General features: G+C 38.2%; 1 protein-coding gene and 1 long non-coding RNA gene across 5 annotated transcripts; one reads left to right on the top strand and one right to left on the bottom strand.

Annotated features, from left to right (window-relative positions):
- Nucleotides 1–28756: 28756 nt before the first annotated feature.
- On the bottom strand, nt 28757–29257 carry LOC110924227. Its single transcript, XM_022168259.1, has one exon. It carries the CDS (start codon nt 29255–29257, stop codon nt 28757–28759), a length of 501 nt encoding a protein of 166 aa, XP_022023951.1.
- A 6390-nt stretch (nt 29258–35647) lies between these two features.
- Nucleotides 35648–38546, top strand: LOC110922486. Of its 4 annotated transcripts, XR_002583189.2 has the most exons (7): nt 35648–36284; nt 36481–36546; nt 36648–36687; nt 36764–36818; nt 37547–37641; nt 37712–37846; nt 38209–38546. It is a non-coding gene; the product is annotated as an uncharacterized LOC110922486 (long non-coding RNA). The 4 variants fall into 4 exon arrangements; XR_004887036.1 differs by lacking the exon at nt 36481–36546 and having other exon boundaries at nt 35652–36284; XR_004887035.1 differs by having other exon boundaries at nt 35652–36546.
- Nucleotides 38547–72089: the final 33543 nt, after the last annotated feature.

Below are 72089 nucleotides of genomic sequence, written 5' to 3'. Positions count from 1 at the left end.
TAAAAAGTGTTAAGGGAAGTAAATTGTTCAACAAATGGCACGCAGGCCATGCAATTGTTCATAAGATAAAGGGGTTAACCTGTTAGACCTCCAACCGTGTGATGTTACCTCTAGCTCTTCCCGCTCAATCCATGTCCTTGTCTTCATCATCATCATCCCCTCCGTGGCCCGCCATATACTCCCGGATGTTCCCAATGTCATCCTGCATGTCGGAGATATTTCTCTCTATCACTTCGACCCGGGCGTATGTGTTGCTGGCCATGTTGTAGGTGTTCCTGGTGCACATAAGGTTTTCCTACAACAAATGATGTAAGCTTTGAAAGTTAGGAAAACCACCTCCTTGTGAGGAGGATTGTCCCGGATCACCATGGTGTTGGTAGTGGTACTGGGGAGGAGGACGGATGTGTGGAGCGTGTAAGACGAGAGCTTCTTGAGGGTTCCATGCATTCCCTTGAACTGTTTGAAATCTGACCGTCCTGTCATCCGCTTCATAAATCAAGTTCATGGAGCGGCAAATGACCATGTCCACTATGGTTCCTTTTGAAAGGACCTCGGCATCCTTTGCACAAAGTGTTTGAAAAGGCGGTAAATCCACCCTCCAAACAGGATAGGAGTCGGGGGAGTAACAAGTTGGTTCAAGTGCATGTTACGGAGTAGCATGTATGGAACATCAAAGTTGACACTGTTGTGAATTCAATGGAGGACTAGAAGATCACGCAACCCTACAACACCACCACTATTGTGTCTCTGGCAGAGAGAGTAGCTGAGGACCCTGTGGATGTAGCGGTAAATGTCACACCCCCAAAAACCACACGCGGAGTACCACCGCTTGGAGGCGTGACATGACCAGGATCAAGCCACCAATCATATTGAACATGTAAGTAATAGGTAAAAGTAAATGTAATCCATCACAATACAATTGGTGTTCAATCAAAAACATAGTATAGGTAGCAGAAGCATAGTATGAAAAATCCAAAACAAGTGTCAAGATTAAAGAGTCATAAAGTTTTCATCAACACATCCACAATTCGTGCCCACAACGACCGCGCCTCCCGTGCAAGCTCCATGAATACCTATGGTCCTGCAAGGCATGTAACAGAAAGTCAACAACTAGTTGAGCGAGTTCACAGTAAGTAAGTTCGTAATAGTAAGTTCGTTGCATCACCAAGCGTCATAAACTAAGTCAATTGTATGTTCATTTAGTGGGGGCTTCCCATGTGTGTATGTACTAGACTAGAGGTAACCATAAGTGTTCTTCTTAACCCAAGAACAGTAGTACGTACGAGGTTTACGTAGGTTTTACGTAAGTGTCCTTCTTATCCCGAGGACAGTGGTACGCGGGGGTTACGTAGGTTTTACGTAGGTGCCCTTCACAACCCGAGGCAGTAGTGAGTATAAGTTTACGTAGGTTTTACGTAAGTGTCCTTCGCAACCTGAGGACAGGGGTAAGTACATGTATACGTAGGTTTTACGTATGGGTCCTTCACATCCGAGGACGATGGTAGATAGTCTAGTAACAGTGTCAGTACAAGTAATTGTTCAATCCCATTTCTTCAATCCCATTCCCTACCCACCGGGAATCCCATGCCTTGGTAAGAGTGTGAACTCACCTTGGTTTGCTCGGTTTGTTATTGTGCTTCTAGTGTTAATTAATGGTTAGGTCCGTTACACACGACCTAAGGTACATTGCAGATAAACTCAATGTAAGTGTTTACGTTCAAATAAGGTTTACAATTCCTTGGTGTCCAAACAACTGTGTTCCGTGTGATAATTGTTTACAGATTGTCATGACATAGATTGCACATACATACAGTAACATACAGTAACACATAGTAACACACAGTGGCATGATAAGTGTTTTTCGTTCAACATTTAACCTGATTCAAGCTCTGAATGTTATTAAACTTGGACCTTTGTGACATTACACATTATACTCAGACCTTATGAACCAAACAACAAACTCGGACCTTACAAGCATCAACAAACTCGGACCTTTCAAGCATTAACAAACTCGGACTATATAAGCATTAATAAAACTCGGACTATATAGCCCAATAAAACTCGGACCATACATCCCCTATAAAACTCGGACCATACATTACTTATAAAACTCGGACCATGTTTACCCTTTACAAAACTCGGACCATGTTTACCCTTTACAAAGTTCGGACCTTGATTTCCCTTTACAAAAATTCGGCGGACCTTATAATATCAATAAAACTCGGACCTAGCATGGCAAAACTCGGACTCCATATAAGGTTTAAAACCCTGACTCTCATAATCACATTCATCGGACTTTGTGACTTCACAATGCCCGGACTGTTAACTCCAAACAACAACATACCGAATCAACAAAGCCAAATTATGGTTTCTGATGCAATAGTTACAATAAATCAGTACGATCAAAACTCTATTCTTCCATACAAATCAACCAAAAGTTTAACTATTCTAGCATGTGGATTGGTCCTAATCACAGGCAAATTATCACACAATTACAAATCATCTTACAAACAATCTAAAAGATCAATTAATCACAAAATCATTGTTTGGAGAACTAGGGTTTGCATGGGATCAATTGAATAAGAATAACAACGTATGATATAAACTTTACCTTAGATTTGATGTGGGGTTTGCTCTGGAAGAATTGAGAGATCAAGGATCAAGAGTTTAGAGGTTGGTGAAACCCTAAATGATTAGAGAACTTGCAACTGCCGTATGATCGGAATTGGTGAGAATGATTAGGGTTGAGAGGTTTTGTTTTATTTTTCATTATTAACACTAAACACCCCTAAGTATCATCTTTTACATAAAACATGCACACCACATACAATTTACAGTTTCATCATCAAGTTCATGTATTTGTCAAATCATTCGTAAAATAACACATAATTCCAACAATGCTAAATAATTGCATGACAAAATTAACTACGCTAGGTTAAGGCATTAACCTGAAGTTACGGGTTGTCACATTATCCCCAACTTGAAAGAAATTTCGTCCTGAAATTTAGCATGCGGTTACTGAGGAAGCTAGTTGAGTTGTATCGTTTACTGGTTTCCCTGGGGTGTCACATCATCCCCCCGTTGATTTGGAATTTCGTCCCGAAATTCTGTAGTAGCTTCAGCCTCAGTAGTGGTTGCACGGTTTCCGAATAACTGGGGATACTTGAGTTTCATTTGGTCTTCTGGTTCCCAGGTGAACTCTGGGCCACGACGGGAGTTCCAACGAACTCGTACAAGAGGTATTCTAGTGTTCTTGAGGACCTTAACATCCCGGTCCGTGATTTCAACAGGTTCCTCGACGAAATGCAACTGTTCGTCGATAGTGAGTTCCTTCAAAGGAACTATGAGGGTCTCATCTGACAGACACTTCTTCAGATTCAACACGTGGAAAACGTTATGAACTGCACCGAGTTCTGCTGGTAGGTTCAGTCTGTAGGCCACTTTGCCTATTCTTTCTACGATTTCGAACGGTCCGACATACCGCAGATTGAGTTTGCCTCGTTTACCAAAACGAACCACACCCTTCCAGGGTGAGACTTTAAGTAGCACTCGATCCCCAACCTGGAACTCGAGTGGTTTCCTGCGCTTATCAGCGTAACTTTTCTGACGGTCACGAGCCGCCGCCATGCGTTGCCGTATCTGTGCAATCCGTTCAGTAGCACCAACTACCATTTCTGGGCCTGTGATCTGACTATCCCCCACCTCTGCCCAACAGAGATGTGACCGGCATTTACGTCCGTATAATGCCTCGAATGGAGCGGCTTGAATGCTGGTGTGGTAACTGTTATTGTATGAAAACTCCACTAACGGGAGATGCTTTTCCCAGTTGTTGCCGAAATCGATAACACATGCCCGAAGCATGTCTTCTAGAGTCTGGATAGTGCGCTCAGACTGCCCATCCGTCTAAGGGTGATAAGCTGTGCTCATGTCTAACTGAGAGCCAAAAGCTTTGTGCATTGCCTGCCATAGTTCTGAAGTAAATCGTGCATCACGATCTGAGATAATAGAGGTTGGCACTCCATGCCTTGAGACAACTTCCTTGAGATATATGTCTGCTAGAGTGGAGAACTTATCCGTTTCCTTGATAGCCAAGAAGTGTGCAGACTTTGTGAGTCGATCCACGATCACCCAAATGGTATCATTCCCACTTTGAGATCTAGGCAGGGCAGTAACAAAATCCATGGAAATTTCCTCCCATTTCCATTGAGGTATCTTGGGTTGCTGAAGTAGGCCTGATGGTTTCTGATAATCCGCCTTGACTCTCGCACAAGTCAAACATTTTCCGACGTAAGTTGCAATGTGGGCCTTCATACTAGGCCACCAATACGTAGTTCTGATGTCGTGGTACATTTTATCCGAACCTGGATGTACCGAGTAGCGAGACTTGTGTGCTTCATCCATCACAAGTTCTCGTAAACCGCCATATAGTGGGACCCAAATACGCCCCGTTACATAGTAGGCGCCATCTTCCCATTGTTCTAATCGTTGCCTTGAGCCGCGTAAGGCTTCAGCCCTTACGTTTTCTGGTTTCAATGCTTCCACCTGAGCATCTCGTATCTGTGCAGGAAGACTAGACTGAATAGTAAGCTGTAGTGCTCGCACGCGTCTAGGTACACTATCCTTTCGACTAAGAGCGTCAGCCACAACATTGGCTTTGCCTGGATGGTACTTGATAGCACATTCGTAATCATTGAGTAATTCAACCCATCGACTTTGACGCATGTTCAATTCCTTCTGCTGGAAGATATGCTCGAGACTCCTGTGATCGGTGTAGATAGTGCACTTGGTACCGTACAGGTAGTGTCGCCATATCTTGAGCGCGAAAACAACAAGTCCCAGCTCTAAATCGCGCGTAGTATGGTTCCGTTCATGGACCTTAAGTTGGCGCGAAGCGTAAGCAATAACCTTGTCACGCTGCATTAACACACATCCAAGACCCTGGATGGATGCGTCACAATAAACCACAAAATCGTCTGTGCCCTCTAGCAGTGAGAGAATAGGTGCGCTGCAGAGTCTATCCTTTAAGTATTGAAAAGTTGTTTCCTGTGTATGGCCCCAGCGATAAGTGACACCTTTCTGTGTCAGTAGAGTAAGCGGCTGTGCAATCTTTGAGAAGTCTTTGATGAACCGTCTGTAATAACCCGCCAAACCTAAGAATTGGCGTATTTCCGTTGGTGTACGCAGTGCAGGCCAGTTCCTGATCGAGTCTACCTTGGATGGATCGACTTGAATCCCATCCTTGTTTACCACATGGCCTAGAAAGTGGACTTCACGAAGCCAGAAGTCGCATTTTGAAAACTTGGCATACAGCTGTTCTGTTCGAAGGAGCTTCAGAATGAGTCGTAAATGCTGCTCGTGTTCCTCCTGACTCTTGGAGTAGATCAGAATGTCGTCAATGAAGACAATCAAAAACTTGTCTAGGTAAGGCTTGCACACTCTGTTCATTAGATCCATGAAGACTGCAGGTGCGTTCGTTAGCCCGAATGGCATGACAAGAAACTCGTAGTGGTCGTAACAAGTTCTGAATGTTGTTTTGGAGACGTCCTCATCCCGGACTCTCAGCTGATGGTAACCTGACCTCAGATCTATCTTGGAGTAGTAGCTCGACCCTTGCAGCTGGTCAAACAAGTCATCTATACGTGGAAAAGGATAGCGGTTCTTCACAGTCACCTTGTTTAGTTCACGGTAATCTATGCACATACTGAAAGTGTCGTCTTTCTTCTTCACAAATAGCACTGGAGCTCCCCAAGGCGAAGAGCTAGGACGAATAAAGCCCTTATCCAAGAGCTCTTGTAGTTATTTAGACAGTTCTTCCAATTCAGATGGAGCTAAGCGATACGGTGCACGCGTGATTGGTGCTGCTCCAGGAGCTAGTTCAATCTGGAATTCGACCTGGCGATGAGGCGGTAGCCTAGGCAAATCTTCTGGAAACACTTGAGGAAAGTCGCGTACAACTGGGATATCCTCTAAACTCTTTTCTTTCGTTGATGCATCATTAACAAGTGCCAAAATGGCAGTGTGGCCCTTTCGCAGACATTTCTGTGCCTTCAGGAAGGAGATGATGCCAACCACTGCACCACTCTTGTCGCCTTGAACTTCAAGAGGCTCTTGACCAGAACGAGGAATACGAACTATCTTCTTCTTGCATAAGATCTCTGCTTGCTGCTGGGATAACCAATCCATCCCAATGACGAGGTCGAAACTACCCAGAACTATAGGGATAAGATCGATGGAGAAAGTCTGACCAGCGAGGATAAGATTACAACCCTGAACTATGTGTGTGGCCTCTAAACTTTTACCGTTGGCTAACTCTACGACATGCTTAGTGTTCAAAAGTGTGGGTGTGTGCTTGAGCATTTGACTAACTTTCAAAGACATATAAATGGTATCTGCACCCGAATCAAACAATACAGTAACATAAAATTCATCAAGAAGAAACTTACCCATAACCACGTTGGGATAATTCCTGGCATCACCCTGCCCCAGCACAAAAGCATGACCCCTAGCGCCGTTGTTCCCATTATTGTTATTTCCCCTGTTGTTGTTTCCGTTGCCTTGGTTATTGTTGTTGTTGTTGTTGTTCTGGTTTCGGTTTAACTGAGGGCAGTGTCGCTTGAAGTGACCTTCTGCACCACAATGAAAACATCCTTTGTTGCCCTGTTGTTGATTCTGCGGTGTTTGCTGCTGCTGCTGATTCTGAGTTACAGGCCGTGGGCTTCTACAATCCTTGGCCTCATGACCCATCTTGAGACACCTCTGACACCGACCCTTGTTGCACTGGCCACTGTGGTGTCTGTTACAGTTGTTGCACCTGGGGTGATTTCCGCGATAAACTCTCTGCCCGCGACTACCAGAAGACTGCTGACTAGGGCTCTGGTAGTGGTCAGTCTTTTGCTGCTGAACCTGAGACTGAACTGTAGCTGAACCCTTTCTGGAATCCCCCTCCCATTTTCTCTTGTTGTCACTGGGAGTAGCAGGAGAAGCTGAAGTGGTAGCGGTAGTAGTAGCACTGATGCGCTTAGGCAGCCTGTTCTGATCCACTGCCTGATCCGTGAGGCGATGAGCAAGACGTTGAATATCTTGGATATTATCAAGGTTGGCCGATGTCATGTGGCTCTGAATTTCTGGCGCGAGCCCCTTGAGATACAACTCAATGCGTTTGATTGGGGGGCCCACCATAGTTGGACACAAGATGGCCAGCTCGTTTGATCGTTTCGTATAAGCTTCAATTTCCGACCCTGTCATTTTCAAATGAAAGAGCTCCACTTCCAACTTGTGGATGTCATCACGTGTGCAGTATTCCCGTTTGATGAGTTCCTTGAAATCATTCCAAGGGGTGGCGTTAGCAGCTGCCAGCCCTAATATCTGAACTTGCGCATTCCACCAAGTCAGCGCAATTCCTTTTAGGGTACCAGTGGCGTACTTCACCCTGTGAGCCTCAGGGCATTCACACATTTCAAACACCGACTCGAGCTTCTCAAACCAATGGAGGAGTCCGACTGCTCCTTCAGTGCCACTGAACGTGCTTGGACGACAGTCCATGAAATTCTTGATGGTGCAAACAGGTTGCTGAGCGTGTTGACCTATTGTGTATAAGAATAGGACAAGGTTAAATACAAAATTTGTTCTAGGAGTGTAGGATCTAAAGATCCTAGTGTAAGTTACGACTGCAGGGTATACCTCCTGCCTGTGCAGCTGCAAGTGCCGCAGCAACTTGTTTGTTAATGAGAGCCGTCAACTGGGCTTGAGTCATGTTAATACGTCCAGCCATGATCTTCATAGCAAAAGTAACATAAGTAAGAGAGGTTCGCGAAAAGTGCGATGACAGAAGGGAGTGAGCACACAAGTATTCTCAAGCAATAGAGGTTATGTGTATCTAAGCATACCATGAGCATAGTTCTATGTAATCTAGCAAGTAGTCAATAATACATAAACCATATTACCTAGGATGTTGAGTCTTGCACGTGGAGCGAGGCGTCGTTGTGGATCGTCGAGCACTGTTCTGGTTATAGTTTGTTTTTAATAAAAACGTTTTCCCCATATTAAAACCAAGTTCTCTATAACTAATGGCTCTGATACCAATCTATCACACCCCCAAAAACCACACGCGGAGTACCACCGCTTGGAGGCGTGACATGACCAGAATCAAGCCACCAATCATATTGAACATGTAAGTAATAGGTAAAAGTAAATGTAATCCATCACAATACAATTGGTGTTCAATCAAAAACATAGTATAGGTAGCGGAAGCATAGTATGAAAAATCCAACACAAGTGTCAAGATTAAAGAGTCATAAAGTTTTCATCAACACATCCACAATTCGTGCCCACAACGACCGCGCCTCCCGTGCAAGCTCCATGAATACCTATGGTCCTGCAAGGCATGTAACAGAAAGTCAACAACTAGTTGAGCGAGTTCACAGTAAGTAAGTTCGTAATAGTAAGTTCGTTGCATCACCAAGCGTCATAAACTAAGTCAATTGTATGTTCATTTAGTGGGGGCTTCCCATGTGTGTATGTACTAGACTAGACGTAACCATAAGTGTTCTTCTTAACCCAAGAACAGTAGTACGTACGAGGTTTACGTAGGTTTTACGTAAGTGTCCTTCTTATCCCGAGGACAGTGGTACGCGGGGGTTACGTAGGTTTTACGTAGGTGCCCTTCACAACCCGAGGCAGTAGTGAGTATAAGTTTACGTAGGTTTTACGTAAGTGTCCTTCGCAACCTGAGGACAGGGGTAAGTACATGTATACGTAGGTTTTATGTATGGGTCCTTCACATCCGAGGACGATGGTAGATAGTCTAGTAATAGTGTTAGTACAAGTAATTGTTCAATCCCATTTCTTCAATCCCATTCCCTACCCATCGGGAATCCCATGCTTGGTAAGAGTGTGAACTCACCTTGGTTCGCTCGGTTTGTTATTATGCTTCTAGTGTTAATTAATGGTTAGGTCCGTTACACACGACCTAAGGTACATTGCACATAAACTCAATGTAAGTGTTTACGTTCAAATAAGGTTTACAATTCCTTGGTGTCCAAACAACTGTGTTCCGTGTGATAATTGTTTACAGATTGTCATGACATAGATTGCACATACATACAGTAACATACAGTAACACACAGTGGCATGATAAGTGTTTTTCGTTCAACATTTAACCTGATTCAAGCTCTGAATGTTATTAAACTTGGACCTTTGTGACATTACACATTATACTCAGACCTTATGAACCAAACAACAAACTCGGACCTTACAAGCAGCAACAAACTCGGACCTTTCAAGCATTAAAAAACTCGGACTATATAAGCATTAATAAAACTCGGACTATATAGCACAATAAAACTCAGACCATACATCCCCTATAAAACTCGGACCATACGTTACTTATAAAACTCGGACCATGTTTACCCTTTACAAAACTCGGACCATGTTTACCCTTTACAAAGTTCGGACCTTGATTTCCCTTTACAAAAATTCGGACCTTATAATATCAATAAAACTCGGACCTAGCATGGCAAAACTCGGACTCCATATAAGGTTTAAAACCCTGACTCTCATAATCACATTCATCGGACTTTGTGACTTCACAATGCCCGGACTGTTAACTCCAAACAACAACACACCGAATCAGCAAAGCCAAAATATGGTTTCTGATGCAACAGTTACAATAAATCAGTACGATCAAAACCCTATTCTTCCATACAAATCAACCAAAAGTTTAACTATTCTAGGCAAATCATCACACAATTACAAATCATCTTACAAACAATCTAAAAGATCAATTAATCACAAAATCATTGTTTGGAGAACTTGGGTTTGCATGGGATCAATTGAATAAGAATAACAACGTATGATATAAACATTACGTTAGATTTGATGTGGGGTTTGCTCTGGAAGAATTGAGAGATCAAAGATCAAGAGTTTAGAGGTTGGTGAAACCCTAAATGATTAGAGAACTTGCAACTGCCGTATGATCAGAATTGGTGAGAATGATTAGGGTTGAGAGGTTTTATTTTTCATTATTAACACTAAACACCCCTAAGTATCATCTTTTACATAAAACACGCACACCACATACAATTTACAGTTTCATTATCAAGTTCATGTATTTGTCAAATCATTCGTAAAATAACACATAATTCCAACAATGCTAAATAATTGCATGACAAAATTAACTACGCTAGGTTAAGGCATTAACCTGAAGTTACGGGTTGTCACATTATCCCCAACTTGAAAGAAATTTCGTCTCGAAATTTAGCATGCGGTTACTAAGGAAGCTAGTTGAGTTGTATCGTTTACTGGTTTCCCTGGGGTGTCACAGTAAAGAGGGTCTCTCAACTGTGCGCTCTTAGTTCGGCTCGGGTTATAGTAGCCTTCCCCGATTTGAGCCCAAGAAGCTTGGCGTTGATTTTCTGGAACCTCGCGGAGACCGACGGTGTTCTCTTCATCTCCAGCATCCTCATCCGAGTACAACCAAACTATTGCCCCAAATTGTGCGATTGAGATCGAGTACACGGTCCATCCACAACAGAACTCTACCCCCATCATTGTCAAATGGATCCGCTCTTGTCTTGAAGACGAATGTGCTGTAAAATTCCATGTTGCATTCATGCACGGAGTGAAGCCGAGTGCAAAGGGCAGCTCGTAGTGGGCCGGTGACAATGTTGTTGAATTGGTCTATTTGGTTCACTGCCTCAAGAGTATCCATGCATACTTGTCGGGGATTTTCCTCGGGCCTAGTTCTTAACAAATCATACCGCGCCTGAGCAGCCAACTCACTTGCGTTGAATCTAGTAAATTTTTTTGCCATCTAAAAGGAAACACCAAACAATTAGCACGAAACAGTGAAATTTTCGAACAAACTGAAAACAGTCGGCTGAACACGACCCCGTGTTCAGCAGACACGCCCCATGTTTGCCTGAGTTTAACTGGACACGCCTCCATGCTCGCTGAGCACGACCCCGTGTCAAGACGTCTGTTTCTCAAAAATCCCATTTTTCGACCAGGTCCCGAAAACATGAAAATTTTTGGTCCAGTAGGGGCGGTTTTCCCCGAAAATGAAACCCCAAATGCCGTTTTTCCCAAAACAAACCGTTTATCCCTTCAATTTCATCTTTTTCGGTTAAAAAACAAGGGTTTGAGGTTTTGTGAGAAATCGGGCAACTCTACAAACAATACTAGTTGATTTACTTCCTATCACATGTATCTAAACAAATGCTAACAGATTTATGCAAAAATTGAGGTTTTATCCGGTTCAAGTTGAAGAACCCTAGATTTTTCCCCAAATCTTGACGTTAAACTACATGCAAGTACTTAATCTAACTAATTATAAGGATAGAATCATACGTTGATGTTGTTAGAAGAAAGGGAAACGTTGAAATCTACAGAAAAATTTGCCGGAACCAGAGAGTTTTTGGGGAAACGGGGCGTGTGGAATGAAGAATCTGATTGAAAACGGGGGTTTTATCCCGCCAGTTGCGCGGACACGGCCCAGTGCTCGCTGAGCACGGCCCCGTGGGAGGGCAATTTTAATTTTTTTTATAAGTACTCGTGTGAGTGCCCTGTTTCCCGAAACTTGGTTTTAGAGATCTTACCGATTTAGATGTTTTCCCGATGTTCGTAACTTACAAGGTATGATGTTGATGCTTGAACCTTTGTTTCATTCTTCAACCGTTTGAAGCGAGATTTCTTCCTCCTCATCCTCAATAAATCCTTGATAGCGCTTCAGCCGTTGGCCATTGACTTTGAATGGAATTCTATTCCGAGATTTAATTTCGACTGCACCGTGTGGGAGAATATGGGTGATGGAAAAAGGTCCTGACCACCTAGACTTTAATTTACCAGGAAATAATCGAAGTCGTGAATTAAACAACAGAACTTTATCTCCTACCCGAAATTCATTAGGTTTAATGTGTTTATCATGCAAATTTTTCATTCTTTCCTTATAAATTTTAGAGTTAGAGTATGCATAATTCCTTAGTTCGTCTAATTCATTTAATTGTCAAAATCGATTTTTACCGGCAATTTCTAAGTCTAAGTTTACGTTTTTAATTACCCAGTAGGCTTTGTGTGCTATTTCTACCGGCAAAGGACAACTTTTTACATAGACGAGCTTATATGGGGTTGTACCTATTGTTGTTTTGTACGCTGTTCGAAAAGCCCATAAAGCATCGTCTAATTTATCGGCCCATTCTTTTTTATTTAACCCTACGGTTTTTTCAAGTATTCTTTTTAAACCTCTATTAGTCACTTCGGCTTGGCCGTTTGTTTGAGGGTGATATGCCGTTGAGACCCGGTGATAGACCCCATATGTTGTTAAAAAATTTTCAAGTTGATGATTACAGAAATGGGTACCTCTATCACTTATTAATGATTTTGGTGTTCCAAAACGAGAGAATAATCTTTTCAGAAATCTTACCACGACTCTTCCATCGTTTGTTGGAAGTGCTTCGGCCTCGGCCCATTTAGACAAGTAATCTACCGCCACAAGTATATATTTGTTTCCTTTTGACGGTGGGAAAAGGTCCCATAAAGTCGAGTCCCCACACATCAAAAATTTCACAAACAAGAATGCCATTTTGTGGCATTTCATTTTTGGAAGAAATATTACCTGATCGTTGGCAAGCGTCACATGTCTTGACAAGACTTTGAGCATCTTTGTAAATGGTTGGCCAATAAAATCCTGAATCAAATACCTTTCGTGTGGTACTAGCGGCACCATGATGTCCTCCGTATGGACCTTCATGACAATGGCAGAGAATTCTTCTTGCTTCACTACCATGTACGTATCGGCGGATGAGTTGATCGGCACACATTTTGAAAAGATAAGGATCTTCCCAAAAATAATGTTTTACATTGGCAAAGAATTTCTTTCTTTGATGATGTGGCCATCCTTTTGCGACTATACCGCTAGCTAGGTAGTTAGCATAGTCGGCGTACGATGGCTCTTCTCAGTATTCCACCATTTCCAGGGACTCTGTTGGGAATTTTTCATTGATTTGCTCGTCCCTGGTTGCCCCCAAAGCTGGGTCTTCCAAGCGCGAAAGATGATCTGCTGTAGTGTTTTATGCTCCTCTTTTTTCTTTTATCTCAACGTCAAATTCTTGGAGGAGTAGACTCCACCGAATCAAACGCGGTTTAGCATGCTGTTTCTTGAAGAGATATCGAATGGATGCATGATCTGTATAAACTATCGTTTTAGAAAGAACAAGATAAGATCGAAATTTATCAAAAGCAATTACCATGGGTAGTAATTCTTTTTCTGTTGTTGTGTAATTTTCTTTTGCATCGTTAAGTGTTTTACTAGAATAATAGATTGGGTGAAAATGCTTATCTTTTCTTTGTCCTAAGACGGCTCCAACCGCAAAGTCACTTGCATCACACATAATTTCGAAGGGTAATTTCCAATTAGGTGCTATCATGATAGGTGCATTGACTAGCATTTCTTTTAGTGTTAGAAATGCTTGATTGCAATCCTTGTCAAAGATGAAAGGGACATCTTTTTCAAGTAATTTTGTTAGAGGCCTTGAGATTTTAGAAAAGTCTTTGATAAATCGTCTGTAAAATCCGGCATGCCCTAGAAAACTTCTGATAGCTCTAACGGAGGATGGAGGTGGTAATCGAGAAATAGTGTCTATTTTTGCTCGATCAACCTCCATTCCTTCGCTTGAGATTTTGTGACCAAGTACTATTCCCTCCGTTACCATGAAATGGCATTTTTCCCAGTTAAGGGCGAGGTTAGTTTCCTCACATCGGGATAGCATTCGTTCAAGGTTATCGAGGCATTGGTCGTATGAATCTCCAAAGATAGAAAAGTCGTCCATGAAGACTTCCATTGTCTTTTCTATCATGTCATGGAAGATGGCCACCATGCAACGTTGAAAGGTTGCGGGGGCATTACATAGACCAAAAGGCATGCGTCGATAAGCAAAAGTTCCATAGGGATATGTGAATGTTGTCGTTTCTTGGTCTTCGGGTGCTATCGGTATTTGAAAGTAACCTGAAAAACCATCTAAGAAACAATAAAATTTGTGACCGGATAATCTTTCTAACATTTGATCAATAAAACGTAAAGGAAAGTGATCTTTCCTTGTTGCCTCATTTAATCGACGATAATCTATACATACCCTCCATCATGTGACGGTTCTCGTTGGTATTAATTCATTTTTCTCATTAGTTATTACCGCCATACCTCCTTCTTTGGAACTACTTGGACGGGACTTACCCAAGGACTATCGAAAATTGGGTAAATAAGTCCGGCGTCAAGTAATTTGATGACTTCGTTTTTAACCACTTCTTGGACATTTGGATTTACTCTACGTTGTGATTGTATTATTGATTTATACTCATCATTCATTAAAATTTTGTGCGTACACATGAAAGGACTTATTCCTTTAATATCTACAAGCTTCCAAGCGATCGCGTTTTTGTGTTTTTTTCAAAAGCGTAACTAATTTTTCTTTTTCTAAACTAGTTAATTTTGACGAAATAATTACAGGTGATTTACCATCTTTGTCTAGAAAAGTATATTCCAAACCTTTTGGGAGTTATTTGAGCTCAAGAGGCGGGTCTTTAAGAGACTCCTTATTTGGTTGCTCATTTTGATCAAGAACCACAAAGGTTTGTGCTATGGCGACCTCTTTTTCAAAAAAGTGGTCAATTTCTTCTCTTGTATCGGGTGGTTCATCTTCATCTTCAATTAGGGGTCATTATTGCCGAATGGATATTTCATTGAATGCTCAAGATCGACGCTCTTTTTAAATGCCCCTAATTGAATAGATAAATTGTTGTACTTCCGATTTTTCAAAGCTTCGTGGGTTTTTACAAAAGGTCGTCCCAACACTAGAGGAGCGTCATCAAGGATGACAAAGTCGGTTGGGATTACCATTTGATTGGTTTGGACCAAGGCATCATCAACTACCCCTATTGATTTTATTATTTTCTGATTAGATAGAAAAATGAGTATTTGAAGTGGAGAAAAATCACCAATACTTAATTTTTCAAAAATGTAGTTTGGCATTATATTAACACAAAGATCTTTATCAATTGTGATATTGCTAATAAAGGAATTTTGAAAAAAACATGGAACCGGTGTAATGTTAATTTCAAATGGGTCTTCTTTTATTAGCGAAGTTTGATCATTTGTTAACTTAATGCTTACCGTTTCGTCAATTTTAGTGTTAGTGTTTAACTCTTTTAAAAACTTAGCATGAGTGGGTACTAAACAATGATTTTCGAAAGATGGTGACAAGAGATTAATTTCTTCAAAATTAGACTCTTCTTGAATTTTAACGTTGTTAGACTCACCTTTTTCGTTGTTTAGCTCATGTGTCGGCTTTTCACTTACTTGTTCTTCCATTTTTACATTTTCAACTATCTTTTCTTTATTACAAGTTAATTCTTCCCTTACGCGGGACTCATCTTCCCTTGTGCGGGCTTCTTTTATGCAGCGCTCGATAGTTTTAATGTGTTCTATTATCTTATCGGCTATATGGGTGATAGAGTAAGGATTTGGATCCTTAAAGCTTGAATCCGGATGTTCAATCCTTGGTTCTTCATAATTGTAGGTCCCCTTGATGTTATGGATCGTCACACAATCGTCTATCTAACCTAGAGTGCGGAATCCTCTAGATCAGATTGTAGCAGAAAACGTGTAGGAAACAGAAACAGCAATTCCAATCAAACCGGGTTTTCTATTGATTATCAATCACAATGAATTACAATCAATCCAAAACCCTAACTACTCCAAATTCGTCCAAACCCTAATGTTCTCACGAATTTGCTCTCTAATAACTGTTTTGGCTGATTAACCTAAACCCTAATGTCTAACCTTGTTTATATAACACAAGGTTTACAAGTGGGCTAGGTCAAGACTCTTGGGCTGCGAATTTGGACAGGCCCAATTCGCCCCCATCACCCAATTCCTTGGGTTTAGTTAGCCCAAACATAACAACTAACTATTACAAAGCTAAACCCGCTAACTGTTTATCGTTTAACTAATTACAAGATATCCAAAGACCAAATCTAAGCTGTTGTCACAAACATGCACCAACAAACTCCCCCTTGACAATAGCTTCATAAAAACTTTGTCTTGAGTCAAAACTTTGTCTTCGGTCTTCTTGCAATCTTCATGCAGTCTTGCATTGTCTTTGGTCTTTGGATAGCTTCAGCTTCAACAGCTTCTGTCAGCAACAGACTCCCCCTAAGCTGATGCATCCAATCACCAAATCTTCAACACGTTAGCGTTTGAGTAAACTCCAGTTCAGCATTTGCACAACAATCTTCAAACTCTTCAAACTTGTATGCAATATAGAAAGGAGGTTCTACCATGCATCCAATTAAACTCTCATCTTCACACGTCACAGTAACTTCTCAGCAACAAACCGCTTCAATCTGAACACTATAAAACCAACATCTCGAGAAACCATAAGAATTTTTCAACATAAGTTAAATAAATTATTATTTTTCAAGAGATTAGTTAAACTGTGTAACAGATTAAGCATTTTCAAATTCACCAACACGCAAAACTTTGGTTCAACACACAAGAACAACCTGTCTGATTGAAAATTTTGAACTCACTTTCTAACACCGTCTCCCCCTATCGGTAACAATTCCTCCAAGAATAACAGTTTTCCGTACGTTAAGAATTTTAAACAGAAAAAGACACTATTTTTGGATTTTTATATTTTCTGAAAGCAAGTAAATACAAAAGCAATAAACACTCTATTTTTGTGAGAATCACTGGTAAGAAGATCATATCAGCACAATCAAACTGTTTTTCACACAATTTGATAATTCTTTATTCAATTTTTTCGTGAATAGCAGTTCAAGACGATTACCAGTATGTTTGTCCACTTAAACAAAATGCATGAACATTTCAAGTACCATTACCATATGATACGTTAAGGTAATTTTATTTTCTGAAATACGAGCGTGTCCCAATTCAGGATATACCCCCACGATCAAGGTATGCACAAAGATTCATCCTAGTAGGTGAGTATACTGAATTCATCCTTTAAGATATCCGTACTGTGTCTAGGTCTGCATATAATCTGTTTTATCATGTTTTAATTGCTGAACAATGAACACCCAAATAAATACTTATCAAATCCTGGAAATATAAACAGCACACTCTATCATGCAAGTATCTTCCCTACCACATATTTCACAAGTCCAATCCTGAATTCTGAAATCTTAACTGGGAATAGGTTGAGAAGAGAACATAATAGATCTTTAGTAGAGATGGTATAATATACAGATCAAATGAGATTTTCTCAGTTTGATATAGGTTTCTTGGGTTTCTTTTGGGCACTAGAGGGGCTCTTTCGGGTGTATTAGATCTATAGGGCGACAACGAACAGCTAGGTCAGCATGTATCTGGATGCAGCAGAAGCTGTCGTTGCCTAGCACCTCCAGGTCAGCATATATCTGGATGCAGCAGAGGAGGTACACGACTTTGTTCAGAGAAGATTTCAGAATCAGATCAAAATTGTGTGTATCGGGAAATATACAGACATTCAAATAGAAATGAGCTAATTCCAAGTGACTAGCTTTCCTGGGGTCATGTACAATTTTAGTTCTAACAGACAGACAGCCAAGATATCCCTAGTTGAAACAACAGTATAAAGACCCAAAACTTCAGATTTTGGCAATCTATCAACGCAAGAATTAAGGTCATTAAACCATACACCACTGATGTGTTCCCCACTCATATTCAGTTCATTTAAGTTTATATCACCTTGGTAAGTTGATTATTTCATGCTTTTGCCTACTGGTACATCGTATGATGAAGCTGCTATCACACTTAAGCAATTTAATTTCAAGTTCAGTGTGACAGTCTAACTTGCTGATGTACTATCATTTCTTCTTTTCACACAGTGATAACTCATTTTTGATTTTCTATTTTTTTTATGTTTTTGATTTTTCAATTTTTTTTTTTGTGTTTTCAATTTTTTTTTTTTTAAGAAAAGCAGTAAGCTATTTACAAAAATTCTTATGAAAAACCAGTTATTCAGGATTCCTCATCCCGTTGAGTTCGACTAAGTGTTCAAAGCGAGCCCTGTCAAATGCTTTAGTATAAAGATCTGCCAGGTTATCCTCTGTGTCGACTCGATGTAATTCAATTAGTCTCTTTTCAGCACAATCCCGTATAAAATGATGACGGATGTCAATATGTTTTGTGCGACTGTGGTTCACGGGATTATTAGTTATTGAAATAGTGGCATTATTGTCTATCATAATAGGAGTACGAGTGAAATCCAAACCGTAATCGCGCATCTGCTGTTGAATCCAGAGAACCTGAGAGCAGCAGCTTCCAGCAGCAATATATTCAGCTTCACACGTAGAGGTAGACACACAGGATTGCTTCTTGCACTGCCAAGACACGATCCTGCCTCCTAAGAACTGACAACCACCTGTTGTAGACTTTCTGTTCGACTTGCATCCTCCAAAGTCTGAGTCAGTGTAAGCAACAAATGTCAAATCACTATCAGCTGGATACCATAACCCAAGTTTAGGTTTCCCCTTCAAGTAACGAATAATGTGCTTCACTGCTTTCATGTGTGACTCTTTAGGATTCGCCTGATATCTGGCACACAAGCATACGGCAAACATGATGTCGGGTCTTGAAGCAGTCAAGTACATTAGAGAACCAATCATTGCCCTGTATTGAGTAGGATCAACATCTTCAGTGCTTTCATGATCTGGGCCAAGATTGTGATTTTCACATATGGGTGTGTTGGCAGTAGTGCAATCATTCATTTTGAACCGACTCAAAATGTCATACACATACTTTGTTTGATGAATAAACAACCCATCCGCCTTCTGTTCAACTTGTAATCCCAGAAAGTAAGACAGCTCACCCATAGCACTCATTTCGAACTTGCTCTTCATCACCTGCTCGAACTCTTTACACATGCTTTCATCAGATGACCCAAAGATGATGTCATCCACGTACACCTGTACCAGCAGAAAATCTTCATTCTTCCTCTTGATGAACAGTGTACTGTCAATCTGACCTCTTTCAAAACCATTCTTTATCAGATGTGTAGACAGTGTCTCGTACCACGCCCTGGGAGCTTGATGTAACCCATACAAAGCCTTATCAAGTTTGTACACTCGATCTGGATAATCTGGATCAACGAACCCATCTGGTTGTGAGACATACACCAGTTCTTGGACTTTCCCGTAAAGAAACGCACTCTTCACGTCTAGTTGGTAAACTTTGAAGCCCTTGAATGAAGCAAAAGCCAGAAACAAACGAATTGCCTCCAACCTTGCCACTGGTGCAAACACCTCATTGTAATCAATCCCTTCTTGCTGATTGAAACCTTTGACCACCAATCGAGCCTTGTTTCGCGTGACTATACCTCTTTCATCCTTCTTGCACCTAAACACCCATTTAGTGCCAATCTCTCTTTCACCTTTAGGAAGATCAACCAACTCCCAAACCTTCAACTTTGCAAACTGGGCCAATTCCTCTTGCATAGCTTCAACCCATGAATTGTCTTTAAGAGCCATATGAATGTTCTTCGGCTCCTCTTGGGAAATAAAGCAACTATACAAGCACTCGTTCACTATCCCAGTCTTCTCAATCGACACAAATAAACCTGTATTCGCTGCTATGCTTCTTCTCGTTTGAACACCTGTAGCAGGATCTCCCAGTATCATGTCAACTGGATGATCTCTATTTGCCCGTGTAGTAGCAACTGCATCGACTTCCAAATTGTCACCAAGGTTTGATCCAACCTCCCCCTGAATATGCTGATCCGCAAACGGATTAATGAAATCCTCCCCCTGATTGGGTTCGGGTTCATCGTCACTTGAATCAGTATCAGCAGCATCTTGAGAAGGTCCCGGAGCATCTGTTGTATCAACATTTGATCTAGGCATGAACTCGCCTTCATCATCACCAATCACTGTTTGAATCAGCTGAGACTCATCTGCATTGGAAAACTCAGGAATATTAAATGATTTAAAGACACTTTCATAATCATATAATATAGCTGGTCCACTCGTTGACTGTTGAGGTTTGTAAGAAGTGATTTCAACATTAAACACAACCTCAATTTTACCAGTTTTTAGATTAAAAACCCTTTTATTCGGTGCGCCAGGTACGTAACCTAGAAAGTAGCCCTCGTCAGCCACCTCACCGAATTTTTGTTTATCTTTATTTCGCACAATGGTGCAGGGTAATCCAAATGGTTCAAAGCCTTCTAAGTTTGGTTTCTTGTTAAACATTAATTCATGACAAGTTTTGTTAAAACGTTTAACAGTCAAAACTTTGTTTAGGACATAGCAAGCTGTATTCACAGCTTCTCCCCAGAAAAGAACTGGTAGCTTAGAATCTGAAAGCATTGTCCTAGCGGCTTCAATCAACGTCCTGTTTTTCCTCTCAGCAACTCCATTCTGTTGAGGCGTATAAGGAGCAGAATATTGATGTTCAATTCCCTTGCGAAGACAGTAGAGATCCAGAATACGATTCTTGAACTCCGTGCCATTATCACTCCTTATCCTCTTGATCTTTGCATCATGGACGTTTTCCAATTTTGTAAAAAGATCTATCAACATCTCTGCTGTCTCATCTTTTGTACCTAAAAAGAAAACCCATGAATAACGTGAGTAATCATCAGTGACAACTAAACAATAGTACTTTCCACCTATGCTCCTCACGTTCACTGGACCGAATAAATCCATGTGAAGTAATTCGTAAGGGGCATCTATGGAATTTACTGTTTTAGATTTATGAGGTTTCTTGTGTTGTTTTCCCTTTTGACATGGAAGACATTTGTCTTCCACTTGAAACCTCCGCAATGGAACCCCTCTCACTAGCTCATTTTTAACAAGATAGTTCATTTTGCGATAGTGAATATGGGCCATGCGTCTGTGCCACAACATCGATTCAGCTTCAGATGCTTTTGATAGTAAACACGCCACCACTGCAGTTGGATCCTTAGCACCCATGTCCATGACATAAGTGTCATTTCTCCTTGGCGCTCGCATGACTATCCAATCGTCCGGTATCTTCAAACCTGGTTTCAACACTAATGCTTCATTCTTGGTAAAATGGACCGAGTGACCCTTGTCGCAGACTTGTGACACGCTCATCAGATTGTGTTTAAGCTGCTCCACATAGTTCACTTTGTCCAGTGTGATCTTCCCATTGGTCACCTTTCCTCGACCTGTAATTCTACCACCTTTTGCACCCGCAAAATTCACTTGTCCTCCATCATATTCTTCAAATTCAGTCAACAACCTCGCATCCCCCGTCATGTGCCTAGAGCAGCCACTATCAACATACCACAAGTTGATAATCCTCCTTAGCAGCTCCTGCACACACCAACCAAAAGATTAGTTAGATTGGGGGACCCAAGCCTTAATGGTCTTGGGTCGTCCAAATTCACCAACCACCGGAACGTCCATCCAATATCCATTACTCCTAGCTGGAGTCTTGGATCGTAGACCTGTTGGAAATTGATTTTGACTTCCACTAGGTCTTTGGTCCTGAGGGTTCCTATGTGTGTTTGGACTATTTGACCTTTGAAAATTTTGATTTTGATACCAAGAAGCATTATAGTTATAATTTCTAAAGCCATTGTTATAAAAATTTCGACCACCATTATTTTGGTATCGATTTTGATATTGACCTTGACTTCTGAAATTATTGGTATTTTGATTGTTCATTCTTGGTGAACTGCTTCTAGGTCTCTCAAATCTGCCTGGTGGAGATCTAGGCTGAAATCTAGGTTGATTTCTTTGAAAACGAGGAACTTGTGGAGTTCCTTTTTCAGCCTTATCCTCACCAACAGCAACTGGCTCTGGTTGCTTAGGAGCAGATTTCTTTGGAGAGTTGGACTCTCTCTCCTGCTTATCACCATTCTTCTCTGGTGACTTCTCTCTCTTCCTCTCATTCACCTGTGCTTCATTCGTTTTGTTAGGACAGCAGCTAGCTACATGTCCTTTGGTGTGACATTTGAAGCATGACATCCTTTTCGAAGACTTCTTATCTGAAGCCTTTGAACTAGATTCAGGCTTTGATGATGATGGCACAGAAGGATTTGGTTTAGTTTGCTTAATTTCAGAATTTTCATTGTTTTTATTTTTAGCAAACTCTACGTTCGATTCATTTTCAATAACAGCTGTTTCGTTTTGCATGTCACTTCCTTGAACAAAACTAATCTTTTTAACAGAAGTTGAGTTTTTATTCCTAGGTTGTGAGGTTTTCGTTTTCAAAACAGGTTTGCTGTTATTATCCTTCTTGGCCTCATCTCTCTCAGACTCCTCTCCTCGACTTGCTGTGGAACTACTTGGTGCTGTTGACATAAACTTTGCTAGCTCATCTTCATCAGGTAGGAATGAATAATCATGACTAAGAGGAGGTGGGACTTCATTATAGCCTTGGAATCCCACACTAGTCTTGTCATTACTCTTCTTTAACCCACCCATCATATGTTTCATAACAAAAGTAGAATCCCTGAATTGACCCAATTTCTTTTCAAGTTCAACAATTCTGAGTTGAGCATCTGACAACTCTTTGTTTTTATCAGAAATCTCTTTTGTTTTTTCAGCCATCATGTCATGAGCTAAGTCAATGACTTGAAGTTTTTCATTTAATTTGCAGGTTACGGCTTCAAGTTCACTTTCATAACCTTTTATTTTCTTCAAGTATGACGTTTCGTTTCTTTTAGCAAAAAAGTTTGATTCTTTAATGTTAGACATTTCGCTTACCAAACTTTTGTTTTGTGCAGACAACCTGTCAACCTCACCCTGCAGTTCACGACATTTTAAACACACAGAATTAGATTTTACCTCTCCTGTTTGTTTGTCAAGGTTGGCCATTAGAGCAGCAAGCTGAGCTTGCAATTGTTTATACTTAGCATCCTTTTCCTCAGCTTCTCTTTCATATTCTGACTTTTGTTTTTCATCTTCAGCACCTGTTGTCTGATCTACCTTTACCTCAGCATCCACTTTCACTTCAGCATCCACCTTCACATCAGCATCATCTACTTTAGCTTCACCATCATCGATTGGAGTAATCTCTGCCATGAATGCTTGAGAGACATCCCCATCATTTTCTAAGTGAATGCTCCAATCATATGAACCCTCTCTTGCAGTAGAGATCAACGCCTTTGAGCTAGAGTTGTTTGATGCATTCCTGTTGTTTGAACTCTGGCTCGAATTATCTTGCTTTTGTTTCTAACATTCCCTAGCAAAGTGCCCATAACTTTGACAATTAAAGCACCTCACTTTGGTCTTGTCGAAACCAACGCTCCTTCCCACAAACTTTCTTCCTGTTCTGTTCATGAACCTTTTCACACGCCTAGAAATCATGGCCATTTGCCATTGCAAATCCATCTCTTCAAGATCATCAGGGTCAATCTGATCATAGTCTTCATCTAAAGTAGCAGGATCAGAAATCTTTCCCTGAATATAGTTTTCATAGGAAGCAACAAACGAAGTAAGTAAAGCCAGATGCTCTTCAGCAGACTTCACACTCATTGGCATTGACTTAGCACTAGTACTCTGCTTAGAAGCTGACGATTTCTTAACTCCTGATGATCCTCCTGAAGCAGCAACAAAACACACATCACCATCCTGATTCACCATAACCTGCTCATTCTCACATGATAAAAACGCAGTAGCAGAGTCGCTAGAAGCGTTGTGAGATGAAGAAGATGTAAGCCCATTGTACACTGCCGGATCTTGAACCTGATCATATCCAGTATCTTTCTTCTTCATGCTGAGCTCATAAGCTCTCAACTTTCCTACAACCTCTTCAAGCTCTTTTGTTTCATAATCTGCTTCACCCTTGATCATTAAAGTGTAGATATCCCACTTAGTAGGCAAAGCATCTAGCAGCTTGTCATTCTTCTCTACATCAGAATAGCAATCGATCTCATAATTGTCCATTTCTGACATCAGATGGTAGTAACGAGTGATGACGTCTTCAAGTGACTCATGCTTCATGTACTTGAAAACAGCAAACTGCTTCTTCAGTAGATCAATCTTGTTCTTCTTGACATCAGCATTACCAGCGTATCTTTTCTCCAAAGCATCCCACATATCCTTTGAGTTAGTGTACTTTTTGAAGGTATGTTTGATGCTATCAGGCAACGACATTTTGATTTTATTGCAGCTAAAGCTCTCTTTTCAGCTTCATACACTTTCTTATCAGCCTCATTCATGTTCACGTAGTCTGTTCTACGTCGTCTGCCCTCAAAATCATGCACTGGGTTTATGTACCCATCTTCAATACATATCCACATGCGTGCATCCTGAGATTTAATGAAGGATGTGAAGCTGTTCTTCCATGTAAGATAGTTCTCCACCTTCATCATCTTAGGAGCATTCAAGTTGGCCATGTTCGACATTTTAAACGTTGCAGACTGAGAAAACCGTACAAAATATCTCCGAAAACAGTGGTTACCAAATTACACCTTTAGAATCGTCTCGAAAAGACGAGTCCAACGATATATAATGTCAAAAACCGATTTCGGGATTTTCCAGAGTCTAACGGCGCAAACGGCGCAAACGGTTCTGTCAAACGAGGTGCAGATCAATTTCTATTTGCAAAACACTGAAAAAATTTCGACGCTTGCCAACTGAAATTCCACCACTTAATTCCTCTATTAATTTCGCTGGTTTTCACTTAATTTCGCTGGTATTGAGTTAAATTCGCTGGTCAGTTTAAGTTTGCTGGTTATTTCGCTGAAACGGCTAATTTCGCTGAAACCGTGGTAATTTCGCTGTGGAAACTAACACGATTACCAAAGTCGCCTTTGGATTTAAGTTCGCGGATGACCGAGTTAATTTAGTCCCAAATTCGCTGGTAAATATACTGGATCAGTTAAATTCGCTGGTCAGTCAGCAAATTTAATCAAATTCGCCAAATCAGTATGGAAATCCAATCTTTCCGAAATTTTGAAGATCTTATCTCCTCTCCAACACAAATCTGCAAAATCAAACAAGCAAATCAGTCAACTTTTGATGGAAATTTTTATGAAATTTATGAAGAACACGAAGAACAGTCTTCGAATCTTCAAGAAATTCAGCCAAAATTCTTCAAAACTATCAACCAAAAACAATCCTGCAAACCCTAAAACCTGCAAAACAGCAATCAAACAAAACAGAATATCAAAACAGCCAACAAAAATCAAAAATCAGAATCAAAACACACAAAAATTTCGAAAATCTCAAAACCCTAATTTTTCAGGTTTCAAATTTTCGAAAATTCTTCCTTGTTTCTGCAGCAACAATTCTGAACCGAGCAATCAAGAGCCTAATGCTCTGATACCAATTGTAGGTCCCCTTGATGTTATGGATCGTCACACAATCGTCTATCTAACCTAGAGTGCGGAATCCTCTAGATCAGATTGTAGCAGAAAACGTGTAGGAAACAGAAACAACAATTCCAATCAAACCGGGTTTTCTATTGATTATCAATCACAATGAATTACAATCAATCCAAAACCCTAACTACTCCAAATTCGTCCAAACCCTAATGTTCTCACGAATTTGCTCTCTAATAACTGTTTTGGCTGATTAACCTAAACCCTAATGTCTAACCTTGTTTATATAACACAAGGTTTACAAGTGGGCTAGGTCAAGACTCTTGGGCTGCGAATTTGGACAGGCCCAATTCGCCCCCATCACCCAATTCCTTGGGTTTAGTTAGCCCAAACATAACAACTAACTATTACAAAGCTAAACCCGCTAATTGTTTATCGTTTAACTAATTACAAGATATCCAAAGACCAAATCTAAGCTGTTGTCACAAACATGCACCAACAATAATACTCATATGAAGTAGATGGTTCACACCATTGTTCTGCATTGTAAGTATATGATGGATAAGGGTCGAAATTTTGTTCTTCATAATACTCAGACGAGGTGGGTTGTTTACACCATGGTTCCTCATAATAAGCATATGAAGGTGGAGGCTCATATCTTGGTTTCTCAAAGTATGAGTATGAAGGCTCATACCTTGGTTCATCAAAATATGCGTATGAGGGAGAAGGTTCATACCTTGGGTCTTCATAGGATGTGTATGAAGTTGACGGCTCGTACCTGGGCTTCTCATAGTAGGTGTATGAAGCTGATGGTTTAAAGAGATCACAATATTGTACCGAGTGAGGGTTACCGCAAATGGTGCAATATACTTCCCTATAATCATCCTCCTCATAGGCGTAGTTGTAATCTCCTGAGTATTGATCCATAAGAATCACTCAGCAGACCACAACGGAGTCTCGAGACCAGAAAACAAAAACAAAAAACGGAAACAGAGGCTGGACAGGCCCCGTGTTCAGTGGAAACGGCCCGTGTTCAGGTTCTGTATATGGGCGTTTTAATAAAAGTAACTAGTTTTGTGCAGCACGGGGGCGTGTTCAGTGAGCACGACCCCGTGTTTAGACTCTGTATCTGGGTGTTTTTTAAAAAAAATGTGCGGTGTGTTATAAGTTTTTATATATATTTTTAGCCCTTTTTAACACTTTAGCCAAGTTTTAAATTTATAAAACACGATATTTTACTAACACTAAACACACATATGGGCAAGTGCACCCATCGTGAACGTAGTATAGCGTTGGTAAGATACCGAGGTCATCCAAGGACACAAGAGCTTTTAGTACCGGTTTATCATCAACGTCTAATCAAATCAAAATTTTAAAAAAAGGTCTAAACATGAAAATAAAAACTAAAAATACTGAAAATAAAAATAAGACAGATAGACAAGATGAATCACTTGGATCCGACTCACCTTTAGTGTAAGCTTTGATATTTTCTGCACTTTTGCACTTTTTAAGAGATTATCTTAGTTGTAGTAGTAGGCCCCTCTTTTGAAGGTGACGTTACCCTCAACCTAGTAGTTTGAGTCAGCAAGGATACAATCCTAAAGGGTTGGATTATTGAAAGATAATTAATTAAGTTATTAATGCGTAATGTGGTAGGCCCCTCTTTTGAAGATGACGTTACCCTCGGCTAAGTGGTTTGACTCAGCAGGGAAACAATCCCAAGTAGCCGGGTTAATGTATTAATAGTAGTTTACATATGAGGGGATCAAGCTATTCGCACCCCCGCCATGCAATACCAGTGGGTATTGAAGGAGGTCATACTAAGCTTGACCCAGGTCCTTGCAGGATCTATACACTGAACAAGGCAAGAACCTTGCCAAACCATTCCCTTAACCCCCAACTAGGTAGCCAACATATCTCTATATAGACCATAGAGATATGAATGGTGTAAATCTTTTATTTTATATAGACAGTAAAATAACGCCAAGACACCACGGACAAATGATAAGGAAGTTTCACCTTCAACATAAGAAACTAGTTATTAAAGTCATTAATACAAAACCAAATAAAAAGTGTGAAAAGATTAAAAAACAAAAGTACTACACTAAATGCTTGTCTTCACCAAGTGATGTAAGAGACTTGGGCAAACAAGGCCTTTGATTGTCAGGAACTCTTACTATCAATCTTGGATCCCGAGACTACTACACACACTCTATGATGGATGATGGATGATGGTGGTGGATGCGGGTTGTGATGGTGGTGGAGTGTGGGTGAAGTGGGAGATAGGTGGTTTGCCAAGGGATGCCTTTGAAGTGAACCAAGCACCTCTATTTATAGCCTGCACAGAAGCCCGGACACAGCCCCGTGTCCAGTGGGCAAGGCCACGTGTCCATCCACTTTCTCTTTCTTCATTAATTGCAGTTTGTCTGCATTTGTTGACCACGCCCCCGTGTCCACTGGGCACGGCACCGTGTGCAGAAGCGTATATGTACTATCAAGATTTGCTTGGATTCTGCGAATCTTAGCGTTGACCACGGCCGTATAGAGGTGGGCACGCCCCCGTGTCGGGAGATAGATGCTTCTACAACTTTGTCTTTTCTGTAGACACTTGGGCACGCTCTCGTGTCCGCTGGGCACGGGGCGTGTTCAGCCTTCTGATGTCTTGTTTTTGCTTGGGAAGATGCTGTCGAGGGGTCGGGCATGCCACGTTTATTCCTTTTCTTGTATTTATGTTAGATTTAGCTGCATTTTTGCTTTTTTTTGTCCATTTGAGCTTATTTAATCCCGAAAATACAAAAGGTAGACAAAAGCACACTTTTCCAACATTAGTACTAAAAAAAGGTTTGTTTTATGCCTCATTTAATGTAATTTATATGGGGTGGATTGATATGAATTGGAAATGTTGGGGACTCAAGCTGATGAGTTTTCAAAACAGGGATTAAGGGTGTCAATTGGGTTAAACCAAAGGGACTTAAACTGACGTTTACTCTTCTGGTTAATATTAAAACACGTTTTAGAGCCAAAAACAGTGAAGCATAGAGCCGATTTTTCTATATGAATTTTATCAGGTTTTAATCAACAATAGTTTTTTTTAATTCTAGATTGAGGGAAGCAAAGAGAGCGCTGACTGATTAACATCTGTTTTGATACCACATGTTAATTAGCTCTCTGTGATAGTTGTTTGAAAAACATGATAAAAGATTGATATATGTTGCACCAGAGAGTCCAGTAATTGCAACAGAGAGGAAAGTAGAGGATTTCTCGTTAACTTCATCGAGTCCCCGTTTAGGGTGTACATTATGTGTTCTTGAAGAACATGATTTAAGAGGGGGGGGGGGGCAGGGACAAATTTCGTGAATTATTATGTTAATATAATTATATAACTTTTATCTCTCTAGCTTTTTTTTTGAAAGGTAAATTTTTTAAACACCGGCCGGCCCGGCAAAAAACCGAGAGCCCGCGCCAAAAAACTACAACGTATACAAAGTGAAATTACACCATTTTCTCCAATCTAGATTCCTATGCTTCGATCGACTTTTCAACCATAGAAAACCTAGAGACCTAACTTCCTCAAAAATCTCCCCACTATTACCATTCCAGTTTGAGAATATGTTTGCATTCCTCGCTTTCCAAATACACCAGCAAGCCACGAACATGAGACCCCGAACAGTTTCCTTAACTTTTTTGTTTCCCGGTATACTTTTGTGGAAATCCATTATGTCCTTGAATGTAAACGCGTAAAGGGGCGGAAGCCTAGCCCACCCACACAACGAATACTCACATGCCGTGAAGATGTGGTCCACCAAATCAACCCCTTCACCGCAAAGCCCACACTCATCCGAGTTGATCCGAATGTTTCTTCTACAAAGAGCTTGTCTCGTCGGGATCCGGTCGAGCCCCGCCCTCCACATAAGAATATTACATTTAGCAGGAACCCAACTACATCTCTTAAATGAAACGTATTGCTCCATCCCTAAGGTGCTGTTTGTTTTTTCAGAGGTAAAACGTCTGCAGTCTGCGGACCACATCTGCAGACATCTGCAGCTGAAGAGGTGGACCAAATCTCTGCAGTCTGCAAGAAGAAGATTGTTTGTTTTTTAACTTCTGCAAACTTTAATCATACTACATACACCAAACTTTAATCAAACGATTCATCAAGTTTAATCAACCTACATACACCAAACTTTAATCATACTACATACACCAAACTTTAATCAAACAATTCATCTAGTTGAACATCTATTTTCCATAAAATTATAAACTAACACTTAACAAAAGAATTTTTGACAAACGATTACATGAAAATTATAAAAGAACAAACAATTAAACTAAAAACAAACAATAGAAAAACAATTTTTTGACAAAAAATATAAAAGAACTTACCTGTGAAGGTCGACTTAAGGTAGAGGTCGACTAGAGGTGGAGGTCGCCGGAGGTGGTGGTCGCCGGAGGTGGAGGTGCGGCTGGAGGTGGAGGTCGGCTGGAGGTGGAGGTGCGGCTGGAGTGGAGGTGCGGCTAGAGGTGGAGGTCGACTGGAGGTGGGGGTGGAGCAGGTGACGGCTGGAGAACCAAGCTAGGGTTTGGAGTTTGTGTTTTGGAGGTCGATTGGGGAAGAAGATGCAGGTCGGCTATGGAGGTGGTCGATTGGGGAAGAAGATGCAGGTCTGCTATGGAGGTTTCGCTGGAGGTCGCTTGGAGTATCCTAGGGTTTCGAGGTGTTTTGAAAGAGCAGAGTGTCTAGAAGAGGTGAGGCAATGTCTGTTTGGGGAAGAGGTGGGGAAGAGGATTTTTTAATGAAATCACTTCTAAAAAACAAACAAGCTGCAGACTCAAACGTCTGTGCGTGATCTGCGTGGGGCAGACATAAGAGGTTCTGAACTACTTTTCATAAAAAACAAACACCACCTAAGTCTTTCACAGCCAACACTTTTATCTCTCTAGCTATCTCTCCTTATATACACTAGGGCAAAATGCTTAATTAGTTAATAAGGGTAATTATGTCTATTCAACTAATCTAATAAAAAATAATTATGTTATAATCAATTATATAATATAAATAACAACGATGATCAAAAATAAATATATTTATTCTTACATTTCATATATATAGTTGTTTTACATTTTGGGTATTATATATTTATACAAGAATGCAGTTTTTACTTTATGTCTCATCTTAAGTAAATACCGTAATTTTTGTCTTAAAAGTGTAGCTGATATCTTTCAAACTTTATTTGACAAGACTAATATATTAACTTGTGCATTTAAAAATTACTGTTTTAAAAAAATTATATTAATATCTATATATCGTTCCCAAGATTACCTTTCATTTTATGAGATCACATGTAACATTTTTATGTGGAGGGCGACGATGGATGGTATCCCACGCTATTGGCTTTGCGTAATCGGAATTGCTACAGTGGCAATATCACTTGCTGCTTACGCGAAGACGGAGATGAAACTACGGAGCACCTCCTTTGTTTGTGCAGAATCACTTCGATAGTCTGGAGCAAGGTTAATGTTTGGTGCAAGGTGAGTCCGTTCTTGTTTTTTTCGGTTAGAGATATAGTGGAGACTTATGAGTTTTGTAAGGTCAGGAATAAAGCTAGAGAAGCGATTCAAGGTATTATGATAGTTACGTCAAGTTTGGAAGTGAAGGCTGAGGAGATCTTCCAAAGTGTCAAGTCGCTCGGCTTTTTATTGTACAGGAATCGGTCTAAAAACATGTTGGTGTCGTGGGATAGCTGGTGTAAATTTGATCTCATGTAGTCGTGTGTTGTCTTGTGTTGTTGTTATGCCGCCCTTTTTGGGTCTGTGAATAAAAGTTACCAATCGAAATTTATATATATATATATATATATAGGGTGGAGTTATTGTAAAAAAGACCAAAAGTGTGAGAAAGTTAAGAAAGAATCTCAACCATTAGATCTAAATTAATTGAAAAGGGAATGATTGTAAATGCACTAACAAATTCAAATATGGTAATCCTTGATTTAAGGATTTGGAGAGAGAAAATCCTTGATTTAAGGAATTATAACCGTCCATAACATCATTCATTTTAAATTTTTTTTTTGCATCATTCACAGAATCAGAGCATGTTCATGACATGGTGTTTTAAAAAAATTTCTAGTTCAATTCATGGTGTTTTTACAAAATAATATAACACCATTCAGTAAACAAAAAACACCATTCAGAAATAAAATAACACCATTCAGAAATAAAAAACACCATCCAGTAAACAAAAAATAACATCATTCAGTAAACAAAATAACACCATTCAGTAAATAATATAACACCATTCAGTACAAGAATATAACACCATTCAGTAAATAAATATAACACCATTCAGAAAAAGAAAAAAAACACCATTCAGAAACAAAATAACACCATTCAGAAAAGAATAACACCATTCAGTAAAAAATAACACCATTCAGTAAAAAATAACATCATTCAGTAAAAAAATAACACCATTCATAAAAGATAACACCATTCAGTAAAAAATAACACCATTCAGTAAAAAATAACACCATTCAATAATCCTTACATCTTTGTATCATCTTCTTCTCCGCTGCCGGCACCACCACTGCCGGTCCGCCACCGCCGTCGTCGAACACAACCACCCGACAGTAAAATCTCATGGTTCCCAACCGCCGCCGTCATCTAACCCAACCACCCGCCGTCATCGAACCCAACCACTGCCGGTCCGCCACCGCCGTCGTCGACCACCACTGCCGGTCCGCTTCCGATTGATGTTTGATCTTCCAATTGATGTTTGATCTTCGTATTGATGTTTGATCTTCAGATTCGTGATGTTTGCAGGGATTATGTTCTGAATATGGAAGAAGAAAGAGAGAGAAAGAGGAAAATTAGGAACGTATGATAGAGAGAGAACGAAATTGCAGGGATTTTGGATTGAATTGATTTACAAAATGAAGATAAAAAGACACAATTGCCCCTAGATATTTCAATTCAATCAAAATTAATATAAATATTTTACATTTTGGTCCCTATTGATTTCAACCATTAGATCAAAAGATCTAATGATTGAGATTCTTTCTTACCTTTCTCACAGTTTGGGCCTTTTTTACAGGATCCTAACTCTCTCTCTCTCTCTATATATATATATATATATATAGGGTTGAGTTCATTTCAGAACTCTAAATAACTACAGAACTTTCAGAACTCCTAATAAACAATCATTTTATATATAAGTTTTTGTATTCAGGATCTTTTTATCATCTATTATATGTATTTCTTTGATTACATACATGTTAAAAGTAGTTTACGTATGTTTAATTGCCAAAATTATATATATATGTTGTCATAACTAATTACATATATGTAAAAAAACTAGTTTACATATGTGTAATTATAAAATTACATATAAAAAATGATAAAATTACTCTTAACATGTATGTAATCGTAAAAATACACATAATAAATGATAAAATTATCTTAAACATAAAAAATTATAAATAAAAAAATTGTTTATTAAGAGTTCTGTGAGTTCTATAAATATTTATGATTCTGAAATGATTCTGACCCTCTATATATATATATATTGGACAACAACATTTACTATAATTTATTTACTCGTACTTGTATTTTAAGTATTTCGACATTAATGGTGGAAGGGGGGTCAACATTTTGACATACAAGTTTGGTTACATTTGCAGGAGACAACATTGAAGTTTGCAACCCTTATCAATACTCTTGATGAAGGCATTATTTTCAAGACCTTATTAAAACCCAGACCTATATTTAATTATGTAATCAATGTAACACGTAAACCAACTTCCATATTTCCCCAATAAAACTTGTCAATTATTGCAAGTGATATAATATGCATGCCAAATTTTTTCCAAGTGTTTATTTGTTTAAAAAATCAATATTTAAGAATATTTTTATCAACAAGAAGTTATACTTGAATAAATCATAGATTCATGTCAAATTTTAGCGTCAGAAACTCACAAAATTGCTTATGGTCGCCATTCAGCCAGAAGTGTCACCGGGCCGTGTAGAAAGTGGTAGCATATTAAACCATCAAACATCTAATTAACCTCTTGTTTGGTTGAAGGAGCTTGAAACTTTTAGGTTAGGAGCTTGAAGTTTTTGGTTGAACGCTCCTGCTAGTAGCGTTTAGAAGGAGCTACAAGCTTTTAGGCAAAAAATGATCACTATTATAATAAACTTTTTAACGCACAAACTTTTTAAATTTTTAGTTATGTCCATTTTGATCATTTTATACATTTTATTAAAAGCTTCAGCTACTCTGTCAAACACCAAATATATCTAAAAAGCTACAGATACCAGCTATCAGCTACCAACTTCCGGCCACTAGTCACCAGCTACTTTTTCCAAACATACCCTATATCCGTAATTGCAAGAACAATGTGCCATCATCCCATTTGCATACCATCATGATATACAGTAACATATACATCAATTAATCACTAATGATTTTGAACGAAAATTAGTAAGGTTTTTAGGAGCTTCTAGTTTTAAGCTTTTAAGAAAAAGCTACTACTCAATAAAAGGTCTTGTTTGATTGAAGGAGCTTTAAGCTTTTAGGTTAGGAGTTTGAAACTTTTGGTTGAACGCTACTACTAGTAGCGTTTAGAAGAAGCTACAAGCTTTTAGGGAAAAATGACTATTTTAACCGCTAAAAATAAGGAACTTTTTAATGCACCAACTTTCTAAATTTTTAATTATGTCCATTTTGGTCATTTTATACATTTTATTAAAAGCTTCAGCTACTCTATCAAACACCAAATATATCTTAAAAGTTACAGCTACTATACCAGCTACCACCACCACCTACCAGCCACCAGCTACTTTTGCCAAACATAAGGTTTTTTTTATTGGGTATGAGCTTTTTCTTAAAAGCTTAAAGTTAGAAACTTCTAAAAGCTCCATGTCAAACATACCCGAAGTAGATATGCATTCGACATTAAAGTGACATCGTGTATTTTAGACAATGACACTATAAATAAATTGAAATAAATTATGTTGACTTGACACAGTTATGCTTAAATTAATGTTTTGTGTATGTTTCTTGAATCAATCAGAAGTGTAAGGAAAATTGGAACTAGATCAAGTGAGTATGGGGTGAGTTTTATTGAATCACTGTTTCTTATTGAACATGAAATGCAAAGTTTTTAAGAAAGAATAAAACATTGTCATGTAATCTTGATAGGGTTTCAGAAAATTTTGAAGTTGTGTTAGGATTTTAGCATGAATCGATTTGAGACATTATGTACGCAATTATCATCGCGTGTAATTCTTGATCTCACATTATTACGAGAAATTTAATCTATCTCGCTAATTCGAACTAATTCATAAACACCGGAACATAATGACCCTGAATAAAAAGTTACATTTTTGTTAAGGATCTTTATATTTATAACGTAAAATATATTTAAATTTAAAAATAACTTTTTCTTTATGTTTATGATTAAGAAACGACTTATAGTAATTTTGAACGAGTCAAAAGTTGAAGTAGGAGAAAGTGGATTAGCCAAAGTTGGAGGCAATGATGTTGGTGGGAAGTGGTAGGGGTGTAAAGTGACAATTTGACAAAAGATGGTGGGTGTTGAGTGGCCATAGCAGCAGGCTTTTCTCCTCTTCACGCCTGCAGAATCTAAGAATCTCCATTGGAGTCGCCAAGGGTGAAATTCAAAATTTGTGTATGTTGGCGTGCTCCATTTCGGCCCCCCATATTTTCACTTTTTTCCTTTTTTGGCCCTTTTCATTGTTTTTCTTAGTTTTCCATATATTCTCTTTAAACTAAGATTGTACAAAAACATGATTTTTCAAAAGTTAAAAAATGGCTTTATAATAGGGAACAAGTTGGGGACAAAGTGTGTCTAAGTATCCCTCGCTCAGATGCTATGTGACTCGTACTAATATACACTTTGAAGGTTACAAAACTTAATATATATCCCATAAATACATTTTAACTATATAAAAAGGATTAACTAGTATGTAAAATTATTTTATGTCATGGGATATTTCTTGAAAGGCTAATTATTGATGGATTTTTGTGCAGTTGATATCTATTTAAACATGTGTTGTAATTTGTATCATTTAGTATAAATAATAAGATAGTATGAGCCTATAACTTAGGTGAACATATAATCATGTATCTATTTCGACTCGCCTACATGACTTAATTCACTATCTTATGTCTTATTTGAATCAATAAAATTATACATGCAACAATATTCACCATCATCTTACGCTTGAGTCCCATACATAACTTATTATATATACTTCTAATTTGCAACACTAAAAGGCATAACAGGGTTGTACTTTGTGCATTACTGATGTTCAAAGCATTTGGTATTTGTACTTTTGGTTTTTAGATTTGTAAACTCTTTTGGGCTGACAAGCTAAATCTCCATTTAGCCCTCCTCACCATCAACGATAGAGAGAGAAGAGAGAACGGAGGAAGGGCCGCTGCCAACGGTTGTGATTCACGACGGGGATGCGACGCTCATAACAGCGGTGGATTTCAGAAAAAAAGAGAAAGCGGACGGAGCACTGGTTAGGGTTTCCACAATCCGCTATCCGTTCACCAGTATCATCCCTCCGATAGCACTCTAGAAACGGTGGTTTATTGGGTAACAAATAAGAGGGTTATGTATCTCAGAACAGAGAGATGACGGTGATGATTCAGATATCGGGATTCCGGCGAGGTCTAGCAAACCCTCCAGTCACAAAACAAAAACTTATGTAAGATTTAAGATGATACTTACATAATTGACTGGATGGCCGGTCGGATACACTAAGCAAAGAGAGAAGATGGCCGGTTGGATACACAACTTGGCGGACCCCTGTTTCCGAAGACGACGAAAGCCGCTGCAAATTTGACTGTTAATTTCATGTGGTTCATCTTAGTGATATTGCTACCTTAGACCCTAGAAATCGTCTTTACTGTCGAATAGTAGTCCTGCTTGCTGTCGTTGTGATAGTTGCTCGAAGCCAGGAAGGAACATTGGGGTACAAATTCCTAGAGGATAAAGTGTTATTATTGGGTCTAGAGTGTTAATTTTATCGGTTTAGTGTTTTTAGAAATAATGATTATGAATGGTGATAATTTTTTAGCCAAATCAATCTTTAAGTATTGCTACCACAGACCGTAGATATCCTCTTTACTTCTGACTTTTTTACATATTATTGATCATGTTTGTTGCAGCATGTTATCAATGCTATTGGAAAAATCAACTTGGTGGTCTAATTTTTGTTTTCACCATTGTACTTTGTGCGTATTTGCTTTTTGAATTTATTTTGTAATCTTACATCTGGTTTATGCATGTTTGTTTAAGTTTGGTTGTTGGTTTTGTTGTATCGTCTTAATTTTAGGTGTGGGTGGTGCTGTCGGTTTTCCATTGCTTTCGCATTTGTAAGTCTGTGGTTGTCTTTTTCGGTTTCTCTTTCACTTTGCATTGATGGTTTTGGTTAATTTATTTTTGTTACAGGTGGTCGATTTAAAGTGGTTGACTTGAAAGCCATTGTCTGTATCGTGTTTCTGAGGTTTGTCTATCTCTTACTGATAACGTCTAGAGATTATAATAAGTAAATGCTTCGTAATATAAAGGGCACCATCCTTTTTTAGTTGACAAAAACAGAAAGTTAATCAAGTTTAGATTAAAGAACTGTTAAAGCCAGATTCTTTATGCTTTATTATATATATTGAATGAAAAATAAGAACTACTATTTTTATGGTTTTATTATAATAATAATAATAATAATAATAATAATAATAATAATAATAATAATAATAATAATAATAATAATAATAATGAAAATGTAATAATGATATAACATGACTGCATCTGTGCATAATGATATACCAGATGTATATTATTCGAAACTTGCTTCATGATTGAGATGAAAAAACAATGAATTGAATAAGGGGTTAAAATGAATATAAAAGAACATGTGTAAATTGTTAACTATGGATCATTAAAGAGGGGGAGTTATTAAAATAGCCATGTTAACTACCAATTTTACTAAACTAAATATTCACTAAGATGAAATTGTTTTTCAAAAAAAATATTCACTAAGATACTTTTTAACCAATTGCTTTATGATGCTTATGCTTCATTCTTTTTTACCAAACTATGTATCGAACTATTTCTTGAACTAGCTTGCTGGCGTTAGTTTCACCTATTTGAATTAAATATAATTGTTTGATAATCTTGAATTGTAATTTGCATAAGTTTAGGGGTTGCTAACCTTCAGATCTAAATTCATTTTAGCTGGCTGCAACTAAAAGGGATGGATGATATATTGGCAAGTGTGTGAAGGTTTTAGAAATGAGTGGCCTAAAGCTTTTACATTGAACCAGATTAAGGTATGTTTATTAGCACATATTATTATATTTTGTTTTAGTTTAAATGAATATTTATGTCTTGCCACTGCAGCTGCTGACAACAATCTCTACTGTTGTTGATCTCAACTACCTGGAGAAAGCGATCACATAATTTATCGTAAATGTGGCAGACGGGAGGCGCGTATCGTTCAGCTTGTAGGAGAAAAAAAGGTTGCTCAAACTTGTGGTATGTTTTCTTTCATACCACATACCTTCTACATTGTGAATAAACTATAGCCTATTGATAACCTTCATTAAATTAGAGTTGTTCACTTTGCAATGAAAATTATAGTTTGAACTGCTAACTACAGTTTTGGGATATGGGAAACAAAACTGGGTTGGTTGGGTTGCCCAGACCAGCCAAACTAGCCTAAAGAGTTTGGAAAAAAAGTGGCAAAGGAAAATGGTTAGGTTTGTTGGGTCAGTCGGACCTGCCAAACCAACCTTAAATCGTGGATTGTACCGTATAGATATCTTACCGGCTGACCAATCCATAAAGATGGTTTGGTTGGTTACAACTATTTATAAAGACACTACTTCGAATTACAGGATGAATCCCAGGATTTGTACAAAAGGAAACACTTGAGAGAGTTGGCTATTCTAAAGAACCTTCGATGGCACAACACGCAACCAAGAGGCAGTGTGTCTCCTTTTGGTTCCAACAGAATAAAACGTGCCAAAACCAGGTTCCGAGGAACCCGACATCGTACTCGGGCTACTTTAAAACTACAGATGAAAGAAGGGTTACTCAGACTTTAGTAATAGTTACTGTATTTATTCGTCATCAACCTGTATTTATTAGTGTATACAATTATTTATATAGCGTTGTACTTATAGTTGTTACTCGGATTTTGATGACGAAAGAAGTATGATAAGCTTAAACAAAACTGGTATGAATCTGATCAATTGCACGCCAATTTCGTTGCCCGCGGCGCAACGCGCGCGGGTCACTTTTCTAGTTATTATATAACTTAAAGCATAATGTTGGTACTTTTTACATAAGTGTCCCTTTTATAACTTTCACATAAATTGTCCCTTACATAAGTGTTTCTTTCTTTTTGTAGATTTTACACAAATAGTCCCTTCTTTTTTTTCACTAATTACACCCTTAACTTTTGAGAAATGCAGTTTTAACCTCTACATTATCACTCCATTTTACAACTCTTTCAAATTTTGGTCTATGCATCAACGTAAACATTATTAGGAACAAGTCATGTCAAATATAATACATTTTCGTGCTTATTTTATGTACGTTTCAGATTCGTCAACGTGTCGCCATAAATTTAGTTATGAATCGAATGAGATCAGATATAATACATTTTGTATAAATTCGAGTTACTTAACGTTTCAACTCCACCACAACGCACTAGGGGTGAAATTTCAACACTTGATTATGCTTTTTTTATACGTTTCCTATGTATGAGTCGGGTCACATGTAAATACGTTATGATTGTACAATATAAATTCTATTACTTTACATTTTGTTCCAACTTCAATGCTATTGAGTTAAATAGGATACGTAAAAACACATGTTTTCATATGGTTAACGCATCACATAATGCCTGAACTAATTCGTTCGATGTTTACAATGTACCCGCGTAGCAACGCGCGCGGATCTAATTACTGGTATACATTAAAATGCATTTTATGCTCCAGTTTAATTTTGCTATATAAACCGATCTCTATGTGCCAACACATATCGAGAGGAGATATTGTTACTATTGTTTTAGTCAAAAGTGTAATAAATAGAAGTAGAGGGACTAAATATATAGAAATTGTAATAAGTATCGATTGGATATTTGCCTTCAGGTAGGTCAACAAGTTCCCACACCTTAAGCTTTCTAAATTGAGACAATTCTTCTTGCATAGCCTGTACCCAACTGGAATCCTGAATGGCGTCTTCGATGTCACATGGTACTGACTATGAGAGAAATGCATCATACAATCCTTGATTAATAATACCTGTCGGACTCCGTGTGCGTACTCCTTCTTCAACTGAACCAGTGACGTTTTCCAGAGGATGGAAATTGCGATTGGTTTTGTAGCTTGCATTTGGTTGTGTTTCAACTTGTTCTTGCATGTTTGTAAGGTGTTCGTTAGGAATAATATCTGATGAGCTTTGATCTGGAACTGGATCATTCATATTCGCCTGTGAGGAAGAAGCATTGTTTGAAGATGCATTCTCAGCCGAAGTGTCACCATTAACTTCTGCTAGAGGATCGATCGAATCTGCGGCAAAAGGGGTGAAACGAGTGGTGAATGGTGTGAAGCAAATGGCTGAAGTGTCAAACACTTCTTCAATTTGAGTGGTTTCTAGAGGTTTAGGTTAGAAATGAGTTCAGGAACCGGAAAGTCGAAAGTGTTGAAGATGACATCTACGTCATAAAACCAATCAGGAGGGCTTCCGGTGTTAGTGTAGTTCCTTTCTTGAAAGTCCACGTAGTATAACTCAATCACCATCTTGGTCCTTCTGTTGTAAACTCTATACGCCTTCTAAGTCGATGAATAGCCCATGAAGTAACAAACATCTCCAACAACATCGAACTTGATTAGATTATCTTGAGTGTTGAGGAGGGTGCATGAGCAACCGATTGGTCTGAAAAAGTGTACTAACGACTTCCGTTTGAAAAGAAGTTCGTAAGCAATCTTCCCGTGAGGTTTGACTATTAGAACTCTATTCAGCATGTAGCAAGCAGTGTTGACCGCCTCTGCTCAAAAGATAATCGGTAGCTTGGAGTCCATGAGCATTGTTCGAGTGGCTTCGATGAGAGTCCTGTTCTTCCTTTCTAGAACACCTTTTTGCTGAGGAGTTCTTGCAGCATTGTATTGAAGATGAATTCTTTTTTCTTCATAGAAAGAGATAAATGTCTAATTCTTGAACTCTATTCCGTTATCACTTCTGATGGATTTAACCTTCTACTTGATGATGCTCTCGATCATTGGGATGAAAGTCTTCAGAATATCAACAATTTCACTTTTTGTTTCAAGAAAATAGGCCTACAAAAAATGAGAGTAGTCATCTGTGATCACCAAATAGTAGGAACTCTTAGCCAAACTTTTAACACTTGTAGGACCAAAGAGATCCATATGTATTAGTTGCAAAGGAGAACCAATTGTGTTCACTTCTTTGGACTTGTGCGGCTCTTTGTGATGTTTACCTTGGGCTCACGCGATACATTTATTAAAAGCGGAAATTCTTTAATTGGTAAACCCTTACTAAATTTAATTTAGAAAGGTTATTTATGTTTTTGGAATTTACATGTCACATTTGCCTGTGCCAAAGCGGTGACTCTAATTCTGATGCTTTGAAATCAAATAAGTCATTTGATCTTTTGAGTTGGAATTCTTCATATTTAAGACATATGTGTTATTTTGACGGGGTGCCCTGAGCATAATCATCTCGGGAGGAACTGTATAGCCTGGCTTGAGAAAGACACATTCTAGGTCGTTGAACAGAACTGATATTCTTTATCACAAATTTGTGATAAGCTCATAAGGTCATAGCATAGTTCTGGGACATAATTAACGTCTTTTAGAGTTATAGCATTTGAAACCACGTCTTCGAGTCCAACGATCTTTCCCCCTTTTTCATCACCGGCAAAAGATACAAAATTGTCGTTAATAAAGTTGAAGTTTGTGAATAGTTCCTTCAGGCCCATCATATGCCGACAGCTCCCGCTATCTACTTGCCATATGTATTCCATCAAGGTCCGCAACCATTTTTTGCAATTTATTTTGTACACAACAACAAAGATAATATATACAGGTAAGTTGATGATCGGAACCCAAACTTACTTAAAATTTTAATCTATCATGATTCTCTGCAATGATACCCTCTTTGTGTTTCCAAAAACAAGTAGAGTTTACGAATCCTTTAACAAACTTTTTGAATTTGTCAAACTGTTCTGTAATGTTTTAAGAAAACTTTTGATTTTTTTTTTTGAAACTTTTTGTTTTTGCAATGTGTCCTAAATGGCCACATCTGAAACATCGAGAACAATGTGTATTATTTTTCTTCGAGGTTAAGGCGTTAGATGATGATGTTTGTGATGATCATCTTGAACTGCATGAGACATTTTCTAAAGAAGCAATCGAATTTGAGCTTTTGATTTTCTTCATTTTCTTGTCAAGTTGGCTGGTGTCTTTTATGCAATATTTAGCATCTTCACTTCCTTCTGTTGTAGTAGAGCTTAATTCCTCACTGCTGGTTTCTTCACTGTTTTCTGTGGTTGTCTTGCTCAACTCTTCACTGCTACTTTCTTCCCTTTGATCCTTTTCTGAGTCTGGTGTACCTGTCTGAGATGGAACAGATTCTAGAATCTCCTAAGTGAGAAATTTTCTGAATATGTTCTCCTTTAATTCTGGTACAAACATAAGAGGCTCACTGTCAGAAACTCAAGATTATAACAAAAAACGAACAGCAGGAATGTTTATTGCAATTGAGAATCAGAGTACAAATGATTTGGTCATCACAGCTTGACTAATACAAATGAAGATGTCAATGTGATGGTGTAAAAGAAACCCTAAGAACTCTTACAAATAACTTGCAAGAGAAAAAGCGATACAAAGGGTGAAAAATGAAAGAGCTGATATATGATAAAAGGGGATAATGATTGTCTGATGATCTCGAACAAGGGCACATCAGCTGAATATAAAGCACAAGAAACCCTATAGGGCCTTCACCGACATAGCAAAAGGGAACCCAGTTGGGCCTTCACCGACACAGCCCACAACAGCGAAAGAAGAAACCGGCCCAATCCTTGAAACAAAAGAAACACAGTTAAAGTAAAAGGTAAAAAATAATAAACGGAAGAGCATTAAATCTAAAGTGTTAATATCTTTAACACCCCCCTCAGTATTAATACTAAATAGATTAGAGAGAGCCAAACACTTACACATTTTGAGATGATCAGCTGGTTGTAATCCTTTTGTGAAAAAATCCGCATATTGATTTGAGGAGGAGACGCCAATCGTTTTAACCATTCCAGAGGCAATTTTTTCACGAAGGAAGAACAAGTCAATTTCAAAGTGTTTGGTTCTGTCATGAAAGACAGGGTTTGCCGCTATGGACAATGCAGCAGTGTTATCGCATCTTAACTCAACCGGCAACGTGACTTTAACCTGTAACTCTTGTAATATGTTGACCAGCCACATTATTTCACATAAGGCAGCACACATAGATATGTATTCTGCTTCAGCAGAAGATCTAGATATGACGCTTTGTTTTTTGCTTTTCCAGGAGATCAAAGAGTTTCCTAGAAATATGCAGAATCCTGTAACTGACCTTCGGCTATCAATGCACTTAGCCCAATCAGAGTCGGCATAAGCAGATAACTCAAATTTATCACCCTTTTTAAACATTAAACCAGTGCCAGGAGCACCTTTCAAGTACCTCAACAACTTGAATGCTATTTGAGAATGGGCCATAGTTGGCTTGTGCATATATTGAGAAAGAAAATGAACAGCATAAGCTATGTCGGGTCTGGTATGAGATAAGTAAATCAATTTCCCAACCAGCCTTTGATAATCATCAACATTAACAAAATTGTTTTCTTCCTTTTTACACGGATTTGTAATAACATAGTTTGCTTCAATAGGACATGAAACAGATTTACATCCACTAATACCAAACTCATTCAATAAATCCATACAATACTTTCTTTGAGTCAAACATATTCCTTCTTGAGTTTTAATGACATCAATTCCAAGAAAGAACTTTAAAAAACCTAAATCTTTGATTTTAAATTCAGACTGTAATAGATTTTTCACATTTTCAATTTCTTGTTTGCTATTACCAGTTAGAATTATATCATCTACGTAAACTAGCATAACAACAAACACATTTTCATAAGATTTTATGAACATAGAATAATCACATTTTGACTGATAAAAGCCCATTTTCAAGAGAACATTTACAAGCTTTTAATTCTACATTCGTGGAGCTTGTTTTAGACCATACAAGGACCTATTTAGTTTTCACACTTTATTAAGATTACTGTTATTCAGACCTTCAGGCATAGACATGTAAACTTCCTCTTTCAAATTTCCATAGAGAAACGCAATATTAACGTCAAGTTGATAAAGAGGCCAATCATTTTGAACAGATAAACTAACAATACATCTAATGGTAACCATTTTTACGACAGGGGAGAAAGTTTCATCAAAGTCTATTCCTTCCCTTTGGTTGAACCCTTTAGCTACTAACCTAGCTTTGTATCTCTCAACTTCTCCATTTGACTTATATTTAACCCTAAAGATCCATTTGCAGCATATAGGTTTTCTCCCTTTAGGAAGATCAACAATAGACCAAGTATTATTATTATTATGAAGAGCGCTAAGCTCTTCATTAATGGCATTCACCCAATTACTATCCTTGATAGCTTCTTTATATGAGTTGGGTTCAAGAATTTTATTGACATTTGATGCAAAACAAATATTATCAGAAGGTAAGTTAGCATAATTAACAACTCTCTCATAACCGAATTTGACCTTGCCTTCTACCACATAATCACCAAATTTCTTAGGAATAGACACAGACCTAGTGGATTTTCTAGTAGTGGTATGAGTACCCTTAGGAAGGTTTGATTCTTCATTGCTATTGCTAGACTCAACCCTCACAGGATTAGGTTCAGGTTCATACACTTGTTGATTGCCAGCCATGCCATCACCGGAGGGTGGCTGCTGAGTATCAACAAGAGGTGTTGATTCACTTGAACTACTGTGTTGTTGAGTCACAGTAGCTAAATCAGTTTCTGCCTTCTCATCATCATCGGGATTTATGTCACTTGAAGAATCATAAAGATCAAAAAAGTTTGAATTATTTAAAGATTCAGTGTTATCTAGATCAGATTTTGAAAATAGCTTAGTTTTATAGGGAAAAACATTTTCATGAAAGCTGACATCCCTAGAGAAGGTAAATTTCTTTTGATCTAGACTCCAAACTTTGTAACCGTTTTTTTAGATTTGAATACCCCATAAAAATACATTTTTCAGCTCTTTCATCAAGTTTATCAGGATTATTTAAAACAGTAAAGAAGCATAAGCAACCAAAAATCTTCAAGTGACTAAGAGAAGGTTCAAATCCAAAAAGTAACTCATAAGGCGTTTTACCGTTTAACACAGAAGAGGGTGTCCTGTTAATTAAGTACGAAGCAGTGAGAACACATTCAGACAAGAATTTTAAAGGAACACCTGACTGAAACAATAGAGCTCTAGCAACATTGAGTAAGTGTCTGTGCTTCCTCTCAACAACACCATTTTGTTGAGGAGTGTAAGCACAAGATGTTTGGTGAAAGATTCCATGTGACTTAACAAAGTTGGACATTTGAGAATTAACAAATTCAGTTCCATTGTCACTCCTAAAAATTTTAATATTTACTTCAAATTGAGTTTTCACAAGGTTATAAAAACTTTGAATATTTTCAAAAACTTCAACTTTAGATTTCATCAAATATACCCAAACGACCCTAGAGTAATCATCCACAATAGTGAGAAAGTATTTGAATCCTTCTATGCTTGGGACCTTATAGGGACCCCAAACATCTAAGTGAATTAAGTCACCTACTTTAGAAGTTTTGTGTTCACTTAAAGGAAAAAGGGACTCTGTGTTGTTTTGCTTTATGACAAACTTCATAAGGTTCAATATTAGCTTTATCAGATTTAAGATTTAAAACGTTTAAGGCTTGATCAGCAGGATGACCAAGTCTTGAGTGCCAGAGCTTTATAGTTTCAGCTTTATTAAAACAGGCAAACATAGAATTGAAAGAATTACCACAGAAATAAAGACCATCAGTTTGTCTACCAGTCACCAGGGTTTTCTTTAAGTACAAATCCTGAATATAACAAGTATCTTCATCAAGTACAACCCTAAGTTGATTATCCTTGGCTGATTTATGCACAGATATTAAGTTGACACAATATTCAGGGACCACAAAGACATCTATTAAGATGACAGAGTTGGATAATTTTAGCACCCTATTGTAGTGACTTTGGCATCAGTACCATTAGGGTGTTTGGCAGTTATGTTGTAATCAGAAACATCAACTTTATTAAACATGTTTTCACTTGACATGATCATTTACTCATTAGCACCAGAATCAATAATCCAGTTCATATTATTTTGTGACCAAGTTTTACTATTAAAAAAATAAAATCTCTTGTAATAATCTAAAGATGAGATCACATTATGACATTTACCTCCAACATTTGTCTTAGGCCCATCATCAGTCTTTTTCTCATTAAGCATGTCTAGAAGTTTAGTGAACTGATCTGGGGTAAGAGAATTCAAAGAATTGCTAACAGATTTGTCACTAACAGAATTATTCACAGAATTATTAGATTTAGACCACTGATTATTGGTTTGACTAGATTTAGACCTATAATTTGGAGGATACTGTTGGTGCACTACATCTGTCGACTTCGTCTTGGATCGAGTAATACATTGTATTGTATAGATTAGGGTGCGTATTACGAGAAAATATGAGATTGTATGTGTTTAGAGGAATAGTTTCGCTCATATGGACATAGGATGAAAGTTCCGCTTTTGTGTCATTGTAAAGGTTCCGCTTTTGTGTCATGTACACATAAGCGAAACCTTCATGTCTATATATAGTGAGTCATTCGAGCGAAACTATATCTATCACCTTGTATTCCACGCCGAAGTGCTGCCGGTGTGAAGATCTAACTGTATTCATTGTCAGATCAATAAAATCAGTAGATTAAGTGAAGATTCAGCTGTTTCTACCTACATTTCTTGTAATTCCGCACCTGAAACGTAGTTGAACGCCTCTGAACGACTCAATCAGGTCAAAACACGATCCTACAAGTGGTATCAGAGCTTGGGAGGAGGTTTTCTACAGAAATTAGCTGAATTTCATCATCATTTCTTTCTTCTACACCTTCTTTTATCAATTCAAAAAGTTTTACCGGTCGGATTTTGATCAAAATTTCACAGACTGTGCGCAATTGAACATAGACCAACCCTGGAAAGTTTTGGACCAAAATACGGACTAAAAATGGATGAAATCACCTTCGAACTTGGTTCCGCTTATTCGGACATATTGTAGTTCCGCTTTTCTGAACATCATAGTTCCGCTCATTTGGTCAACGATCAGAGGTTCCGCTCCAATTTGCGTACTAGTTTCGCTTGTATGTCATATTGTTGAAAGGTTCCGCTCCAAATTACTTTGTAGTTCCGCTCCTAAGGTCACATAGTTCCGCTCTTGTGATCATCAACAGTTTCGCTCTTTTGAGCTTGAAGGTTTCGCTCCAAGTACATTATCAGGGGTTTCGCTCCTAGTGCATTAGTAGTTTCGCTCAAAAGAACATCATAGTTTCGCTTTTCTGATCATCAACAGTTTCGCTCTTGTGTAGATTCAGACATTTAGTTTCGCTTATTTGTCACTATGTTTGAAAACGTGCTAAGTCAACATGGATACCGAATTATACAATGCGTTTGCAACACCGTCTGCTCCAACTGCGATTGCTCAAGCCATGAACTTAGAGAACGAGACGGGAACTACTCAAAAGCCCCCGAAATTGATGAGTATCGAAGAATATTACGGGTGGAAAGATAGGTTCGAGAACTGGGTTCAGGCAAATTATCTCAGATCTTGGGAATGTATACTAAAGAAGTACGTATTGCCTTGAACAGACTTGCAAGTTCTTAAAGAGTTGTCAGAGTTCACGGATCAGGAACGGGTTATGTACAAAGCGGAGAAAATGATGATCAGTCTGCTGCAACAAGCAATCAAAGAGGATATATTCATTTTGCTACAACATGACAAAACTGCAAAGTCAATCTGGGATTCACTTAAAGTCAAATTTGAGGGAAGTGAGAACATGATAAAAAGCAAGAAAGCATTGCTAAAGAAAGAGTTTGATTTGTTCAGTAGTTTACCGGGTGAAGATACGAAGAAGCTGATTGAACGATACTGTCACCTTGTACGATCAATGTCAATGTTGAGTATTACAAAAGATCGTGAAGAGTGGGTGGACAAGCTAGCAGATGCACTTCCACAAAAAGAGTGGGGAACTTATCTGATGATTTTGAAGAACATGGGTGTTTATGATGGGTTGACGATTTCTCAGTTTATTGAAAAGATCGAGAGTCAGGATCTGGAACAGCAGAAGATTGCCAGGATGAACAGTCCGAGTGATCAACAGGATGTGAAGATGTACTACAAGGGTAGCATTCCAGTTCCAGAATCTGAGAGAAGTCCGAAAATCCAAACTGCATTCAGTGCTGGAGATTCATCAGAAAAAGCTGATCTGGGTTTAAGCAAAAGCAGCAGTGGATTCTCATCAGTTCCAAGTGTCAATCCTAAAGAATCAAACACAAGTTTTCAGTCTCAAAGTACAAAGACAGGAAATGGTTATGTGATTCAGTGTAATGTAGCTCTAAATCTTCCAGAAGGTCAAAGTTTTTCTGAGGACACTGCGAAAGACCACATGGCTCTACTTGGTTCTGTGTTGTTGTCATATTAGGGTCTTGTAGCTGGTCGGATTGGAAATCCTATGCTCACCAAAGAGGATTACGACCAAATAGACGCTGAAGAGATGGAATTAATGGATATCAAATGGTGTCTTGCAAGTGTACTCAGACGTGCTGAAAAGTTCAAAACAATCACAGGGAAAATGACTTTCTTGATGCTCATGTATCTACTTTAGGTTTTGATAAATCTAAAGTTACTTGTTTTCGATGCAGGGAGAAAGGCCATTTCAAACGAGAGTGCAAGGGTAGAGAAGCTAGTGGTGCTCAGAATCCGTTCGAAAAAGATGACTACTACCGGAAAGCCATTTATCAGCAAGTTGGTCAATCACAAGATTCACAGACGGCTCATGGTAGGAAGATTGAAGATTCGAAGAGAGCATGTTTGGTGGACTTCAACTGGAGCAACTACATATCTCCTGATAGCAAAGTCTGTTTAGTTGATCAACATGATGAACAACTACCTGAAGGCTTCAGCTGGGATATGTTTGTTGATGAAAAGGGAGAGTTCAAAGCTTTCATTGCCAAGATTGTCAGAGAACCAGACATGTTTACCACATGGATGAAATCTATTGGTGTGACTGTAGAAAGTGTGGAAGAACAGTCTGTTACGTCTGATGAAAGTTTAGAAACTTTGATGAAAGTTCTTAGAGTTCTCAGAATGTTGATGAGAGTGTTCAGAATGATGTTACTTTAGAAAAGGAAATTGTATTTGATCAAACACCGTCTGATTCTGGTATATCAGATGTTGATTCTGAAAAATCTGTACAGTTTGATCAATCACCAGTTGATAACAGTAGTGATGATGAGGAAGAGAAACATATCAATATTGCTAAAATTCATCTTTCTCCTGAAAGTTTTCATTTCTATTTTGCAGATCGCATGGGAAAGTTGAAGGCAAAAAGAGCTGCAAAAGAACACATGGAAATGAAGACTAAAAGTGTTGCTGAGGAGAATGATGAGACTGAGCTGGTGAGTGAAGAAAAGATGTCTAAAGCTGAGAAGGTGAAAGAAGAAGAAAAAGTGATAGAAGTAGTGAAAACAATCGATGTTGAAAAGATTGTTGAAATTGTCAAGCCTTGCATGAAGTGTTTGGAAGCTTGCAAAGATTGTGCAGCAAAAGACGACATTATTGCTGAGTATGAGAAGAAGAAGGAGCAGTTACTGTTCAACCTCAATTATGTGAAAGAATCTTATGATGTCTTGAACAAAACAGTAACTGGTCTCCAAAAGACAAACTCAGAGAGAGAACAAGCACTAACGATGATAAATGCTGTGATGATGACAAAGCAGAAAGCCATCAACTTTTACATCGAAGAAAGTGCTAAATGGAAGCAAGAGTTGGAGACAGAGAAAATCAAGAATGAGAGGATTAGACGTTTATTGCAAAGCTATTCTAGTTCTGATTATCTCATTGATCGTATTTACCCAACTGTTGCAGGAATGGAAGCTTTTCAAGACGAGAAGCCGAAGAAGAAGAAAGATTGTGGTAAGAAACCGACTGTTAGCTATAACAAGTGTCCGCCTCCAATTTGGGAACGGTATTCTCCTAGAAAACCAAACGAGGAGCAAGTTGAAAAAGCAGTCAATATAAAGCTAAAAACCGACACAACTGACGTTTTACCAGATAACATTGATGTCACGTTTACCTCGTCCGATACTGATCATGAGTCTGAGTTAATCAAAAAGGTGGTCGAGCAGGTGTTGGATACTGATGAGGAGTCCGAGTCAAAGTCTGAGTCTGGAGGGTCAAATTCGTCAGTCAACAGTTCAAAATCGTCGGTCAAACGGTCTTACAGTAAAGAATTTTTGTTATCAAAAGCAAATTTGGATGATGAAACATTTGAAGTAGCATACACTTTAAATGATTCGGACAAATTATATTCTGACAAAGAATTTCCAATAAGAAGTGTTCGATTTGACATGATCAAAAAGGTATTCCAAATGACAGAAATTAATATTTCTGAAATAAAAGATTTAAATCTTACTGAAAAACCGAAAAAGTACACTTCAAGAGTTCAACAACGTCTAAACAAGAAAAAAGGTTACAATTCTGGTTCTGGTTTTCAAAAGAAATCAAACCAAAATCGTAGCTACAAAAAGAAAGGTCTTGGTTTTATTCCATCGGAAAATCATAAAAATATGAAAAATTCTAAAACAAAAACAGAATTTGTGTCAGGTGGAAGCTCAGAAGATGAACAGAAGAAACCGTTCTGGAGACAGTCAAATCAAGAGTTTCTTGCTGATAAAAGACAGAATGGAACTGATGTGTGGCAACCAAAAGAAACTCGTACCTGTTACAAATGCAATGAAGCTGGTCACATTGTATGGAACTGTTCAAAAAGTGCCAAATCAAAACAGGGAGTTTCTAGGAAATTGAAAGAAAAGGTTGTTGATGTTGAACCGCCAACCGAAAAACTTAAAATTTTTGAAAACTCAACTTATGAGGTCGGTGAATGTTCTAAAAAGAATGTTATCAAACAAAAAGCTGAGAACAACCAAATGTGGGTTGTTAAAAAGGTTAGTGAGAAAGTCGGCGATGAATCTGGTTCCACAAAGCCAGAAGAGCCATAGGTTGAGGTGAAAATTTCAGTGAATGATGAAGAGTTTCCATCACTGAAATTTGAAGAAGTTAAAAAACAAGTTGGTAAAGTTGACATCTCAAATCAATTTTACAATGAGAAAATTAAGTTTGATGTTAAGAAAACTTTTAATGGAAGTGTTAAAAAGATATTTGGGAAAATGTTGAATGGGAAAGCTTAGGGGGTTAAAGATTTTTACGCTACTAAAAAGGCAATTTACAACCCTACTGCTCAAGAGTTGAAAGCCATCAAGTCTGAGAAGACTTGGATGGAAGTTTGTTTCCCTTAATAGTCTAAGGACTACGCCGGAGATCCCAAGTTTATATCGTGGATCAGAAATCGGCATCATTCATGTTTTTGATAAGTTTGTATGAAAATGATTGATAATGTTTGAAATGTTACAGGTTGAGTGACTACGCCGGAGCTTCCAGGTAGGTAATTGAGAAGCAGGAATCGGCATCTTTGTGACTAATCTTACAAGTGGTAAAGAGGTTAATGTAGATGACTTATTCATACAAGTGGTATTAGTTAGTCATACTTACAAGTGGTATTGATTGTGATCTTACAAGTGGTACAAAGTTTGCTTGAATGCAAAATGGTAAATCAGGGACATTAAGTTGTACTTGATTTACTAACATGATAGAAACTGACAAGATGATGAACCATAACCCCGATTTTAACCCACGTGTAATCTACAAGAGATAAAAACAAACTCATTTTCCGGAAAAATCATTTGATTAAAACAAACCTAAGTGTTTTGAGATCTAAATGAGAAAATGGTTTGTGAAAGGGGGAGTTCTGATTGTTTGATGCGCTAGTGAATGGCGAATTGATGCAATTCGATGTCAGTTGTCAAGTTTTTGTACTGTTTGTTTTGTGTTCAAGTGGGTCTAGAGCTTAGTTGTTTTTCAAACTTTTTAATGTGTTAGAATTTTAGGGGGAGTAGATAATTTCAGAAAATCCAAAAACATTAGAAAATTTGAAAAATACAAAAACATGATAAAATCAAAAACGAGTTTTGTTGAGAAAAGAGGAAATGATAGTACATCAGTAGATTGTCACAACATGCTAAAGAAATGTAATGAGAAAATGTGATAAACAATCTCACTGAGGATGTGTTAGTAGGTTTTCGCACATTCAGTAAACTGTAACGAGATATAAACCTAAAAATCAAACTTGCTTGTTCTGTGGGTTAACAACGACTTGGATATATAGGTAACCCCTGAAATCTTGTTTGAAAGGTCCCTTATTCTGAGATACTAGGTCTTTATGCTCAGTGATATCTGGGGTATTATCCCGGGACTTCTGCTGTGTGGAAGTACTGACCTAGTCCCCGGATAATGCTTTCCGCAAATGCTTGAAACATAGCATCGCCCTCAGCAAGCTGATGAAACAATAAAATTGATAGTCGCTGTTGTTGTAATAAAAAAGATCCTCTAAAGGGGACACACCAAAAGTCGAAGCCGTCATCTCTCTGCGTATACAGAAGTATCGACCTGAGCTCTCACGGCCCTCGCATCTAACCACTGACAGATATCAGCTGTGGTATACTCACCTGTAAGACTGAATATTGGGATCTGGATACGGGAGTATATTCAAGAAGTAGGACACACAGATAAGTTCAAGTGCTTAAGACATTAACATCGTATCTCGGATCAGTTGAAATTTGTGTGAAAATTTAAGTGGACAAATATACTGACAATCTAGGTGAATTGTTTAGAGCTTAAAATGTAATCAGCTTAATGGTGTTAGTGACATGTCTCATAAACTGATATGATCCTCTTACACGAACTCACAAAAAATATTGTTTGTAAATTTTTTAGATTCTGCTTTATTCTGATTTTTCGAGTAGTGTAATTTACTTTCTTTCAGAAAAATTCAAAAAGATTTTGTGTGTGTTTTAGCATAAACTTTTGAAAAAGCCAAAAAGATTTTCGACAACTGATGTTGGAAAGCTGATTTTCAAAGTCCCGAGTGCTAAACATGATGACATTTTTGTGAGGGGGAGTATGTTTTAATTGTCAAAATATGTTTTCAAAATCAACAAGTGGTTCATCATGTGTGTGTAATCTGAGGGAGAGTAGTTGATAATGAATATGTTATGAGAAGGAGTAATCTGACTATGTCAAGAGTTGGTGCACTACGAATTGTTAAAATTAGAAGATTTACTTCTGGGTTAAGTATGTGCAGGTTTATCCAAGTTTCGATCCTGGAAATTGAAATCTCTATAGTTTGAGTCAGGTCTCAATCTTGGAACATGAAGAGATAGACAATGATCCTGTATCAGATATTGCTGAAGAACAAAGGAATGTCAGCAAATCGAGAGGGGGAGTCTGAAGATAGAGAGAGAGAAAAGCCCAGAGACTGATCAAGACTGAAGATGTGAAGACACAGCTTTGTCGTGACTCGATGGACGACTCCGTCAACATCTGAGGGGGAGTCTGTTGGTGCACTACATCTGTCGACTTCGACTTGGATCGAGTCATACATTGTATTGTATAGATTAGGGCGCGTATTGCGAGAAAATATGAGATTGTATGTGTTTAGAGGAATAGTTTTGCTCATATGGACATAGGATGAAAGTTCCGCTTTTGTGTCATTGTAAAGGTTCCATTTTTGTGTCATGTACACATAAGCGAAACCTTCATGTCTATATATAGTGAGTCATTCGAGCGAAACTATATCTATCACCTTGTATTCCACGCCGAAGTGCTGCCGGTGTGAAGACCTAACTGTATTCATTGTCAGATCAATAAAATCAGTAGATTAAGTGAAGATTCAGCTGTTTCTACCTACATTTCTTGTAATTCCGCACCTGAAATGTAGTTGAACGCCTCTGAACGACTCAATCAGGTCAGAACACGATCCTACAGATACCCATGAAGCTCAAAGCACTTATCAATAACATGATCAACCTTGTTACAATGAGTGCATTTCAAGTTGGGATTAGGACCTTTGTTAAACCTTTTTTGTTATCACTAAACTGATTTGCTTTAGCAACAAAACAAACATTAGGTACTTTAGAACCACTGTTTGAACCCCTATGTGACTCTTCCCTAGATATAATTGAAAAAGCATTTTTAATAGAAGGAAGAGGATCCCTTGTTAATAGATTAGTTCTAACAGGTTGGTATATATCATCTAATCCCATCAAGAATTGCATAAGTTTTATTAACTGACTAAACTCATTGAACTTGGTAGAAGCATTACATGTGCAAGATGGCAACTGAAGCATAGCATCGAATTGTTTCCACATAGTATTTATCCTGTGATAATATTCAGACACACTAGATGTTGGTGCAGTTGTCTGTCGACTACATCTTAGTTCGAGTCTTAGGTTAGGGCTGTTTATATAGTGCACGAAAATCGAGAAATCATGATTTAGGAATAGTTCCGCTTTTATGACACTAGGTTAGTTTCGCTTATATGTCATTAGGAAAGTTCCGCTTATGTGTCATTAGTATTAGGTCCGCTTATATGTCAAGTGATGTAGGTCCGCTTATACGTACATGTCCGTATAAGCGAGCCAATGTTTTCTATAAATAGGGGGTCATTCAAGCGGATCTAGGTAGCAGTTGTGTTGTGTAACGGCGAAGCCGTGCCGAATCGTCTCCAGAGCTTGTAACTTGTTAATAAGTGCAATAAACAGAGACAAATTAGTGAAATCAAGCTAAACAAAGACTGAATCAATGAATTCCGCCTCTGATTCAGTCTGAGCACTCTTCTGATCGACTCGTCAGGTCGTCTAACGATCCTACAAGTGGTATCAGAGCTCAGGAGGAAGAGTTCTTGCCATTTCAGCTGCATTTCATCTGTTTTTCTACACTTTCTTTAATATTTCAAGATTTGTCATGGTAAAATCAGCTCAATTTCACACATTGCACTCGGAATCATGTATTAGTAAACCCTTGAAAGTTTCAGATTTAAAATCGACCTAGAAAGTAGGATTTTTGGGGTTTCGCTTGTACGAACACGTTCAAATGGTGACATCAGCAGATAGTTTCGCTTCAAAGTTCAGCTAGTTTCGCTTATTTGATCACTTAGTTCCGCTTATTTGGACAATTTCTGATAGTTCCGCTTCAAAGGGTCTGTTTCAAAGACACTTTGTTGTAGTTCCGCTCAAGAGTTCCGCTTGAACAGACAGTTCCGCTCTTCTGAACAAAGAGTAGTTTCGCTTCAAGTGACTTTGAGGTTCCGCTTTTGTGACAATTTGGAGTTTCGCTTATTTGTTCAAACAAAGGTTTCGCTCCAAGGAACAAACAGTAGTTCCGCTTAGTGTGACATTCAGAAGATCCGCTTATTTGACACTTTGAAGGTTCCGCTTTAGTGACAACTAGTGTTCCGCTTATTTGAACATTGTACCTAAACTTGGAATTTTTGTGAATTTTTGAACCCTGAACAATGGACACTGAATTCTATAACGCCTTTGCTAGTCCGATTTCTATTACTCAGAATGCTTTGATTGATAATGAAACCGGAACGTCTCAGAAACCGCCTAAACTCATGGATATTGATGATTATAACGTATGGTCTGAACGTTTTGGAAACTGGGTCGAGGCTTATCACTTGGATGCATGGGAACACACTGAAGAACCATATGTTAGACCCGTTACAAATGGTGTGTAGCAAACAATTAGAGAAATGAGTATGGAAGATAAAAAGAAATATCGAGATGAGAAATTGATGGTGAGTCTGCTTCAGCAAGCGATAAAAGAAGATATCTTGATACTGCTTCAACATGATGGAACTGCTTATTCAATCTGGACAGAATTGGAAGCAAAATTTGTTGGAAGTGATGATATGCTCAAAAATAAGATGTCTCTCATGAAAAAGAATTTGATTTATTCCGTGGTTTGAAAACTGAAAACACCAAGCAGATAATTGATAGATATTGTAACTTGGTGAGAAACATGACAAAACTTGGTATTAAGAAAGATACTGATGAATTGATTGAAAAACTTGCAGATGCGCTACCACATGAATTATGGAGAACGTTTCTGATGATGCTGAGATCCAACAGAAAAGATTACAAGAATATGACACTGGGAGATTTCATCAAACACCTGGAAGCTCAAGAGATGGAGCAAAGGAAGATAGCCAGGATGAAGAATTACGATGGAGAACAAGACATCAGCTTATACTACAAGAGTGGTGTTTCTAGAACGACAAGTCATTCTCCAAAAATTGAAACCGCATTCAGTGTGAAAGATTCTTCTGAAAAGAAGTCATCCCAGGGATCAAGCAGCACAAGATTTTCATCTTTCGATCCAAACATTTCTGTAATAAAGAATGGAAGAAAACTTCAGTGCAATATTGTTATTAGTATTGAAAATGATCAAGATTACATTGAAGAGATTGCTAAAAATCAAATGTCTTTGTTGGGAATGGTTCTTGAGTCTTATAGTAGTTTTGTGGCTGGAAAGATTGGTAATCCAATGCTCACAAAAGAGGATTACGATCAAATTGATGCTGAGGAAATGGAATTAATGGACATTAAATGGTGCATGGCTAGTGTGATGAGACGGGCTGAGAAGTTTAAACAGATTACAGACCGAGATGATTTTCATGATGCAAATGTTTCAACTTTAGGCTTTGATAAATCTAAAGTTACGTGTTTTCGTTGTAGGGAAAAGGGGCATTTCAAGAGGGAGTGCAAAAACCGTGAAGCTACTGGAGCCCAAAATCCTTTTGGAAACAACGATTATCACAAAAAGGCGATTTATCATCAAGTCACACCACCAGCACAGCATCAGGCACAAACTGCTCATGGGAGAGATGTGATTGACGGGTCAAAAAGAGCATGTCTAAGCAAATATGAAAATTTTTCATGGGAAAAATATATTCCAGTAAACAGCAAAGTGTGTTTGGCAGAACAAGATGATAAAAAGTTGGATGAAGGTTTTTGTTGGGATGATTTTTGCCCAGATCAAGATCTCATGGCCAAAGAGATGTCCAGAAATACTTCAAATGTTAATGCTTTCATTGCTAATGCCTATGATTTGAAATGTGCAGGAAGAAGCAGAAAAGTCATAGAAGCTGCTGAAGTAAGACGAAGAAAACTTGAAGAAGAAGAAGAAGAGGAAGAGAGATTAAAAGCTGAAGCTGAAGCTGAGAGAAAGAGAAAAGCTGAATTTTAACGATCAAACAGAACAGTCAAATAGGTTCCTGAATTTGAAGTAAAAGTTGATGCTGAACTTGTCAAAGTTCCTGAAAAGTGCATGAATTGTGATTCTTTAATCAAGCAGAACAATGAATTGTTGCATAATATAAATAGATTGAAAGAATCATATGATACAATGAACAAAGAAATCAACAAGTATACTGATTCGAGTGGTGAACAAGCTGTGGCAATGAATACACTGAAGATAGCGTATCTGAGATAGCTTGATGATGCCAATTTTCATATAAAGAAATGTGCTGATCTGGAGTTGGAGTTAGCAACACAAAAGATAGAAACTGAGAAAGTTAAAAAATTATTAGAAAGTTACTCATGTTCTACCTTTGTTGTTGATAGGATTTATCCGACTGTGGAGAATTTGAAGACGTTTGAAGAAGTGAAGACATCCGAAGAAAAGAAATCTGTGACAAAAGACGAAGAAAAAGTGAAGACCTCTGGTAAGATATCAAGTGTGGTCTACAATAGATGTCCGCCCCTGGTCGAAAATGGATATTCACCTCGAAATCCAAATTCCGAGAGAGTCGAAAAAGCAATAAACTTAGAATGGGAGTCTGGGCCATCGGATAACTTGCCAGAAAATATTGATGTCACGTACACGTCATCCGATACTGATCATGAGTCAAAGTTGATAAAAAGTGAGGTCGATCAGGTGTTAGATAAAGATGACAGTGAGGAGTCAAACATGGAGTCCAAACCCGAGTCAAAGTCAGGGTCTAATGCGTCAAAGCCAACATTCAAAAAGGATAATCGGGTTTATGATAAAGAGTTTTTGATGTCAAAATCTAATTTGAATGATGAATCATTCAAAGTGGCATATACTTTGAAAGATTCTGACAAGTTATGTTCTGATGATGCTTTTCCAATAAGAAGTGTCAGACTTGAAATGATTCAAAAGGTTTTTAAAATAACAGAAATTAATATTTCTGAAATAAAAGATTTAAATCTTATCGGAAAACCTAAACAATACACTTCAAGAGATCGGCAAAGAATCAACAAGAAAATGGGTTACAATTGTGGTTATAGTTTCCAAAAGAAACCAAACCATAATCGTAATTTCAAAAAGAAAGGTCTTGGTTTTGTTCCACCGAAAAACTTTAAAAATGAAAAAATGAATAAACCAAAAACTGTGACACCTGTGTCACTTCAACCATCAAACAAATTCCAAAACAATGAAATATTGTATTTCATACTTGGGATTTGGATAAATATGTGTATGTTTTGCACGTATCAATTCTTGCTCAATTTCAAACTCTACAACACTTTCAGGGGAATTTTACGCAAACTAATGCGTAAACGTACTCAGTTTAGTGCGACAAATACTCCGGAAGACCATCATACACTTAACATACCTTAAATAACCTTTACATAACTTAGAAATAAGTTTCGAAGGCTTTGGTATGGCAAAAACAAGTTAGTTCGCTTACAGGGACTAAACTTGACAAACTGCGAAAATATGCCAATTTGAACTGTAACGAACATTCCGGAACATGTCCATAAGTTAAACATACCATAAATATCCTTTACATAGCTTAGAAATAGGCTTTGAGGGGTTTGGTATGCTAAAACAAACTTTTGGATCATTCAGGGACTAAAAGTGTCAAAAAGTGCATAAGTTTGCACTTTCGCGCATAACTTACGTTCTGAATATATCCGGACATCCAAAAATTTATGTAAGCATCCTTATATTATGCCTTAGTGTTTGGCATGAGAAAAATCCATTCGTCGCGTCATTTGGATCGTCTTTCGCGCTTATGCGCATTCCGTCGTAATTAAGCGAACATCGCGATCGTACGGCCAAACGAACCGACATCCGGAATATTTTTGAGCATATTTCAAGTCCCCTTCACTTTAACTTCATCCTAGAGCCTTGAAATGAGGTTAACGGGGCTTAAACGTGCCAAAAATGGGCCAAATTACGCGTTTCTGAAGTGCATGGACCAAAATTGAAAATTCTGATCTGGGAACCTTAGGCGGGGCGCGTAAGGATTTACCAAATCCTTACGCGGGGCGCGTGAGACTGTCAGACAGAAAAATCTTTGCATTTAATGCAGTTTGGCCTTTCGTTCGATCAAGGGGCAATGCCCTTTCACCCAATCCGGAGCCAAGAGCCAAGTTCTGACTTACCACAATATTTTGACAAGTGTACGCACGAGATCGCGGCACGATATTCGATAAACGATCCTAACGGTTCCACTTTTCCTATAAATACCCCCCCCCCTTTTGTGTAAAAATCACAACAATCTGATCTTAAGGCTCTAAGTTGGAACCATTGTTTCATACCTGAGCTATTTGATCTAGATTAGCACTCGGGGACCCTCCGTAAGTCTTCTTTTGCTCTTTTATCGCTTTTCGAGTCCGAAAGTCAACGTTTTGTTGAATTTCTGCATTGACCAGCTTATGGTCGATGCGAGGTTCATGGAACTTCATAACGTGAGCGTGATCACGATGGTTATGGTCCGTAGTGACCATACCTACTGATTACCACGTTATCTAGGCTCAGTGACGAGTCGTAGTTTCGGCCAAAATGCGCATTCTTGCGTATTTTGTAACCAAACTACTCGTGGGCATCAAAGCCGTTTGTTTTGATGCCAAACCTGTTTTCTAAACTTAGTTAAGCATGTTCTAACATGCTTAGCTCGTCTATAGGGTCGTAAGGTAAGCGATCTAAACCATCGCTTATACTTTCGAACCCGACCCATTTGGTCGGTCATTAGGACCCAACCAAACACATTAGGTGACCATAGCTATAACCTTCCGAGGTTATATCTAGTGGTCGCAATGTTAGGCGTTCCGAACGCGTTCTACGCGAACGATGCGTTAGGGTAGCATAAGCTACCTAAACGAGTCGTGATGGGGCGTAAGCACTTAGGTTAGGTTTCAGTTTAGTATGTAGACTTTGTTAAACCATATTACACGAGCCTCTATACTCGTTTGGTTTACGAACCCGCATACTATCCGATCCGTCCGATTTGATCCGGTATATTAACATAGCTACCTATTAGGTGCCGTTTGATATCCCGTGATCTTTAGCTTTGTCTGGTTATTATACAAGAACTCCAAAGCAATCTCAGGTGAGTACATTGAACCCCTCTTTTACTGTTTTCAACTGTTTTGGGGTGAAGCATGTGTACCTATCTGTTATTTTCATGATTTCAAAGTATATTTGATTATACATGTTAGTATTTATCTTTTGACAAACAAAATGACTATCTATGGTTTAAACACTGATTTCTCAAGGACTACAAAAGTAATTGTTGGAATAGTACTTATTTTGTTCACCAGACCGATTGGTAGTATGATATAGCGCTATAGGACTAGACACCCCATTCCTGTTGTCATGGAATGTCTGAAACCAATTCGTTTCTCCATCCAAATAGGGATTTCCTTTGTGGTATCCCTATAGTCTCAAAGGTGTAGTTTGATGCACCAGGTCTGAATGAATTCTTAAATCGCACCTTTAAAGTATATTTTGATATACTCCCAAAAAGTATAGTTTGATATACTCTCATGTGTGGTGTTGTACAAGAACCAACATATATTTTGTAATCATCCAAAGCATATTTTGATATGTTATTTACAAACCAAGACATAGTTTAATATGTTATTTATCACATCCAAAGCATATTCTGATATGTTACTTACAAAACTAAAACATAGTTTAATGTGTTATTTATAAATCCAAGGTATACTTACTATTATTTTGAACAACTAAAGTATATTTAATATACTATCTATCAAACGATTTGGTTTTGATTAGTGTTTAGATAACGGAACGAGTGTAATGTGATGAAAACATGGTAGATACACCGCTGGTACCTCTTATATATAAGTGTTTTCATTGCATTACATACCGTGGCGTTATTTAGTACACTTGAGTTAACAATATTGGAACTGAAATATATTTTAATATATTACTTATTCAACTTTCTTAAAACCAAGGTATATTTTATATATACCATAAACGTTTTATCAAAACATTGTTTTTCAAACAACTTAACTTATACAAACTCATTTTACATCGTTATTCAGTTAACCATACATTATTCTCTTAATTATACATATCATCTGATCCTATCGTTTTTCAAATGATTTACAAGACAAAGCAAGTTACAAGGTTCATGACTAAACATTTTCTTAAACATAAGTCATGAATCCCCTTTTCACAAAACCTATGTATCTCACAGGCATTTTTATGCTGACGTACCTATTTTTACACATGTTTCAGGTGCTGTCTTGAGATGATTGTTGATACATGCTACATTTAGGATGGACTCGTGCCTTAGCAACTTTAAAACTTGGAAGTTCATAGTAGTACTTATGTGATTGTAATAGAACAACGAGTTCATTTAATCAATAAAACAATATTTAAATTTCCATGTGTTATGAAACAATGATTCTGTTACAACACTCCCCGACGTTTCCGCCACGTTTTGTTGTTACACGTGGTTGGGGTGTGACAGAAAAGTTGGTATTAGAGCTCATGGTTATAGGGAATTAGGTTATTAGTAATGCTTTGACCTAGTCTATAACCTTCCTAGGACCCTAACGCGAGTTTACTTGCGTTTAGTCATAAAACAACACCGTCACCTATCCTTAGGCGACGACCGCAACAAGAACATAAATTTCAAAACCGCTTTGAAAACTAATCATCCGTTCTAGGATGTTTGATTACTAGGTTTTGAACCCTCTGTTATAAGGTTTTGAACCCTTTGAGTTTTCAAAACTCTCGTCAAAGTTGGTCTAAATAATGTGAACACGTGCAATCCGGAAGAGTGGATGCCTGTACCCTGAGTTTTCTGTCTAAGGCTAGAGTGTTCGCACAAATCCACATAATCGGACCAGTCACTCTTACCTGGGAACTCTTGGGGTGAGTGTCCACTTATAGGCAAGCATGTCTTCGCGATACATTATTTTTGACCTATTTGCTTTGATTAATCACCGAGGTCGTTTGTTACTTTGTAGTAACAAACAAATGACCACTATCCATGCTTTCATCAGATTTGTTTCATCTCATTCTTTTCGTCTAATTCTCTCACTCGTTTCCTCTCATGTTTCCCCTTTTAGAATGCCTCCTCGACGCGAAAATCAGATGGCGAATGCCGAACTGGCGGAAATCATCGCGCAACAAATGGCTGCTGCCTTCCCAATTCTTTATGCTCAAATAACTCAAGCCATCAACAACAACAATGCTCCATGCAATTTCAAGATTTTTAACTCGGCTAAACCGCTCAAGTTTAATGGTTCTGAGGGAGCAACTGGTCTTCTTCAATGGTTCGAGAGCATTGAGAATACTTTCCGTCACGTTCAGTGTCCTGAAAGTCGCAAGGTCGAGTTTTCTTCGAGTGTGTTTCAGAAGAGGGCTCTTACGTGGTGGAACGGGGTTATGAGAGACCGCGGTGCAGAGGTTGCATTAGCACAGACTTGGGCCGAGCTTAGGGCTCTTATGATGAAGGAGTTCTGTCCTCGTCATGAGCTTAGGGCTCTAGAAAGGGAATTTGATGATTTAAAGCAAGACAGTGGGGAACATCGAGCCTATACTGATCGCTATAAGGAATTGAGCTTGTTATGCCCTACTATGGTTACGCCTCTGGATAAGGCGATTGAGAAATACATTGATGGGCTTCCTGACGTAGTTCAGGACATCGTTACTGGCAGCAACCCTACTACTGTCAGACAAGCCATTGAATTGGCTGCCACTCTGACTGAATCCCAAATCAGGAAGCGCAAGCTGTTTCGGAAGGGCGACTTAAGACCATCTGACAAGACTGCTCATGTGGAACCAAAGGAAGAAAGTGCTGAGGTGTCCAAGAAGAAAAAGCGCAAAGCCTCTCAAAGCTACGCTGTAACTGCTCAAGACAAACAAGTTGCACCAAACCAACCAACACAACCTCGTAAAAGACAAAACTATGTTGGTACCGCACCGTTATGCAACAAATGCAACCGTCATCATCTAGAGCAAGAGCAGTGTCACAAATGTACCCACTGTGGGCGGTTGGGACATTTGATCAATGTTTGTCGTTATGCAAATCAAGCTGCTGCAAACCCTGCTGCTGTTCAAGCACGGTTCCCTCCAGGGTCATGTTATAACTGTGGTGACCTTACCCACTACAGGAACAATTGCCCAAGGCTTGTTAACATACCTCCAGCGCGTGGACGAGTGTTCAACATCAATGAGGCAAACATGAACAATGATGCAGCAGTGAACAATTAGTGTTTTGTATTTCCTTAGTTGCTATCTTTTGACACTTCAGGAAAATTCCGTTGTTACATAAATAAAGATTTGTTGTTTTTATTTCTGCAAAATTTATGCGTTTGTGTGAATGCTTGATGCAACTTTATGATGTCAACCCAAAGACAAACTACTCGTATGGTTCTGTCATATTATGATCACTTGTGATCTCCCCAAGAACCTTAAACTCTCGTTTCTTTTAAGAAACAAAGTCAAACTCTTACTGAGAATCCCTCTATCTTTATAGATAGATCTTTATAAATCGTTAAAGTGCCAAATGAAATCCATAGATTGGATTCCTAGTGTGCCTTAATATCCATACCTAAGGATAACAAAATAAAGAATCAGGTTAACTAAATTTGTGCTTATGTGCTTTCTTACATGTTTTGTGGTTGTATATGATCCATCCAAATCCTCATAGAATCTTTCATATCTCATACGAGAGATTCATAATAGGATATCCAAAGATACTATCTTAAACCCCTAATGGATTTCAACATTGTAGTTAAGTCCCTCTGGTTATAAAGTATTATTCTATAATTGGACCTCTTGAATGGTCTGCTTAAACAGATTGATTTTGAAGATCTGATTAGAAATATCATGTGATGGTATAACTAAAAATGATCCCTTAAGTGATCTATTTAAAGAGATCGTACGACGGTCTAGTTAAGAAGATCATGTGTTGATCTAGTTAAAAAGATCGTTCGTTGATCAAATTAAAAGGATCCTTTGGTGGTCTAGTCGAATCGCTTCATGTTTATTCAAGTAGTATTTCCTACGCATTATGAAATGGACGGTGTGGACTGTGCAAGGAATTACGTAATTATGGGGGCCTACATAATTATGGAATTCAGTGCACAGGAGCCACAGGAAGCTTCATCATGTGTTAAGACCTAGTGACAAGAATAATGATACGGGAGAAGTCTCGGACCTCGACCAATGTCATTTATTCTCACACTCCCCAAATTCTGATCTCAATCACACACAAAGTTTCCTATGATAAAGTCTTCATAAGAAACGTTCTTCTATCCATAGTCCAAAATTTCATGTTTTACTATTACAAGGAATTCACTTTGAGGGTTATCAAATTCGCTAAGAGTCCTAACATGGCCCAGGTTTTTACCTAAGGGTTCAATGGATCTATTATAAGGCGAAACCTTCACAACTTTCCTCACAAGTTTCCTCTAGAATTAAATTTCGGGACGAAATTTCCTAAAGTAGGGGAGACTGTGACACCTGTGTCACTTCAACCATCAAACAAATTCCAAAACAATGAAATATTGTATTTCATACTTGGGATTTGGATAAATATGTGTATGTTTTGCACGTATCAATTCTTGTTCAATTTCAAACTCTACAACACTTTCTGGAGAATTTTACGCAAACTAATGCGTAAACGTACTCAGTTTAGTGCGACAAATACTCCGGAAGACCATCATACACTTAACATACCTTAAATAACCTTTACATAACTTAGAAATAAGTTTCGAAGGCTTTGGTATGGCAAAAACAAGTTAATTCGCTTACAGGGACTAAACTTGACAAACTGCGAAAATATGCCAATTTGAACTGTAACGAACATTCCGGAACATGTCCATAAGTTAAACATACCATAAATATCCTTTACATAGCTTAGAAATAGGCTTTGAGGGGTTTGGTATGCTAAAACAAACTTTTGGATCATTCAGGGACTAAAAGTGTCAAAAAGTGCATAAGTTTGCACTTTCGCGCATAACTTACGTTCTGAATATATCCGGACATCCAAAAATTTATGTAAGCATCCTTATATTATGCCTTAGTGTTTGGCATGAGAAAAATCCATTCGTCGCGTCATTTGGATCGTCTTTCGCGCTTATGCGCATTCCGTCGTAATTAAGCGAACATCGCGATCGTACGGCCAAACGAACCGACATCCGGAATATTTTTGAGCATATTTCAAGTCCCCTACACTTTAACTTCATCCTAGAGCCTTGAAATGAGGTTAACGGGGCTTAAACGTGCCAAAAATGGGCCAAATTACGCGTTTCTAAAGTGCAGGGACCAAAATTGAAAATTCTGATCTGGGAACCTTAGGCGGGGCGCGTAAGGATTTACCAAATCCTTACGCGGGGCGCGTGAGACTGTCAGACAGAAAAATCTTTGCATTTAATGCAGTTTGGCCTTTCGTTCGATCAAGGGGCAATGCCCTTTCACCCAATCCGGAGCCAAGAGCCAAGTTCTGACTTACCACAATATTTTGACAAGTGTACGCAAGAGATCGCGGCACGATATTCGATAAACGATCCTAACGGTTCCACTTTTCCTATAATACCCCCCCCCCCTTTTGTGTAAAAATCACAACAATCTGATCTTAAGGCTCTAAGTTGGAACCATTGTTTCATACCTGAGCTATTTGATCTAGATTAGCACTCGGGGACCCTCCGTAAGTCTTCTTTCGCTCTTTTATCGCTTTTCGAGTCCGAAAGTCAACGTTTTGTTGAATTTCTGCATTGACCAGCTTATGGTCGATGCGAGGTTCATGGAACTTCATAACGTGAGCGTGATCACGATGGTTATGGTCCGTAGTGACCATACCTACTGATTACCACGTTATCTAGGCTCAGTGACGAGTCGTAGTTTCGGCCAAAATGCGCATTCTTGCGTATTTTGTAACCAAACTACTCGTGGGCATCAAAGCCGTTTGTTTTGATGCCAAACCTGTTTTCTAAACTTAGTTAAGCATGTTCTAACATGCTTAGCTCGTCACTTTTAGTTTAGTGCTTATATAGGGTCGTAAGGTAAGCGATCTAAACCATCGCTTATACTTTCGAACCCGACCCATTTGGTCGGTCATTAGGACCCGACCAAACACATTAGGTGACCATAGCTATAACCTTCCGAGGTTATATCTAGTGGTCGCAATGTTAGGCGTTCCGAACGCGTTCTACGCGAACGATGCGTTAGGGTAGCATAAGCTACCTAAACGGGTCGTGATGGGGCGTAAGCACTTAGGTTAGGTTTCATTTTAGTATGTAGACTTTGTTAAACCATATTACACGAGCCTCTATACTCGTTTGGTTTACGAACCCGCATACTATCCGATCCGTCCGATTTGATCCGGTATATTAACATAGCTACCTATTAGGTGCCGTTTGATATCCCGTGATCTTTAGCTTTGTCTGGTTATTATACAAGAACTCCAAAGCAATCTCAGGTGAGTACATTGAACCCCTCTTTTACTGTTTTCAACTGTTTTGGGGTGAAGCATGTGTACCTATCTGTTATTTTCATGATTTCAAAGTATATTTGATTATACATGTTAGTATTTATCTTTTGACAAACAAAATGACTATCTATGGTTTAAACACTGATTTCTCAAGGACTACAAAAGTAATTGTTGGAATAGTACTTATTTTGTTCACCAGACCGATTGGTAGTATGATATAGCGCTATAGGACTAGACACCCCATTCCTGTTGTCATGGAATGTCTGAAACCAATTCGTTTCTCCATCCAAATAGGGATTTCCTTTGTGGTATCCCTATAGTCTCAAAGGTGTAGTTTGATGCACCAGGTCTGAATGAATTCTTAAATCGCACCTTTAAAGTATATTTTGATATACTCCCAAAAAGTATAGTTTGATATACTCTCATGTGTGGTGTTGTACAAGAACCAACATATATTTTGTAATCATCCAAAGCATATTTTGATATGTTATTTACAAACCAAGACATAGTTTAATATGTTATTTATCACATCCAAAGCATATTCTGATATGTTACTTACAAAACTAAAACATAGTTTAATGTGTTATTTATAAATCCAAGGTATACTTACTATTATTTTGAACAACTAAAGTATATTTAATATACTATCTATCAAACGATTTGGTTTTGATTAGTGTTTAGATAACGGAACGAGTGTAATGTGATGAAAACATGGTAGATACGCCGCTGGTACCTCTTATATATAAGTGTTTTCATTGCATTACATACCGTGGCGTTATTTAGTACACTTGAGTTAACAATATTGGAACTGAAATATATTTTTATATTACTTATTCAACTTTCTTAAAACCAAGGTATATTTTATATATACCATAAACGTTTTATCAAAACATTGTTTTTCAAACAACTTAACTTATACAAACTCATTTTACATCGTTATTCAGTTAACCATACATTATTCTCTTAATTATACATATCATCTGATCCTATCGTTTTTCAAATGATTTACAAGACAAAGCAAGTTACAAGGTTCATGACTAAACATTTTCTTAAACATAAGTCATGAATCCCGTTTTCACAAAACCTATGTATCTCACAGGCATTTTTATGCTGACGTACCTATTTTTACACATGTTTCAGGTGCTGTCTTGAGATGATTGTTGATACATGCTACATTTAGGATGGACTCGTGCCTTAGCAACTTTAAAACTTGGAAGTTCATAGTAGTACTTATGTGATTGTAATAGAACAACGAGTTCATTTAATCAATAAAACAATATTTAAATTTCCATGTGTTATGAAACAATGATTCTGTTACAACACTCCCCGACGTTTCCGCCACGTTTTGTTGCTACACGTGGTCGGGGTGTGACAAAAACTGTGTTTGTTTCAGGGAAGACAACAGAAGCTGAGAAAGAACAATCATTCAGAAAGCAGACAAATCAGGAATTCCTTGCCAAGAAGCAAGAAGAGTTGAAGAAGAATGATGTTCCAAAGAAGATTGAAAAGAGAACCTGTTTTCAATGTAAAACTGTTGGTCATGTTGCTAGGAATTGTCCGAAGACATTCAAACCAAAACAGGAAGTCTCTGGTAAAATGAAAGTAAAGGTTGTCGAGAAGACTGAATTGTCAACCCGGAAGTTTACTGGCTTTGAAAATTCAACTTTTGAAAAAGGAGAGTGTTCAAAGAGTGCTTCAAGAAGAAAAGATAATGTGCCAAATCAAAAATGGGTTGTGAAAGGATCAGGTAATAGTTCTGGTGATGAATCTGATTCCACAAAATCAGAGGAGCCACGTGTTGAGAAAAAGGTTGAAAGAAAAGTACCAACTATGAACGATGAAAATTTTCCACCGTTGCGTGCTGAAAATTTTATGAAGAAAGTTGGAAAGGTTGAAATTTCAAATCAATTTTATTCTGACAAGAAGAAATTTGATGTTGAAAAGACTTTCAACGGAAATGTGAAACACATTTTTGGCAAAATGGTCAATGGTAAGGCCAAAGGTGTTAAAGAATTTTATGCTGCCAAAAGAGGGATTCACAAGACCGTTAAAAGTAAAGATGAAGAAGTTGTTACACCCAAGGAAGGTCAGGCTTGGGTGGATATATTTTTCAAAGAGTAAAAACCTGACTTGCCGGAGATCCCAAGTTGGTAATTGTGGATCAGGAATCGGCATCATTCTTTATCATGTTTGTATAATGTGTTTGAGAAATTTGTGCAGGACTTGCCAGAACTCCCAGGTTTGTAAGCGAGGAGTAGGAATCGGCACCTTGAGAATTCAACCAACAGATGGTAATTGGTTGAAAAACAGGTTTGAAGATTTGTTTGTGCATATCTGCATATGGTAAATCAAGGACATTAATTTGTACTTGAATTTTTCCTACAAGTGGTTGAATGACAATATGATGAACCACATCCCAAAACTTGTTAATTGACAAATCTACAAGTGGTAAAATCCATCAAACTTATTTTCCGGAAAAACCATTTTGATTAAAACAAACTTGAGTGTTTTGAAATCATTATGGGAAAATAGTTTGTTGTGTGGGGGAGTTCTGATTGTTTATGCCAAACAGATGGAGAATTGAGGCATTTCGATATCAGTTGTCATATTCTGTACAGTTTGTTTTCAATTTTCGTTTGATGTATTTGAATTTTAGGGGGAGTAAGAAATTTTAGAAAATCCAAAAACATCAGAAAATTTGAAAAAGTCAAAAACATGATAAAACTGAAAAATGAGTTTTCTTGCATATAAGAGGAAATGATAGTACATCAGTGGACTATCACGACATGCTAAAGAAATGTAAAGTCAAAATGTGATAAACAATCTTACTGTGGATGTGTCAGTAGGTTTTCGCACTTTTAGTAAACTGTAACGAGATATAAACCTAAATCAAACTTGCTTATTCTGTGGGTTAGCAAAACTGCTTGGATATATAGGTAACCCCTGAAATCTTGTTTGAAAGGTCCCTTATTCTGAGATACTAGGTCTTTATACTCAGTGATATCTGGGGTATTATCCCGGGACTTCTGTTGTATGGAAATACTGACCTAGTCCCCGGATAATGCTTTCTGCAAAAAGCTTTGAAATATAAGCTCGCCTTCAGCAAGCTGATGAAACAATAAAATTGATAGTCGATGCTGTTGTAATTAAAAGATCCTCTAAAGGGGACCCACCAAAAGTCGAAGCCGTCATCTCTCTGCGTATACGGAAGTATCGACCTGAGCTCTCACGGCCCTCGCACATAACCCCTTTACAGATATCATCTGTGGTATACTCACCTGTAAGATTGAATATTGGGATCTGGATAAGGAGTATATTCAAGTAGTGAGACACACGGATAAGTTTAAGTATCTAAGACACTAATTGTGTATCTCGAAACAGTTGAAATCTGTGTGAAAATTTAAGAGGACAAACATACTGACAATCTAGGTAAATTGTTTAGAGCTTAAAATGAAATCAAGCTTAACGGTGTTGATGATATGTCTCAGAAACTGATATGATCCACTTGCACGAACTCACAAAAATATTATCTGTAAATATTTTATTTCTGCTTTGTTTTGTGTTTTTACAAAGTAGTGTTAGTTACTTTCTTCCAGAAAATCCAAAAAGATTTTAGTGTGTTTTAGCATAAATTTTCGTAAAATCCAAAAAGAGTTTTGACAACTGGTGTGAGAAGCTGATTTTCGAAATTCAAAGTGCTAAACATGAAGAACAGGTTTGGGAGAGAGTATTTGATGTTCTTAAGTTTGTTTGAAAAGTGCCAGTAAAAGATCTTGGATGTAAAATTATTTCTGGAAATTCTTTGAAGAAACTTATGTTTGGGTAGAGATTGTGCAGGTATATATATGTGCCAGGTGATGATCCTGAGATAGATTAGAGTCAGATAACGATCTTGAACCTGATGGAAGCCTGTCCACGATCTTAGAATGAAGCTGTGAATTCCAGACTACGATCCCAGCAGATTGAGAGGGGGAGTCTGAAGACACCGTGTCAACATCTGAGAGAGAGAGAAGTTTGTTGATGATGAAGATAGAGTTTGCGGATTCTTGAAATGACAAATACTTCAGAGGAAGATTGAAGACTGATAAAGACTGTAGGTTGACAATCGAAGACTCGAAGACTCCGTCAACATCCGAGGGGGAGTCTGTTGGTGCACTACGTCTGTCGACTCGTCTTACATCGAGTAGTAGTGTTGTATAGATTAGACATGGCACGAAAACCAAGAAATGTGTGTTAGAGATAGTTTCGCTTATGTGTCAGTGTCTAGGGTTCGCTTATGTGGCATAGAGTCATAGGGTCGCTTATGTGAACATGTTAGATCCGCTTATACGTCATTGATGTAGGTTCGCTTATACGGACGTGACCGTATAAGCGAAACCTTCTCAGCTATATATAGGGGGTCATTTCAAGCGAACCTAAGCAGATAGTTAGAGGTGTTTTCTTCCGGTGAGCCACGAAGTGCTGCCGAAGTGCTGTCAGAGTCTGTAACGTTATCAAGATCAATAAAACAGCAATATTAAAGTAAATCCGACTGAAATAGCACCAAATCATTAGTTTCCGCCTCTTGATTTGGATAGGAATTCTTCTGATCGACTCAATTAGGGCCGAACGCGATCCTACACTAGAACCATTTTGACTAAAAGAATTAATTTTCTGATATAACCCAAACACTACAGAACCATCAACCTTATCATATGTCTCCTTTAGATCATTCCAAACATCAGAAGCAAGTTTGGAATAAACTTGACCAACATACAACTCATCAGAAATAGAATTCAGAATCTAGGTTATAACAATAGAGTTGTATCTTTCCCATTGACTAGCTAAGACATCATTAGACTCAGATTTAACGCATGTTCCATCAACAAATCCTAATTTGTTCTTAGCCATTAAAGCAAGTTTTATAGCATTCGACCATACCACATAATTCTCAGTGCCTTTTAACTTGAAATTAACAATAGACAGATTACTAGAATCACTAGCATGCAGATACAAAGGATCACTAGTGTTTTGGTCAAAAATTACCGAAGCAATTAAGTAATCAAATTAGTTAAGTGAGGTAGTGTGCTAGAAATGTGTGTTGAAAATATGCCAGTTAAGTTATTTGCATAAAACAGTTTCAGGATACGGCTCAGGATATAGAGCTGTATCTATGATCAAACAATGAGCTAAAAAGTAAAAGGTGACATAGGATGTACGAGGAAAGCCCTTGATCAATCTAGATCACCGGCACAAAACCTCGGGAGCTGACAATCGCAGCTGCCTTGTTCGTCTATTACATTAAATATCAGATACAGTGCAGGATATGATGCAGATCAACTAGGTGTTACAATGTAATTCAAGTACAAGTGTTTGTGTGTAGTGATTGTTTGTAGCTAGAGAGAAAAGTGTGCGAAAGAGTGAGTGCCTTAATCTGATCCGATCAATCTATTTATAGTAAAAGAAAACTAACTAAATATCCTATTATTCCGGGATCCAGCGGATATTCCCCATATGAACGTTGCAGTCCTGGTCTTCCGGATTCAACGTCTATAAACTAACTGATTCACCCGAGTCTCGAGGAGAAGAAGTCCAGATGAATGTTGGAGACTTGCACCTTCTAATCTGCACATGGTTAATTCAGTCACTACCAGGATATCGTATCAGGATGATACCAATATCCTGATCCGGTATCCTGATCACAAATAAACAATCAAAGCCAGAATATTAGTCTGGATATATGTTCAGAAAATGACCCATAACAATTG

The sequence above is a fragment of the Helianthus annuus genome, chromosome 17, assembly GCF_002127325.2.
Source record: "Helianthus annuus cultivar XRQ/B chromosome 17, HanXRQr2.0-SUNRISE, whole genome shotgun sequence".
Lineage (NCBI taxonomy): Eukaryota > Viridiplantae > Streptophyta > Magnoliopsida > Asterales > Asteraceae > Helianthus > Helianthus annuus.
The sequence above is the reverse complement of the archived record's forward strand: the minus strand, read 5'-3'. Positions and strand labels throughout refer to the sequence as shown.

What these genes read in the sequence shown, in the direction of transcription:
- LOC110924227 (XM_022168259.1), bottom strand. Translation starts at nt 29,257, where the DNA reads ATGGAGCAATACGTTTCATTTAAGAGATGTAGTTGGGTTCCTGCTAAA.